The following is a 70718-nucleotide window of genomic DNA, read 5'->3' as shown; positions in this document are numbered from 1 at the left end:
CAATGGAACGAACAACGCGACAAGGAAGAGGCGGAACTGCTGCATAAACTCTCCGAACGGCGCAAGGAGGCGGCGGACAAGTACTTGTCACACTTCACGATGGATCGCCACCAGAAGATCGTCCGTCAAGGGGAGATTGATATGGAATCTCTCCTACCTCCACTGCAGGGTCCCGCTGTAAGTACTCCAGATCTATCTCTTACAACTTTCATGGATCAACGAGGAGATCAGTTAAAGCAATATGTAGATGAATCTATTAAAATGCATTTACGTGCATACGAGAAATCAGCTGCTCCTAATTTTCCATCGCGGGAGTCTAATACAGTGCCACCCACGTCAAACACATCGGCTATAAACGGGTCACCTTTGACCCAGCCATCATATGGTATGCCGATGCACGCTTTCGTGTCACCATCACAGCCGCAACCACTAGGCACGCGGCAGGTACTGGACGCGACCGGACCGTCCGAGCATCATCTCAGACAGTCCGGTTATACCGCGGACCGTCCGGCGTATTTCGCCGGACCGTCCGACCAGATGCAGGCCCGCACACAAAACACTCAGGTCGCACCGTACATGGCCGGACCATCAGGGTACAACCCTGAACACTTCGGCCCCATCACGGACCGTCCGGTGCATCACGCCGGACCGTCCGGATATGTTGCGGACCGTCCGCCATCTTACGCCGGACCGTCCGGATATGGCATGAACCGGCCGACGTATTACGCTGGACCATCCGAATCTACACGAGTCCATGCGCAGACTGCCCAAGTCACGCCATATATGGCCGATCCATCCGGGTGCAGCCCTGGACCATTCGGCCCGATCGCGGACCGTCCAGTTCTTTACGACAGACGGTCTGGGTACGAGACTACCCACGTAGCACCATATACGGCTGGACAATCCGGATATACCTTCAGACCATTTGGCCAGGTCGCGGACCATTCGACCTCTTACGCCGGACCGTCCGGATATGCATACGCAGAGCCGAGAGCTGCGCAATACGCACAGTTCCCACATTCATCGCAGCAACATTATGGTGCCCCACCAGCAACACATTATAATCATGCCATACCACCTCATGGACATAGGGCTGAATACTATTCGGCCACAAGAGAGCCTGAGGGGTATAGGGCAGGAGCTGGTGACATTAATAGGACACCTAACACACACCTCAAACATACCTGGGAGGAAAGCCGACAGAGTAATGTCAGGCAACCTGAAATCTCCACCCACAAACTCAATGGATGGTCGCCAGACATGGCAGAGAGGGTCAGAGATGAGGTAGCCGGGATGTTCAGGGACAAACTCGGTGTTAGTGTGTCAGGTACAGGGCAATCGTATCGGAAGCCTTATAGCCACCGATTCGACACCGTGCCATACCCACAGGGAACTAGAATACCAGACTTCTCTAAGTTTTCTGGTGAAAGTGGGAAAAGCACACACGAACATATAAGTCAATTCATAGCACACTTGGGAGAATTGGCTGATGGGGAAGCCTACCGCGTTCGTTTATTCTCGTTGTCCCTTACTGATACTGCATTTGCATGGTACGCAGCTTTGCCACCAAACTCTATTAACTCTTGGGAAGAATTAGAGCAGAAATTTCATGAACACTTCTTCTCAGGAGAACATGAGTTAGAATTGGCTGACTTAGCTTCAGTCCGACAGGGGCATGAATAATCGGTTAATGACTATATCCGGAGATTCCAGGACACTAGAAACCGATGCTTTCAGATTCATGTCGCAGAAAAACAACTGACAGGGCTAGCTTTCAATGGGTTGCGACCCTACTTAAAAGAAAAATTAGATGGCACCCAATTCTTTTCACTAGTGCACTTACACCAGCGGGCTATGACCTGTGAAAGCCGAAGTAAGGAAACATCAAAATCGGCTAGCCATAAGATGCATCTAGTGGGATACGATAATTCGGACGATGAATCTACGGATGTATACACCGCCGAACTGGTTTGGCCAGGACAGGCTAAACCTTCAGCGTGTTCTGCTTTACAGTCGATTCGAAAGAATCGACAAGAGGAATTTAAGTTTACTTTTAATGTTGCCAAATGCGATAAAATATTTGACGAGTTACTGAAAAACGGCAACATTAAATTAACTCATACTATTCCTCCTCCTGATGAATTAAGGAGGCGTGCTTATTGTAAGTGGCATAATTCCTTTTCTCATGCTACCAATGATTGTAATGTTTTTCGTCGACAGATACAATCGGGCATAAATGAGGGTCGATTGGCTTTTCAGGAGATGCAAGTAGACACACAACCCTTTCCTGTTAATACAATAGAACTCACATGCAAAAAGGTCTTGGTTCGGCCCGAAATGGCCGATAAAGACAAAGGCAAGGGCATCGTCATCAGCAATCCTCGCATGTCAGATATATCACAAAAGGAGATTGCTCGAAAGGCTTCGGACGAGAAGGCTAAAAGGTCCGAAGACGCCGGGGGGCAGGCACAGTTAATAAACCAAACACATCAGCCTAGCCCCAGCATCGTAGATGGTCCGGCACCTACGTGCGGACAATCCGGTGCTCAGACAAACGGTCCGGCTAACTCAGCCGGACAGTCCACCTATGACCAAAGGCGTCAACCTCTACACAAAGCAAGGAAAAAGACGCGAGGTCAAAGCACATATAATCGGCTGATCAAAGCCGATCCTACTTTTGATCAGTTGCTCTCCAAAAATACTAGCAAAAAGACTGTTCCACGTGATCGGTCAACAAAGAAACCCCGGTCACCTGCTAAAACAAAACGGTCAAACAAAACGACCCGAAAGGCGACACAACAAGCATCGCCTATTCATTCTATGAGACCAGGGTACTTTCCACCTATTTACTCATCGTCGGTATATTATCCTGTTCAAACATGGAATGGCACGATGATGAATCCATGGTACATGTATAGTCCCTTCGTCTATCCAGACTGGGGGGCACCTCCATTCTATTCCTTTTGATCCATTGATCAAATGGTCATGGCCGAGAAAGATACAATCCGAAACGGCCTTTATATTGGTGCTTTATTGAATAATCTCCATATCGAAAAGCCGGTGACCTACATCAGGTTTAGTTCATATGCTTTTGGTTCATCAACCTTCACCAAAAGGCAGGGGGGCATATGTTGAGCTCTAAAAAGAGCAGTGCGGACGGTCCGGTCCCGAGGCCGGACGGCCCGCGGTCCGGACTGTCCGCGGTGGTGACGCAGACGGTCCGCGCGCGCGCAGAATCAGTTAGGGTTCCTAGTTTCTCGCGGGATTTGTTACCTAAAACCGCGGGATTAACTCGGGAAACAGTTGAAAACGGATCCAGACTTCCCCCTTTATATAGATGAAGGGCTACGGCCGATTGAACCCCCAACAATCGAACCAATACCACTTCTATTTCGCATTTATTTCCAGCATAATTAGGAGTAGTTCTAGTCTAGTTCTAGTTTAGCCCTAGTTTAGTATTCCAATCCACAAATTCTCTGCCTCTCCTCGACTCTACGTCGATTAGAGGAGTCTAGGTCGGTCTGCCCGAGCCTAGACAACTCCTAGGATCTCTCCTCGCCGACGGGGTCCCTCCCGGGAGCGAGATCCAGGCGCCGCCGGCGACCTTCGCCACCCCTGCGCACCGTCCGGCCTGTAGGCGCGGACCGTCCGACCGTCAGGCAGGGATCGCCAGCCCCTGTACCAGGTCGCGGACCGTCCGGCCCTGTGCCGCGGACCGTCCGCGTCTGACCAGGGAGCATCACTGCGCCTCGCACCAGGTCGCGGACCGTCCGGCCCTGTGCCGCGGACCGTCCGCGTCTGACCAGGGAGCATCACTGCGCCTCGCACCAGGTCGCGGACCGTCCGGCCCCTGCGCGCGGACCGTCCGGCCCTGTGCAGAGGGCACCGCCGCTGGTTCTTTTGAGTGATTGACGCCTCCAAAAATGTGTCAACACCTCCGCCGCCAGATTCCTCTCTGTCTCGTGGTCTCGCATGGTTGCGCGCTCTCTCTCTCTATCTGCCTGCCGTCTTCGTCCGCGTCCGCGTGCAGTGCAGGGGCATCCCATCTCCCTCCCCTCCATGACCCATGGCGCCTCTCGTGCTACACAGACAGGCGGTGCACTTGACGACTGCTTTTGCAGCAGATAGATGAGCCTGAGCCTGAGCCTGAGCCCTCCTGAAATCCGCCCTGGCTGCCATCTTTTCTCCTGCAAAGCGGAGATCTATCATCTGCGATCTAGTGGGTGCAGGTTGCCGGTGCCGGTCTTTAATTTGTAGCAACCTTGAGATCATGAGAGAGAGATTCATGCTCCACCGGCCTGCACTTCTTCTTTTTTTTATTATTTTATTTTACATGCTCATACAGTGAACACGCCCGCCCGCCCGCTCAGTAGTGCGTGCCATGCACCTGCTGGCTCCAACTCCAATCATACGGTTCCTTCAGTGGCAATCAATCAATCATGGTGCTATTATTCCTTTGCCAGTTGCCAACTCGGAGCATGCAGCAGATATTCTGCAGGTGCCGGCAGAGCCTGACCCTGCCGCGCGCCAGTGAAAGTGTGTCGTCTGTAACTGAAAGACAGTAAACTACAGTAGATAAATAAAAACAGGGCAGCAAGTGTTTGGTTGGCCTCTGTGGCTTCAGTTGTCTGTCACTGTCAGTCAGCAGTACTAGATGCAGAAAAGGATCGGGAACAGTACCTGTGTGTAACCCATGAGGAGGTTATTAATCATTGAAGGTTACTGTTCAGATATGCCGAATGATGAGAGAGTTCTCATGACACGGGAACAGTACCTGTGTGTAACCCTGAGAATTGATTTGGTGACAACGGGGATCACGGGGGATTGAAGGGGATTAAGATCGAGGAAAATGAACTAATTTACTTCTCAATCCTTCTCAATCCCCCGTGATCTCTAGTCACCAAATCAGTCCTGAAGGTGGAAGACGGATTGGTCTAATAAGCCATCTGACTCCTATATGACTTCAACACTAAAAAACTTACTCCAACATAGCTCCTATATGACTTTTTTTTGTTGTTGTTGTTGTTGTTGCAGGGCATACTTCCTGCTATCTAAAAGGTCAAAGTAACGGGTGTGTGAGAGAGAGAAGCGACAGCCAGCAGGGCTTCCGACTGCGTGCCCAAAAAATGAGCAGCCGACGGTGCTTAATTGGTCTTGCCACGCTTGAGTTGTTTTGGGTGCTCCTCCTATATATATCCTGCCTTTTGCGAACTGCAAGCACACTGACGACTCTCAGGATAACGTTTCTCTGATAATCCCTTTCTCCAGCTCGCATGCCGTATTACCCGACATGCATTTCTTAATTCGAGCAGAGATGGGGTAGCTAGTGAAAAAATAACAAATAATGACGAAAGGGGATATATAGGCTCCACGCTGCCATGCCATTGCTGTCTCCACAACAACGAGAAGGTCTCGTACCTAAACTTCCCTCCGGAGCCTGCGGGTGGAGTGCTGCCGGCTCAGCAGGATGACTTTGGCCAGGGAGAGTGGGACCAGTGGATTGTGAATGAACAGCCCATTCAGCAGGCCCCGCAGCCCTTTTTGCCAGAGGAGCAGCACATTCAGCAGGAAGAACTACAACTCAGTAACCAACACTCTGGCTTGTCGTCAGATAGCTCCATTGGTGCTGGTCAGCTTGCACCCCTTCCGAATGGTCATCTTGCGGTGAATGGTCATGCGCTGCTTGGGGATGGAATTGACATCAATGTTGCCCCATTTATTGGGCCTCAGGAGGTCGATGGACTGGTGCCTCAGGTGGATCATGTCCATGATTTGGAGGTCGTGCCCCCTCAGGCCCATGTTGATGAGCCTAACAATAATAACCCTCAGAATTTGGAGATGAACTTCATGCTCCATCAGGAATGGCAGCCTGACCCCGTCTTCCAGATGTTTGAAGAGAGGAGAAGAGCTGTCCAGTTCACTTGGCTCTGGGCCAAATACTTTGCTCCGTCTGGGTCGACTGACCACTCGGTGGACATCCCTAAGAAGTGGGCACCTTTTTTTCTTTCGAATCTTCTTCAGCCGGATGCTTTCAATTGGTCAAAGACTTTTCTGCTGTCAGATATCCCCCCAAATTTGTAGGAGCAGGGAATGAATTCCATCCCTTTTGTGGTTCCTAAGGAATGTCCAGTTGATTCCTCCCTGGGGGATGTCACTTCTGGGATCTCCAAGGATTCCGATGGTTGTGGTGGGCCGTCTCCAATCATTGTGGAGTCAGGGCTCAGAAGAAGCAAACGATTGAAGGAATCACGTGCTGGGTTCAGGCATGGGGCCTGCCCAAAAAGGAACTGCCTCATGTGCAAACATAACTTCGATGGCCCACCCCCACTATCCTCCAAGGTGCTGTGGAATCTAGGCACCAGGCGTTGTAATCTGTCTGAGGATGATCTTTCTGAGCAGAGGTTGAAGCAAAAGAAATCGACTGTGGGACCTATTGGGCCGTGGAGGGTTGACAGGAAGGACCTGGTTGATGACAAAACTGATGATTCATCTGATGAGGATAAACAAGGCAACCAATAGGCGGATGGCGGACGATCTGGGCTTCGGTGTGGGCCCCATTAACTTTTGGGTGTGCTCGGTTTTATTTTTGGTTCATGCGGGTCTTCTGGATACTTGGCTGGCACCTGTGCGTGCTTGTTTTATTGTTCTGTTAATATTTTGCTTGTGGACTGATTCTGGCTTTACCCACTGGTTTGGGTATTGTTATGCTCCAAAAACTTCTGGTGTACCCAATGAGTAATCCCAATACTGTTAACTTCTTGGAGTGGTCTGTGCTGAGCCACAACGTTAGAGGAATTAACTCTACCGCTAAGTGGAATGCTATTCGTTGTTCTATTCGAGATGCTGGTTGTGAGGTTGTTTGTTTGCAAGAAACAAAGAAGGAGTCCTTTGACTCGGCCTACCTTAAAAACTTTTGCCCTGCCCATTTTGATTCTTTTGCTTTTGTTCCCTCGATGGGGAACTCGGGCGGATCTGTTATCATTTGGAAGAGCTCTAGGCTTTCCGGGAATGTTATCTTTCAAAATAATTATGCCCAATCGGTGGAATTCACTTCAAACTTATCGGCTTGTTCCTAGATTATTACTAATGTTTATGCTCCTTGTACCCAACATGGGAAAATTGATTTCCTTAACTGGCTGCATAATATCTCTATGCCTCCTGACAAACTTTGGTTTCTCGTTGGTGATTTCAATTTAATCTGTCGGCCGGAGAACAGAAATAGGATTGGGGGTGATGCTAACCTTATGCTGAAGTTCAATGAAGCAATAAGCAATTTAGACTTGATTGAAATTCCCCTTCACGGGCTCACGTACACTTGGTCGAACAGACAGCGGGAACCTCTTCTTTAGAGGCTGGATTGGTTTTTCATCTCTCAAGAATGGTCGACTGTCTACCCGGACTCCCATGCTAAGACAATGCCGCGAGACATCTCCGATCATGTTCCCTGTTTGGTTTCCTTTAAGTCTAAAATTCCTAAACCTAAGTTATTTCGGTTTGAGAACTTCTGGCTTGAATTGGATGGTTTCATGAACCTTTTTCAAACTACTTGGAATGGGATTCCTAGCATTCCCGACAAGGCTAAGAACCTGACTGCCAAGTTCAAGTATGTAAGGAAAGTTCTGAAAGACTGGCAGAGATCGCTGCCAAAAATTGATATAACAGTGAAGAACATCAAGTTGCTAATTGAACTTATTGACAACATGGAAGAGCACCGGGATCTATCTATTGAGGAATGGAATTTCAGGGAAATTCTGCAACAAAAGGTGGCAGATTTGCTTAATATTCAGAAAATATATTGGAAGCAGCGTGCGGCTATTAGGTGGGTTACTGATGGAGACATTTGCTCTCGCTTCTTCCACGCCCATGCCACCATTAAGCACAGGAAAAATTCAATCCCTACTTTGACTGATGACAATGGGATCACGTTCCTTGAGCATGAGCATAAGTCTGATCTTCTATGGGAAGCTTTCAAACGCAGACTGGGTTCGTCTGACTTCTCAGACATTGGTTTTGATCTCTCAGAACTTTTAACCAGCAATGGGCAACTTCAGGGGTTAGATTCTCCGTTTTCTAAACTGGAAATCGATAGCATTATAAAACTCTTACCTTCAGATAAATCCCCGGGCCCAGATGGTTTCAATACAAATTTTATCAAGAAGTGTTGGCATGTCATTGCCCCGGATTTCTATGATCTGTGTGATAAATTCTATCATGGTCAGGTCTGCCTTAGAAGTATCAACGGGTCCTTCATTGTTTTGATACCGAAGATAGAGAGCCCTCAGAAGGTGGGGGATTTCAGGCCAATTTCTCTACTAAACAATAGTATGAAAATCTTAACGAAGCTGTTGGCAAACCGTCTGCAACCGTTCATGCCCCGGTTAATTCACAAGAATCAGTATGGTTTCATCAAGGGGAGGTCTATTCAAGACTGCTTGGCCTGGGCTTTTGAATACATTCACTTATGTCACTCCTCAAAAAAAGAGATCGTTGTGCTCAAGCTGGACTTCGAAAAAACCTTTGACACGGTTGAGCATGAGTTGATTATCCAGGTTCTGATCCACAAAGGCTTCGGTCCTAAGTGGATCAACTGGATTCGGAGCATCCTTCACTCTGGCACGTCTTCGGTGTTACTTAATGGAGTTCCTGGTAAGCCCTTTCATTGCAGGAGAGGTGTTAGGCAGGGTGATCCCCTTTCGCCTCTGTTGTTTGTCCTGGCAGCTGACCTTCTTCAAAGCATCATCAATAAGGCTAGGCTGCGGAATCTTCTTAAGCTCCCTCTACCGGATATTGGTGACCAGGATTTCCCGATTGTTCAGTATGCAGACGACACTCTTTTGATTTTAGAAGCATGCCCGAAGCAACTTTTCTTCCTCAAGGCAATCCTCAACTCTTTTGCTTCTGCTACTGGCCTGAATGTTAACTATAATAAATCAAATATGTTCCCTATAAATGTGTCTGTGAATCATCTAGGCCCCTTTGGTAATGTTTTGGTAATTAATGACAACTGTTTGTGGACTAACGATTCTTGGAGAAATAAGAATGCAGGGTTGGACCACATAGAACAGGAAATGTTGAAGAATCATACGCATTGGTTGTGGATCAGATGAAGGGAAAGGTATTATATAGGTTTCATTTTTGCCGGTCTTAAGGAGTTTAGAGAAGATACCTGACCGGATTAGTAGACTAGATAGCCGTACTATTAAGAGGGGTCAATGACTTAGATCTGTGTAAGACTTAGTGCCTCATAGAGCATCAAGTAGTTGCATTTGCATGAGGACTAACAGCGCTTCACATTTCGCGAGTCAAAAGTTCTTTCAAAAGCATGTTTGAAAAAATTGCGAAGTCATGAACGTGCGGACTGTCCGGGCCTTAGGGGCGGACCGTCCGCGATCCACCAGAGGGGTCCGAAGTCTGACCATTTGTATGGACATTGTGTTCTATTGCACTGCGGACCGTCCGGGCCTTAGGGCCGGACCGTCCGCAGTCATGACCAGAGGAGGGTGGCTTCGGGCCAGTCCCTGAATTATAGGCGGACGGTCCGGCTGTGAGGGGCGGACGGTCCGCAAGTGTCAAACTCGTTTTTGGACAGGGACTGTGTGTTTTTATAGATTTGTACTACGGACTGTCCGGGGGACCAGTCCGGACAGTACTGTCTCAGGTCGCGGACCGTCCGGGATTTATAGCCGGACGGTCCGCGTGTGTTAACTTCTGTTGATCCGAGACTCGGGTGTTTCATTCTGCCAGGTCGCGGACGGTCCGGCCTTGAAGGGCAGACTGTCCGGACCCACCTTTTGAGTCAGCTCTGACATGTTTCAAACGGTCATTATAGCCGTTATATGTACGGCGGACCGTCCGGCCCTAGGGCGCGGACGGTCCGCGTGTGCGCAGAACTGCCCCTTTTTGCACATAACGGTTGGTTCTAGATGGAGGACTATAAATAGAAGGGTAGCTCGTGTGAGAGACCTCTCTTGGCCATTCCTTGCACACATTGAGCTCATTTGTGATCCTCCAACTCACTCTCTCACACTCTTTGCTTGAGATTGCATTCTAGTGAGAGATTGAGGGTTCCTAGTGCATTTGCATCATTTGGTGATTCTTGAGGCACTAGGTGGTACACCGAGCAAGCGTCGTTGGCTTGTTACTCTTGGAGGTTGCCGCCTCCTAGACGGCTCGGGTGATTGTCTCCGTCGAGCTCTCCAAGAAGATTGTGGAGAAGCCGCGGTGTTGATTGTGAGGGGTTCGCGCCTACCTCGCCGGAGCGGCAAAGGTGACATTAGTGGAATCGAGGTATTGAGTGATTTCTTGTCCACTTGGCTCAAAGATCAAGTCGTGTCTTGATAGAGGAGCAAGTGAGAGCTTGAAGTCCACCTCAACGTGGATTAGGGGTGATCGGCAAATCACCGATACCACGGGATAAATTTCGTGTCTATTCCTTCTAGCATTACTTATTGCCCTTGCAATTGATTAGTGATTTGCTTATTGTTCTTCAAGTACTCAATCTTCGTAGTTGTTTTTTCATACATTGTTTACTTATTGACACTAGAGAATTTATTCCTCTTGTTGTATTGATTAAATTTATTTAGTATTATTAATTTTAGTCAAAACCGTCTATTCACCCCCCTCTAGCCGGTGTCCTAGATCCTACAAGTGGTATCGGAGCCAAGGACTCCATTGTTTGTGGATCTAATCATCCCGGAGTGGGACAAAATGGCTAGTAACAACAATGTGCACATTGGGAAGCCACCGCACTTTGATGGAAACAATTATGATTATTGGAAAATAAGAATGTCAATGCATCTTAGAGCAATGGGTGGAAAAATTTGGCCAATTGTTAGGGATGGATTTGTTGTGTTGAAGGAAGATGAACCATCCGTTAGTGATAATGAGAATATCCTCACAAATGATCAAGCCATGAATGTCTTTTATGATGCTCTTGATATAAATGAGTTCAATCGTATCAAGAATCTCACAACCGCTCATGAGATTTGGATAAAACTAATGGAAATTCATGAAGGAACTACAATTGTGAAGAGTGCCAAACTATATGTGTGCAAAGGGAAGTTTGAGCAATTTATTATGAAAGAAGATGAGAGTGTATCCGATATGTTCAATCGGTTGAATGAGATAGTAAATAAACTCAAAGGACTTGGTTTTAATGTACCGGATGTGGATTTCACACACAAGTTCCTTAGATCACTTCCGGAGAAATATGAGACTATTGTGACAATGCTTGTAAGGAGTGATCTATCTACAACTTCTCCAACCGAAGTATTGGGAGAAATTCTCACTCAAGATATATTAAGAAGTCACAAGCCGATGCTTTAAGTTTGGCAAAGAAGGTGAAAAATGAATCTATTGCTCTCAAAGCCAAGGCCTCAAAGGCAATTGAAAAAGAAGATAGCAATGATGAAGAAAATGAAAGTGAGAGTGATGGTGACATGGCTTTATTTGTAAGGAAATTCAATAAATTCATGAAGATGAAAAGAGGTCAACCTAGAAGAGGTCAAACATCTAGAAGAAATGCTTTCAATGATAGAAAATGTTTTGAGTGTGGGGAACCCGGTCACATTGCCATGAATTGCCCAAGCAAGAAGAAGAAGGGCAAAGATGAAAGTGACAAGAAGAAAAAGAAATACTATAACAAGAAGAAAGATGGCAAAGCCTACTTAGTTGAATGGGACTCGGATGATAGCTCGGATGATGATGATGATGACACCTCATCCAAGCTTAATGCCGGAATTGCCATCAAGGAAGCTCCCTCACTCTTCTCATCCCCCCATTGTCTCATGGCAAAGGGAGATGCTAAGGTAAAAATCATCACCGATTTAAATGATATAAAAGATGATGATGATGTTGATGATGATGGCTATTCATATGATGATCTTGTTAGAATGTTAGGTGAGGCCGATGACTACATGCACAAAGAAAAAGAAAAATTTAAGACCTTGAAGGAATTGTATAAAAACCTCCAAGTGTCTTTTGAGGAGCTCAAGACCTCTCACAATGACCTCAAAGAAAATTGTGAGAAGCTTGCGGATGCTCAAAAATCATCTATTGTGCATGAAGTTGAGGTGGTCACTAAGGATGTTGGAGTCACTTGTGACTTACTTGATAGTCTTACAAGTGAAGCACTACCTACTAACTCTATTTGTGATAAATGCAAAATTTCTCTCAATGATAACATTGCTCTTGATGAATCAAAAATTATTGTTGAGAATGAAGTGTTAGTAGATAGAATAAATACTCTAACTCATGACCTAGAAAAGGCATATGGTGGTAAGACTAAATTGGATTTCATATTGGGAAGTCAACGATGCTCTCTTAACCGTGAAGGTCTTGGATATGTTCCCAAGAAAGGAAAGAATGCTTTTGTAAAGCAAAAGACATTGTTTGTGAAAGAATGTGACAAAGTGTGTCACAAGTGTCACAAAAAGGGACACGTTAAGAAAAATTGTCCCAAGTTCAAAAAATGTATCCTCCACTTGTTTTGAGCATTGTTATGTTCTTTCTCATAATGCAAAAGGTGTTCATGCTAAATTTGTTGGTACTTCAATTGTTGGAAACAAAAAGAAAGCTATTTGCGTACCAAAGACCTTGGTCACTAACATCCAAGGACCCAAGCAAGTTTGGGTACCTAAAAGAGATTGATTTCCTTTTGTAGGTAAACTACAAGGCGGGAGGGAATCATTGGGTGTTGGATAGTGGATGTACTCAACACATGACCGGGGATATGAAGATGTTTACCCAAATGAGTGAGGAAGATTGTTCAACTTATGATAGTATCACATTTGGAGATAATCGTAAAGGAAAGGTTAAAGGTTTGGGTAAAATTGCTATCTCAAATGATCATTCTATATCAAATGTGCTTTTGGTTGAGTCTTTGAATTTTAATTTACTTTCCGTAGCTCAATTATGTGATTTAGGATTTTGTTGCAATTTCACGGTTGAAGATGTTATTATCTCTAGTGTTGATGGTAGCAATCTTAAGTTTAAAGGTTTTAGACATGAAAATCTTTATCTTGTTGATTTCTCATCTAATGAGGCAAAGCTCACAACTTGCCTATTTTCAAAAGCTTCACTAGGTTGGTTATGGCATAGAAGACTTGGTCATGTTGGGATGAAGCAACTCAATCGGTTAACCAAGCATGACTTAGTTCGAGGCTTAAAAGATGTGAAGTTTGAAAAGAACAAATTGTGTAGCTCTTGTCAAGCCGGTAAGCAAGTGGCAAACACTCATCCAAATAAAAGTCAAATGTCCACTCATCGACCTTTGGAATTACTTCACATGGATTTATTTGGGCCCACATCTTTTGTAAGTATTGGTGGTAATTCTTATTGTCTTGTGATTGTGGATGACTATTCAAGATTTACTTGGGTTTATTTTCTACGAGACAAATCCAATGTGTTTGAAACATTCGAGTCATTTGCTATATTGGCTCAAAATCAATTTGATTTCGACATCAAAAAGGTTAGAAGTGATAATGGGTCGGAATTCAAAAATGCAAGAATTGATCAATATTGTGATGACAAGGGTATCAAACATGAATTCTCTTCCAAATATACCCCGGAACAAAACGGTATTGTTGAAAGAAAGAATAGAACTCTTATTGATATGGCTAGGTCTATGTTAGCGGAATATAGTATATCGGATTCTTATTGGGCCGAGGCAATAAATACCGCTTGTCATTCATCAAATAGACTATATTGTCACAAGCTCTTGAAGAAAACTCCATATGAATTGCTCATTGGTAGAAAGCCAAATATCTCATATTTTATGGTATTCGGTTGCAAATGTTATATTTTGAGAAAGGGGAGCCGGCTTTCTAAATTTGAGAAGAAATGTGATGAGGGTTTTCTTCTTGGATATTCATCAAATAGTAAGGCTTATAGAGTCTTCAACAAAACTCATGGTATTATTGAGGAAGCATATGATGTTGAATTCGATGAAACAAATGGGTCTCAAGATGAGAGTGATAATCTCGATGATGTTGGGGGAACTCAATTGATAAATGCAATGAAAACAATGGCCATTGGTGAAATAAAACCAAAGGAAGATGATGATAAAAATAGTGTGGTTGTCATTCCTTCATCCTCAACTATAAATGAGGAAGATCACCAAAGCCAACAACTCAATGAAACCATGGATACTCATGATCAAGGTACTTCAAGACCTTCGGTTCCTCCTAATGCTTCAACAAGCAATTATCAAACGGTATCAAGAATTCATCATTCCATTGTGAAGGATCACCCGGTTGATCAAATTGTGGGTGATATTAGTAAGGGTGTTCAAACTCGCTCTCGCATAGCTTCGTTTTGTGAACATTTCTCTTTTGTATCTTGTATGGAACCTAACCGTGTAGATGAAGCTCTACTTGATGTTGATTGGGTGAATGCAATGCATGAAGAATTAAATAACTTCGCTCGAAATGAAGTTTGGGAGCTTGTTGAGAGACCAAAGAACCACAATGTTATTGGTACAAAATGAGTGTTTCGCAACAAGCACAATGAAGATGGTGTGGTAGTAAGAAACAAGGCAAGATTAGTTGCACAAGGATATACTCAAATTGAAGGATTGGATTTTGGGGAGACATTTGCTCCCGTAGCAAGATTAGAAGCAATCCGGATTCTTCTTGCTTATGCTTGTGCACATAATATCAAGCTCTACCAAATGGATGTAAAGAGTGCCTTCCTAAATGGTAAGATTAGTGAACTAGTGTATGTTGAACAACCCCCCGGTTTTGAGGACCCCAAAAGACCTAACCATGTGTTCAAGCTTTCTAAAGCTCTCTATAGGCTTAAGCAAGCTCCACGCGCTTGGTATGAAAGGCTTAGGGATTTCTTGCTTTCCAAAGACTTCAAAATTGGGAAGGTTGACACTACTCTATTCACTAAAAGAATTGGCAAAGACTTATTTGTTTGTCAAATCTACGTTGATGATATTATTTTTGGATCTACTAATGAATTATTTTGTGAGGAGTTCGGAAAAATGATGTCAACAGAATTTGAAATGTCTATGATAGGAGAATTGAGCTTCTTTCTTGGCCTTCAAATCAAACAATTGAAAGATGGAATTTTTATAAGTCAATCAAAATATTTGAAGGACATGCTCAAGAAGTTTGGTTTAGAAAATGCTAAGCCTATCAAGACTCCAATGGCAACAAATGGTCATCTAGACTTAGATGAAGGAGGTACTATGGTTGATCAAAAACTTTATCGTTCAATAATTGGTAGTTTGCTTTATATTACCGCATCTAGGCCCGATGTTATGTTTAGTGTATGCATGTGTGCTCGATTTCAAGCTTCACCTAGAGAGATTCACTTGAAGGCCGCTAAAAGAATTCTAAGATATTTGAAGTATACTCCCAATATTGGTCTATGGTATCCCAAAGGTGCTCACTTTGAATTAATTGGATATTCGGATTCGGACTATGCGGGGTGCAAAGTTGATAGAAAAAGCACCTCCGGTTGTTGTCAATTTCTTGGTAGATCTCTTGTTTCATGGTCTTCTAAGAAACAAAATTTGGTTGCTCTATCTACCGCCGAGGCGGAATATATATCGGCCGGAAATTGTTGTGCTCAACTATTATGGATGAAACAAACCCTATTGGATTATGGAATTATTTTCAAGAATGTGCCTCTCATGTGTGATAATGAGAGTGCGGTAAAATTGGCTACCAATCCGGTCCAACACTCAAGAACCAAGCATATTGATATACGGCATCACTTCTTAAGGGATCATGTTGGCAAGGGAGATATCTCTATTTATTCCATTGGCACGGATGATCAATTAGCAGACATTTTTACAAAGCCTTTGGATGAAACAAGATTTTGTTCTCTAAGAAGTGAAATGAATGTGATCGATCTCTCAAATGTGGCTTGAAGTTGATCACACATGTGTCGTATTGCAACTCGAGTCTAAATATGCTCTTTATGCTATTTATCTGGTATTATTGATGCATTTTTCTTTCCAAATTGATCTAGATAGTTTAATTCAAAAATTTTTGCATTACTCAATTACATAATATGTATATGCATGCATACTAACTCTTGGATTGGTCGAAATGTCCATATATAAGCCCCAACTCGGATTCGAAATTCAAAATCAGAAAGTGGACAGCAATTGGAAAAATGAGTATCAGGCCGCGGACCGTCCGCCCATGGACCGCGGACCGTCCGCAGCATCAGGAAATGGACAGTCCGATCAGCCTCGCAGACCGTCTGAACTCATCATGGCGCGGACCGTCCGCCGCCCTAGCGCGGACCGTCCGCGACAGGGCAGTAAAATCGGGCAGTGGCCGCAGACTTGTCATTTGTGCTCATTCGCTCTTTCTCCACTCGCCAAATACTCTCCTGTGTCGAGTGTGCGCGGACGGTGAAGTGAAGTTGCGCGCGGACAGTCCGACAGCTTGTGGCAACATTCCATCAACATGTCTTCATCACGGTATCTTCAAATCTTGTGGATTTCATCAAATCTCTTCAATTTTGAGATTATTTGGGTTTCCTCTCTGATCTGAAATTGAGCAATAGTTTTCAAAATCTGATTGGTGGGATTGTTAGTTCTCCTCAATGTGAATGCTATGCAAAATTTTGAACTTGTTTGGATGCGTATTCTCTGCAAAATCATCAAATTCAACATTTGTGGCGGCTAGGGTTCTTTGGAGTCGCCCCTAATCGGTCGCGGACCGTCCGCCTGGTGGACGCGGACCGTCCGGGCCTCTGGCGCGGACAGTCCGGCCCCCTAGCGCGGACCGTCCGGACCCTGGCAGAGCATTACAGTTCCATTCCTTTTTATAGTGGTGATTGGTATAAATTATTTATCTATGGATGTCTGTCACATTGTTGCAGTGGTTTTGGTGGTCTCCGCAAGAAACTTGCAGGTCGCTTTAAATCCAAGCGCCCTCGTGGAAATGATGATGACTATACACCAACCACTGATTCAGAGGCCCAATCCTCAGCTGGGGGCACTGAATCCATGGATGCTGAAGATTTTCCTCAGTTCATCCCGATTATCCCATTGATACCCAAGGATGGACATATCCAAAGCGGAGATTTTCTATGGCTGAGTACTGCTCTAAACGGACTGTGAACCAGTACACTCTGCCATCTGATACAAATATCCAGTTTTTCCACACTCAGCTGCAGTTTGATGTCTTTTGGGGCACCCTGGTGGACACAAATTTTCATAAGCATCAGGTGATTGATTGGCCCTTCTTGCTAAGTCAATCAGTCATGGAGGGTTTGATCCCTAAGTTTGAAACATGTGGATTATATCAGTTTATGGGGCAACGCACAGATTTCAATGAAATGGTTGTTAAGCAATTCCTGGCTACCTCGGAGATTGATATTGAAGAAGAATCTATCACCTGGATGACTGGCTTCAAGCGCTATTCTGCTTCTTTTGCTGACTTTGCCACTGCCAACAGTCTAAATTATGGCACCATTTCTGCTGGGCTGGATCTTTATACTGAAGACAATTTTGAGGATTTTGTGCAATTTTATGAGCCAGCCAGGCTCGGCATACCCAGGAGGTTTGGCGAGACAGCAGGACTCAGACATCATCCTGTTGTAATCAACAAGATTGCCAGAGTCACCATTCTTCCCAAGAGTGGTGATAAGAGTAAAATACGAGATAAGTTCTGGAACATCATCCAGCATATCATGAATGGTGAAGTCATGGATATTGTTCTTTTCATGATGAGGCAGCTTAATGATTTGAAAATGGACAAGAATCAAAATTTAGCATATGCTCCTTACATTATGGCTCTTATCAAATCCAAGACAAGATTTGAAGGCCCATGCGAGATTGTTCACACACCATTCAGACCTTTCAAGAATGAGATAGGGTTTCTCACCAGACCACTCACTCCCTTCCCAGATGATGAGGAAGACCCTGGCTATGAGGGTGGAGCAGCTCCTAATGTTGAGGGACAGCAGATGCCTCCTCCTCCACCTCCTCCTCAGCCTCAGCACTATTGGGAGCCTGCTCCAGGATACTTTGATCCTTATTTTCACAACATGCAGCAAGGGCTTGAGACTCATATTGATACTCGCTTTGAGGGCGTGATGACACATGTGGATCACCGCCTCGATGACATGCAGTCTCGCTTTGACAGTAACTGGGATGCGCTCAACTCTGAATTTTCTGAGTTTCGTGATCAGATTCACACTAATGTCACTGATCCCATCATGTCCAGGCTGAACAATATGCAACAGAGTTTTCAAGATAACATGGGTGCTCTCTCCAGTCAATTTGACAATCTTTCTACAAATGACAACATGCATGATATAAGTTAGAGGCAGCAGCAGCTCCAGCAGGATTTTAGCCAGTTCTCCTCCCTGTTTGACACCTTCAGCACTCACTACTACAACATGCATCCTCCGCCTAGTGATCAGTGAGGCCTCTCCTTTGTGGCAATTGATGTCAAAGGGGGAGAGAAGTGGAAGAGAAGTTGTCTGGCGTCTCCTTCAGGGGGAGTTGGTGGTTCTATGTGGACATTAAGACCATGCATATGCATTTTACCTTTTCATGCTGCTTGCATTAGTTTATGTCTTACGCATTTGGAACTGTTTGATCTGTTAATTCTATGTCCTGTGGACTATTATCTGTAATATTCTGTGGGATGAACTATGTTTTTAGTTCAAATTACTCTATGTGTGGTTTATCGAGGTATGATTATAATTGTTGCGCTCACTCTACGGATCATCTCTTGTATGCCTCGATAACCATGAGTGCAGGAAAGTCTCCATCAAACTCCAATATATTATGTGTGTGTTATATCTTCAGCTTCAAATAATCCTGCACACACTTAGGGGGAGCCTTTCTTACATACTGAGTTTTTATTGGGATTTGTAAACTCTCGGACAGAACTTCAAATCAAGATAAGTCCTATGAAACTCATCTCCAAGATCTATCTTATACCTTAGGTATGAGAGAGATTTGGAGAAACTAAACTTCTCTTTAATATACTATGTAGTGTTGTCATCAATTACCAAAAAGGGGGAGATTGTGAATCATCTAGGCCCCTTTGGTAATGTTTTGGTAATTAATGACAACTGTTTGTGGACTAACGATTCTTGGAGAAATAAGAATGCAGGGTTGGACCACATAGAACAGGAAATGTTGAAGAATCATACGCATTGGTTGTGGATCAGATGAAGGGAAAGGTATTATATAGGTTTCATTTTTGCCGGTCTTAAGGAGTTTAGAGAAGATACCTGACCGGATTAGTAGACTAGATAGCCGTACTATTAAGAGGGGTCAATGACTTAGATCTGTGTAAGACTTAGTGCCTCATAGAGCATCAAGTAGTTGCATTTGCATGAGGACTAACAGCGCTTCACATTTCGCGAGTCAAAAGTTCTTTCAAAAGCATGTTTGAAAAAATTACGAAGTCATGAACGCGCGGACTGTCCGGGCCTTAGGGGCGGACCGTCCGCGATCCACCAGAGGGGTCCGAAGTCTGACCATTTGTATGGACACTGTGTTCTATTGCACTGCGGACCGTCCGAGCCTTAGGGCCGGACCGTCCGCAGTCATGACCAGAGGAGGGTGGCTTCGGGCCAGTCCCTGAATTATAGGCGGACGGTCCGGTTGTGAGGGGCGGACGGTCCGCAAGTGTCAAACTCGTTTTTGGACAGGGACTGTGTGTTTTTATAGATTTGTACTACGGACTGTCCGGGGGACCAGTCCGGACAGTACTGTCTCAGGTCGCGGACCGTCCAGGATTTATAGCCGGACGGTCCGCGTGTGTTAACTTCTGTTGATCCGAGACTCGGGTGTTTCATTCTGCCAGGTCACGGACGGTCCGGCCTTGAAGGGCGGACTGTCCGGACCCACCTTTTGAGTTAGCTCTGACATGTTTCAAACGGTCATTATAGTCGTTATATGTACGGCGGACCGTCCGGCCCTAGGGCGCGGACGGTCCGCGTGTGCGCAGAACTGCCCCTTTTTGCACATAACGGTTGGTTCTAGATGGAGGACTATAAATAGAAGGGTAGCTCGTGTGAGAGACCTCTCTTGGCCATTCCTTGCACACATTGAGCTCATTTGTGATCCTCCAACTCACTCTCTCACACTCTTTGCTTGAGATTGCATTCTAGTGAGAGATTGAGGGTTCCTAGTGCATTTGCATCATTTGGTGATTCTTGAGGCACTAGGTGGTACACCGAGCAAGCGTCGTTGGCTTGTTACTCTTGGAGGTTGCCGCCTCCTAGACGGCTCGGGTGATTGTCTCCGTCGAGCTCTCCAAGAAGATTGTGGAGAAGCCGCGGTGTTGATTGTGAGGGGTTCGCGCCTACCTCGCCGGAGCGGCAAAGGTGACATTAGTGGAATCGAGGTATTGAGTGATTTCTTGTCCACTTGGCTCAAAGATCAAGTCGTGTCTTGATAGAGGAGCAAGTGAGAGCTTGAAGTCCACCTCAACGTGGATTAGGGGTGATCGGCAAATCACCGATACCACGGGATAAATTTCGTGTCTATTCCTTCTAGCATTACTTATTGCCCTTGCAATTGATTAGTGATTTGCTTATTGTTCTTCAAGTACTCAATCTTCGTAGTTGTTTTTTCATACATTGTTTACTTATTGACACTAGAGAATTTATTCCTCTTGTTGTATTGATTAAATTTATTTAGTATTGTTAATTTTAGTCAAAACCGTCTATTCACCCCCCCTCTAGCCGGTGTCCTAGATTCTACAGTGTCCCCTGATAAGATGGTGATCCTGTCCCATACCTTCAATTGCCAGATTGGCGAGATGCCATTCACCTATCTTGGCTTGCCTCTGGGCCTTGCGAGACCCAGAAAGGAACACTATCTCCCTCTTATTCAAAGGATTCAGAGGAGGTTGTCCTGCTCCTCAAACTTTTTGTCTCAGGCCGGGCGCTTGGAATTGGTAAATTCAGTCTTCTCAGCCCTACCAATGTTCTTTATGTGCACGCTCAAGATTCCTAAAACCATCATTAAGGAAATTAACATTTTCAGAAAGCACTGTCTGTGGAGAGGAAATGACATCAACTCCAAGAAGCCACCTCTGATTGCTTGGAATTCGGTTACTCAGAGGAAAGTGAATGGTGGGCTGGGGGTTCTTCGCTTAGAATCGCAGAACGAGGCTCTTCTAGTCAAATTCTTGCATATATTTTTCAATCACAGTGACTTACCTTGGGTGCATCTTATCTGGAATAATTACTACTCACTCCGTGGTCTCCCTGGCCATAGAAGCGTCGGCTCTTTCTGGTGGAAGAGCATAGTCAAGCTTCTTCCAAACTTCAAAGGACTGGCTATTCCCGCTATTGGTAATGGCAGATCAATTTCGTTCTGGGATGATCAATGGAGTCAGAGCATCCCGAGGCATAATTTTCCAGAGCTATTCTCCTTTGTCAAAAACACAAAATTGACTATTAAAGAGGCCAAGGAGCAGGAGCAGTTTGATGGTTTTTTTCATTTGCCTATCTCTGAACAAGCGTATGATCAATTTCTGGTGTTGAAGGGATCTTGGGAGCAAATTGTTCTGAATGATGCTCACGACCGTTGGAGGTACATTTGGGGGTCGGACAAATTCTTATCCCAAAAAGCTTACAGATTTTCCATGGGTCGGATGCAGATTCACCCTATCTACAGACTAGTTTGGAAAAGCAAATGTCAGCCTAAGCATAGAGTCTTTTACTGGTTGTGGCTCAAAAATAGGCTAAATACCAGAAATATGCTGAGAAGGAGAAACATGGAGCTGGACTCTTATTCTTGTGAAAACTGCCTTTGGCAAAGAGAGGAGACCCTCTATCATCTATTCCTCAGATGCAACTTCGCGAAAGCCTGCTGGAACTCAATTGGCATAACCCCGCCCAGAATTTCTAATCCTGAGGAGGCATCAGCGAACCTTAACCACCAGCTTAACGTTCCCTTCTCTATGGAGATTATTATTCTCATGACTTGGAGCATCTGGAAAAGCCGAAACGAGTGGTTGTTTTCAAACAAAGATCCCTCAGTGCATCGCTGTACGCAGGAATTCTGCAAAGAAATGCGACTGATCATTCACAGAGCGCGGGGGGAATTTGACACCTCTATCCCGAATTGGCTGAGTCTGTGGCAGACATAGGAATAGTGCTCTCTTATTCTTTTCTTTTTATTGTTTGTAAAAGGACTAAATTCTAACCTTTTCTTTTCGCTTTTTAATAAAATTCGCAGTAGGGGTCTCCCCCTCCTGATTCTTAAAAAAAAAACGAGAAGGTCTCGTCGTCCGACAGGTCGTCGTGCGAGACTCTACGTGGAAAAGACCCGGGCGCGCGTCGTGGCATGGATCAAAGCGCGCCTGATAATGCTCGAAGAAAAGCAGGCAAAGGGCACAGTGACAGCGAGTGGCGTGCCTTTATTACCTCCCCTTGCTAAATAGCCTTCTCCTTGTCCTTGATATGGACAATGCCGCCATGCCATGCATGCCTTGTTCTACGACGCGATCTCCACGACAGCAGGCCGGGCAGCAAAAGCTATTGAAAATGCAGGGGTCTGTAGGCCTTGCTGTTTGAAGAAGGTTGTTTTCGTGGTACGTACCTAACAGCGGCCATCATCACGCCGTGGCCACAGCAAAAGGTGGCGTAGGGGAGGGGAGGGGACAGCACAGTTGCGCGCGCGCGGGCGATGGACTCGTCAGCTCACCACCGTACCATGTGGTCGCCACGAGCATCATCCATGGATCGCCATCCATCAGTAGTAGGGCAGGCAGGCAGAGGCAGGCAGCTAAGCTAGCTAGCAGCTGGTCACCGAGGCATGCATGCATGCATTAATAGATAAGCACTGCTGCTCCGGCTGTACGTGGGGATGCCCGCTCTCTTCTCTTCTCGACGACCACACGACAAGACACTCACCCAAATTTCGCACTAAAAGCCTAACCGCTCACCCTGCTAGCATCCCTGGGCAAGGCTAGCCGAATCGGCCTCGTGCCTGCAGCAAATTAACGACGAAAATCCTTGCTTGCTTTCGCAGACGACGACGAGAGGCAGCCGACTCTGTTGAGACTTGAGAGAACCAAATACCATCGTCATCTAGCGTTTCAATCTCATGCTGAGCTAGGCTAGGCGAGGCGAGGGTGAGCTCTAAGACCTAACCAGTGTGTTTGGTTTGTAGAGTCATCTCATGAGCTGATGCATCATAAGTTAGAAGTGAGAAGAAGATGGACCACCCAGAGCAAACACACCCTAAGATACCAAACACGCCCGTGAGAATAATATACTTGGCGCTTAAGGTTTCCAGACGGATACTAATTTGGGTTAGAGTGTGAGGCCCTGGCCTGCGGTGCAGCACTGGTGCTTTTATATTCCTTCTTTGGTCTGGTCCATTGCCCATGCATCAGATTGTTGCTGTATGGGGCCAAGCATCATATCGACAGACCAATGTTCCTACGAACATTTCTGGGGCAAGGGTTAATTAGTACATTAGAGCAACTCCAGTAGTTCTGTAAAAGACTTTCTAAATCAATAATTTAGGTACTTAACATGAAAACTATTCTCCAACAGTTCCCTAAATTAACTTTCTAAATTTAACAACTTGTCATCTAACTAGAGATGGCCAAACGGGCCGGCCCGGCCCGGGCCCGGTGAAGCCCGGCCAAAACCGGGCCGGGCCTGCTGAGCCAGCGGGCTTAATTTTCTGTCCAAGCCCGGCCCGCAGCGGGCCTAAACGGGCCGGGCCGGCCCGTTTAGCACGAAAAAACGGGCCGAAAAGCGGGCTAAACGGGTCGGTAAGCACGTTTTAGTGTAAAAAAACGTGCTTAACGGGCTTAGAGGTAAACGGGCCGTGCCGGGCTAGCCCGACGTGCCTAGTTTCCTGTCCAAGCCCGCCCGCTTATTCTACCGTGTCGGGCTCGGACCGGGCCCAAAAAGCGGGCTTCGTGCCGGGCTCACGGGCCTCGTGCTTTTTGGCCATCTATACATCTAACCTCATTTTCTCTCTACATTTGGCAACCATTTAACAACTCCCTAAACAAAAATGTTGACTGCATTATATAGTTTTTGTGACTTATTTTTTATGTGGATAAATACAAAACAAAATTACAACCTATATTTAGAGAACTATTGGAGAACTCACATTTTTTACTCCAAAAGTCATTTAGCAACTTTTTAAATATGTGATTTAGAGAGCTAAAATTTACATAACTATTGGAGTTGCTCTTATTATTATATACCTGGGCTGAGACCGAGAGACATGCATGCTATAGTACAACTTTCATTTATTCTCCTGGGGCCTGGTGTGGAACATGAACTGAATGCTGTTAGATGCGTTTGTGCGCCCCAGCCCCGTTTCGTACAAGCTCCCCTTGCCAGATGCCAGCCAGCCCGGGCGCTGCTCAGTAGAGGCTGATTTGGTGATGAAGATCTATGGGTGAGGAATCCCGGTGCAGACCAGATGTCTCTCGCTGGGCTTTTCTGAGAGAGGACGAAAGAAAGGGGGGTTGCTGCCTGCTGGGCATCATTCTTCAGGTCGCGGCGTTCCTTCTGATTAATACTAATATTTTACGCATGGATTTGAAGCGTGCGGCGCATCAATTGAGGCACCAGATCCCCCACCCTAGCTCTCTCTCTCTCTCTCTCTCTCTCTCTCTCTCTCTCTATCTCTCTCTTTTCTACAGCACTCGCGGGAATGAAACCTGGCCGAAGATTGCCGCCGCTCGGTTTTTCACTCGTGGTGCCCTGCCAATGGAAAAACAGACTCGGCCCTTTTGGCGTGGGGCGCTAGTGCTGCGATGGGCATTGGCCGCCGAGGCAACCTGACTGACACACCTCTCTGCTTTGACGCGACATAATCCTGATTGTTGCACGGACGGAGGTCCTGGTGATGTGATCTAGTTCTCAGAAAATTCCGCGGAGAAAACCATTGGCTGACGCTAGAAAAGCTGCCCGGCGGAGGAGATACTGCCGCTGTGGGAGTTGTCTGAATTCTCAGGCTGTCAGGCAGGCTGCTGGAAAAAAAAATTGTACGCGAAGCGATTGCTGGCAGTGTCAGCGCAACGGGCTCGCTCAGCATTTTGCATTTCGCCAGTCGCCACGGACTAGGACTAGCCCAGAAGTTAAAAAGGTATTGGGCCGTTTCTGTTCGACCTTGTGAGGAAACCATACTATTATTAATAGAAGTCTACATACAGATGGGACAGTACAATTGATAAGGTGAAGATTCTGGGTAGCCATGCCTACTGCGTATTGGGCACGCGCACTTGGAGTTGGAAGGAGAGTTCAGAGTTACCGATGAGTTGGAACTGGTTGGTATCATCACCTTCCTGGACCTGGAGGCTGTTGTCCCTCAGTCCCTGGCTCCCTGCAGACGTCAACGCAGCCAGTGATGAAGCCATTGAACCTTGGGGTGCATTGGTAGAGCATTGCACAGGCCAGGCTCTCACGAATGGATCCACCTGATCCCCCACCATTACGAGCAAACTGGTCTTCCCTGCGCTTGCTCCTTCTTGCCCCAGGGCAGCTCGCCCTCCAGTCCAGGCAATGCCGCCGCGGCCCTCCCATGTCCCATCCCACAACCACTGCGCCGTTCCTTCTACGCGCTCGCAGCCTCCAGGACACTTGTTTCTGCTTTACTACTGTATTTAATACAAAGATGCATGCTTCTCACGCGTGTGCTTCAAAGAATACACTCGTAACTAATCAGAGTTTCAATTCAGATTCTGAAATTCTAATGCCCAAAGCCAGCTTCAGGAATCAGTATTTTACTCTCTGGTTGCAAGAACCCAAACTGGGGTGCAATCCATTTTGGCCTCTGTTTACATCAATACTGTACTGGTGATCCTGCAGACTGAGTTCTGAACTTTATCTGCACTTGCTCAGTCTACTGTGGAAGAGTCACAAAGAAGATGAAGGGAGGCAAAAGGTTCAACCATTGATATGGCAATGTGAGTGCTCCAGCACAATTTTCATCGCATTTTGGTTTTCTTGATTATGTCTTGTATTGCCTATAAATGTCAATATGCAGGCTGCCACACTTTCTAGGTGTATAAAAATTATTATCAGTATTCTCTATATAAATAAGTACATTTGTGGAAATATATTATATCATTCATCTAAGGTCCCGTTTGTTTTCCTTCGTTTTAAGAAATTAGAATCTAACTAATAAATTAGTCTATTTTTTTATTTTAGAATATAACATTCTACAACTTTCCAAATTTTATATATAAGACTCATATTTATAGAGTGAGAGATGAAAATTGATTTTTATAAATTTACATGCTACTTTTTTAATGTATAACTTATAGAACACTTTTCTAGTTGTTTTTCTATAGTATAAATATAGTGTGTAACTATATTTCATATATGATTTAAGATAACATACAAATATATTATATATAATTTAATTAGTTTGTTTAAATTATAATAATTAGAATAGAATTTAATTCTAAATAAATAAACGGAGCCTTATGGTAATTATTAATATTAAAAAATGTATGGTCAGCTGATTTAGACTAAAGGGAACGAAGGTCCAGCCCAGATAACTCCTCTGAGGCCAAAAGAGAATCCCGGCCCGTGTCCAGAAGACGCCTCAGCCACCGCAAAATCCCCAAATCCGCGGCGGAGAGGAGAGAGCCGGAGAGAGGGGCGCAGCCAGAGAGATCGGAGAAGGGGAAGAAGATGGTGCGGGTGGCGACCTACTTCGCGATGACCTTCGGGGCGTTCCTCTTCTGGCAGTCCATGGACAGGGTCCACGTCTGGATCGCCCTTCACCAGGACGAGAAGGTACTTTGCGGGTGCCGCATCTGTGGCGCGATCTCTTCCCTTCTCCCTCCTTGTGAATTCAAATCGGTTCCTTGTTACTATGCGGGTGTAGCTTGTAGGTTCCATTATCACCTTAGATTGTTAGATCTGGTTTGTCTATGCCATTTGATTAGCAGTTGCTCGAACCACATGAATCATTGAATACATTGTTGGATCCGACTTGACCTAAGGTACTGTAGATTCGGTAAAGAACTTATGCTATAACTGCTGAGTGTGATAAAACGAATCCCGAGGTTACATCTTCCCAAAAAACACTAGTGGTAATTTAAGCACCAGAACATTAGACTATTAGTGTGTAATAAAAGAACCTGCAAATGAAAGACAATGGAAATTTCAAACAATAGAATGGGTACACTACTATACTGCAGGAAAGAAACAGCATATGTCACCGTTGAGGGCTTTGATACAATGAATTTGCAACTATGGCACCCAATTTTTGCAGCTGTAGTTGTAGTGTTGCTTCTGTTATCAGTCAGGTCTACATGTATCAAAATAGTTCTAGTGTTCCATGGCTCCAATAAAATGTGAATTGGAAGTTAATCTTAATTGCATCAGCTGCCCCATGATGTACGGCCGTACGGGTTGTAAGATTATGGTTTGTTCTGAATCCTGAGTGCCTGGTCTGCAGTTCGAAAGCCATTTAGATTGAGAGGTACATTGCCAGGGAAACTTGTAACCTGTTTGAAAACACATCATTTGTGATAATAACTGTCTGTGTTCACAACATTACACTACGATAGTACGATACTATGATTGCATTTTGGTCCCCATTGTACCCCAAAGGTTCATTCAGAGCTTTTATTTCTGTAGTATGTTCAGTCTTTTTTGGATCCCTGTTCTTCGAAGATGGTGCTAAGACATGGGAGCATTATGTACCTCCGCTGTGCTAGACTTAAACACAGACAGAATCACTTGTTGTATGCTCTGTTCCAACCAAGAACACCATCCTCAGTTCATCACACAAAACACACCTGGCCACCAAAACCACCATGGTCTATTTGTGCAAATACATGCACTGTCAGCGTCTATAGTTTATTATACCTAGGGATGTTTTTTTATGGAAGCTGCTGATAGTGGTTCTATTCTTTCAGAAAGAAAGGATGGAAAGGGAGCTGGAGATAAAGAGAATGCAGGCAGAGTTACTGGCCCAAGCTAAAGAGAATGAATCATGATTGTCATTTGTCCAATGGTTTCAGGCAGTTCCTTTATCGTATTTCCTCTGCTGTATTTTCCATGCAATATCTTGACTGATGTATGCTCATGCTCAGCACCTCCAATAAAGCGAGACATGCTATAGCATTGTTGAATGCAAGTGGGTATGCAGTTTGCAGTATGCTTATGTTGAATTGATGTAACTTAGCCGAACTGAAAGAGGCTGCCCCAGCTTGATTGGAACAGAGGAATTTGCTGCTGTTTTTGTTCTTATTACGGAACAACACAAGTCAACTCTAAAAAAAAATTGTTTATGAGTCTGGTTATAAGGTGTTGTTTTGTACTGAGATTTCATTGTTCACTTGAAGAAACCTCTGTCGGAGGAGCAGAATGCTTGGTGCTGTTTAAGTTGGCTCGTGTTATATTGCTCATGTTCTAAGTATACATATCCAACATGTCAGTCACTTTTCTGTTGTGCCATTCTAAGTTAATATATGTAATGCTATTTCTGCACCGGTGTAGTTTTGATCATTGTCTTATGCAGCAGTATCTTTATTTTCTTTGGAAAAAAATCCTTTTATTTCGCACGGGGTTTCCGATGATTCAATGCAGCTTTCATCTGTTTGTTTGGCTGCAGTATTTTCAGTGACACAGCCAATTTGCTTGTTCGTTTGCTGATGGCCTTGTTAATATGACGTCTGGCAACTTCTACCACTAAATTAAATTTCATGTAGCCTGATCTCGATGCTTAACGAAATCAGAGTTCATCAAATATTTACCTATAAAAGCAAGTTGGATACGAAACCATGATCTGAACCAAAAAAAAGTCGTTTTGGATTGATCATTTTATCAGGGTGCCAAGAGTCCTGGAAGATACCATAAGCCACATGCACATACACGTAAAATGTTCATCAATTCATGCCTATATAAAATACAATGCAATGTAGCAGTAATATATATAATTTCAAACACTAACCATAAAACCCGAAAATGTAGCCACCAATCAGGCTAGCAGCAACCACTTGTCCTCCAAAACATAATCCCTTGGAATATTTTCACAAGTCAGTTTGCTGATAAATGATACCTCGTTCGAGCTCAAGCTCACTTAATTTGTCGTGTTAATAAATCGAGCTAAGATACTAGATCAGCCTGTAAAAGAATTGAAACGAGTTAAATCGAGTCAAGGTGACCGCATGCGCACGAGCCCAAGTCTGGACAAGTATGGATGTAACTGATACGAATAATATTTTGTCTATATTTGAATTCGATCCGTCTAACGCCCCGTTTGAATCACTGAAATTGAATTCCTTTCTAATAATAGTAATTTAGACATATATCAATTAAGTTATTTTGTTTTTATATAAAATACATTTGTATACTATTATTAGCAAGATGTAAGAGATATCTATATGTTATATTTTTACTACTGAGGAGTGAGACGAAGAATGCCATATAAGTTACAGAGTAGAAACAAATTCTACTAATGCATAAAGTCATTTCTCATCCTCCACCTCATGAATTTGAAATATGGTAAATTCAGAACTTTGGAAAGTGATGTAATGTCAAATTCCAAACCAAATAAGTTAATTTATAGAGTGATATCAGTTTCTCTAAAATGAAGGGATCCAAACGCTCTGTAAGAGGAATGAGATCCGATCCGTATACGATTTTTATTTATATCCGTATTTTCAAAGCTAGATATTTAAGATATCAATATCCGTTAAAATTTTATCCAACACAAATAATATCCATATATAATCTAAATCAAAGGCTAGTTTGGCAACTCTATTTTACAAGGAAAATAAACTTTTAAAAAATCCCTTAAAAATAGGGTTATCAAACTATCCTTCAAAATATATAAAAACAAATATGAAACAATAGTATCGGTTTTATCTACGAGACAAGGAAACCCGTCCCGTGAAAGATGAACTATGCGAACCGGGTCCTACGTTAGCACGAAAAGTCAGCGGACGATCTGGACGGTGGATTATTACAGGGGCCGCAAGTCGACGGTTCAGAGATTCGGATGCATATCTGGCCAACCTGCACGTTTCTGAAGCGACAACCACACGTCCACACGGACGGGTGCATCCCGACGCCCAAATCCATGGCGAGCTCGCCGCGATCTCCTCCGCCGGCGCCTACGCCGGAATTCGAGATCTCTCGGCAGTCCCGCCTCTTTGCGGCGGTAAGGCCTCCTGCTGTTTGCGTGTTGCTTGGTTTTGGTTTGTTGGCTTCTAACTCAGGGGTCATTGAGGGTGATGTACCCTTCTAGCTGTCCAAGAAGGTGATAGATCTCGATGAACTGAGGATGCTGGCGGCTCAGGGAGTCCCAGACGCGGCGGGCGTCCGAGCAACTGTATGGAAGGTACTTGATTGGCTCGCCTTCCGGTATTTTTAGCCTTTGTTTCCCCGGTCAGAGCATGAGCATCAGAGGCTTTATGTATTTGAGGCAATGGCACTGCGATCTGCTGCGAAGCGAATAGTTTTCTAAGTAGGATGGCCTTAATTTGTATGATTGTCCTCTAATCAGTCCTTTTCTCTAGGAAATTTTAGACCCTGTTTCAATCTCACGGGATAAACTTTAGCTTCGTGCTAAACTTTAGCTATATGAATTGAAGTGCTAAAGTTTAGTTTCAATTACCACCATTAGCTCTCCTGTTTAGATTACAAATGGCTAAAAGTAGCTAAAAAAAGCTGCTAAAGTTTATCTCGCGAGATTGGAACAGGGCCTTAGTTTATCCTTTTGCTTTGGATGTTATTACCCGGCTGAAACTGTACTTGTTTCTCCTCACCTTTGGTGAAGACTGGAGAAGCATTCTGATTCCGTCAGTAGTGGAAAGGTTGCAGTCAAAGCTTTTGGTTTTGCATTTTCAGTCACAGAGTCACTGACAGTGCATGTTATTGTTGTGCAGCTGCTACTGGGCTATCTGCCCAATGACCGCTCGCTGTGGGAGCAGGAGCTGGCAAAGAAGAGAGGGCAGTACGCTGCTTTCAAAGATGAGTTCCTTACAAACCCTGTAAGTCGCTGCACATTCAGGTCATACCTATGGTATCTTGATTGCAGTTTTTGTTGCACATATATTTACCTAGTTTATGGCCACCAATGCCTGGCTAAATCCTCTCCCGAAAATAGAGGTTCTGAATCCTGAATTTGCTAGGTAGGTAGAAAGAGCGCAACAGGTGCCAACAGAAGGCCACCACAACGTAAGTGCAGAGCATGTTGACAATGGCTTCCTGCACAGGTCAGAGGTAACCCGAGAGGAGCACCCTTTAAGCCTTGGGAAGACCAGTGCTTGGAATCAGTTTTTTGAGGTACATAGGCGCCTTGTGATGATATATAACTCTTTATTATCATGTTTATGATATGGGTAGAGGTTCGGTTCACCTAAAGTGGGTAACCACACTTTCTTAGGTCTTGTTCTAGAGACTAGAGCTATGCATATGGCAGTCATTGTTGTTTTTATAGCATGTATAACTTTATGATAGCAAGAATCAAGTGGAACTGGACAATGCAATTTGGCTTACTTCATCATTCCTGCAATATAGGTTCATTGTGGTTAGAGAAAAATAAAATGATGTAAGAAATCTTTATTCCACAGCTTATTTTGCCATTTATCTCAGAAAAAAAAACAGCTTTATGTCAGAGTGTGCATGCTTGCAGTGTGTACCTGCACTTATGCTGTTGGGTTCGTTGCATCTATGAACTGATTTGCCCTCCTCTATTGCTCTTTTATTGGTAACTGATGCTGTCTGGAATTTTTCTTCCTAACAGTACTCAGAGATTATGGAGCAGATTGACCGCGATGTAAAGCGCACCCACCCTGACATGCAGTTCTTCTGCGGCGACTCGTCTTTTGCAAAGTCCAATCAGGTAAATCTCCACGCACTCTGAGTTCAAACAGTGTTGTCAGATCCCTGTCTGATCTTTTACCTTTTTATTATTCTCACCAGGAATCTTTGAAAAATGTACTGTTAATCTTTGCCAAGCTGAATGCTGGAATAAGATATGTACAAGGGATGAATGAAGTTTTGGCACCCCTCTTCTTTGTATTTCGGAGTGATCCGGATGATAAAAATGCTGTATGGAGTAAGAGATTGTTTTTTTTACCAAGTTCTTAGTGCCCTGCATTGTACTTCTGATAGCCGAAGCTTTCATGTTTGCTTTAGTCATTACTATATCTTCTGTATCGTGATCTTGCTATTCGGAACCCTTGTAGGAATTCGCGGAAGCGGATTCATTCTTTTGCTTCGTCGAGTTGCTTAGTGGGTTCAGAGACAACTTCTGCCAGAAACTGGACAACAGTGCTGTTGGCATTCGAGGTACACTAGCCAAGTTATCACAGCTTGTAGCAAAGTATGATGGAGAACTCCAGCAACATCTGGAAATAACTACGGAAGTAAGTCTTTACATGCTGCGTAGTGCCAAGCTACTTGCTGTCTTGAGGATTGCTTTCTGTTTGGCCTTCCAGGTCACTTATTGACATGAACTAGGTATGTGCCCGTGCGTTGCCACGATAATAAAAAAATTAGTATGAAACATAGATACAGAACCACAAACATCACTATGATATGTAAATTCGTGATGCAAAATATCACCGCAACACTAACATTATGTTGATAATATAAATATGTAATACAATTATAAATACGTAGGCCCAAATAGATTGAACTGATGTTGAACAAACATTATCAATATTGCACAAATTATTTCAAAAGAGTCAATATATAATTCTTAATGATAGGCAAATATCATCAGAAGATTCACTTCCATGGTTGGTCCTGGAGGATAAACTTGACCTCGGTGTGCTAGCCTTGTCCACCTTGTGTATTCCATGTTGTTCCTCTTCATCATTAAGAATACATTGATAATATATTTATAATATACACTGATATAAAAACACTAATTATTTGTGATAGCATTCCAGACATCCTCAATGCATGATAAAGACAACCATTTTCTGCATAATGTACAAGGTTAACACAATGATGAAGAGATAAGCTGCTGAGAAACTTACAGGTGACAGCTTAGATCAGAAATTATGCATGGTACATAAAAATATGATAGGAAACTATAACGATAAGACACTATCCATTATTTAAGTGTTGCAAAATATCTCTACTCACTTGAACAATAGTTTAGCCTGTTTAATCACTCCAACCATTTTTCTTGTTTAATAGCTGACTCGAATAAAAGGCTATGCATACATTCCACATTCTCTGGATCATTCATTATCTTTTTTATTGTCATGGACCACATATAAACTGAATAACATAGCTGCAGCATTCTCCTTGGCCTTTGTCATCCAACCATTCTTCAACACACTGATGGTAAGATGTAGGCAATTCACTTGTTCCATGATTTGTGTCTTGTTTGGCTCATATATCGATAGATTGAGCAGTGGGATCATTGTTTTCTCCTCCACCACCCAACCCGACAACAGTAGCAACTAAAAAGACATGTCACTGTTTTGATATCATGCAGTCACAACAATTAGAATGGTAAATTCACTATGCATCAATAAAGTTCAGTAACAATTAAAATCCCTTAAGTTCAGTGACAACCATTCTTCAAGTGTGTCTAGAACCATCTGCTTTCCAACATATGAGGTTGACAATTAAAATCTCTTGAAGTTTAGTGAAAACAACAACATACCAAAATATGAAAAATAACTCCTTTATAGGTATGTGAAAGCAGAATGTAGATATCAAATCTACATCTGTGATGGAGCAATTGAACAGTGAAGCTCAACACAAACATTTAAAGAATGTCGTTGATTTTGCACCATGGTTGTAAGGGTATAATACTCTGACAAGTGCAAGAACGAATATAACGGTTGTGCTGAAGAGGTGCCACAGAAAAGATTGTTAGGTATCTTTTTTTAATCGAAACAATGAATTGGAGGAATAATTCTAGCCCTGCAAAATATTATAAACAGAGAGAAAATAGCCACAAGTCGCGTCCAGTCCTGTCTATGAAAGAGAAAAAACTCAAGGTCCAGCCAACTGTTTCCATGGATAAGATATATTGTCAATAGACCAATAGAATTACCACTTATATAATTAATATTATTAATACAAATAGTTCCATTGGTCTATTTGTACTTTGGAGTGATACATGTTTGCCTTGCCCCATCTGTCCTTGCGTCATTTTTATGGACACGGAGTGCACTAACTGGTTATACTGGAAAATAAAATTTAGACAATAGAGAGTAATCATGTGAGGTCCTAGATTTTTGTACTTCTAACAATGCCATATCGCTGTTACTAAGCATGATAGCATGGTGAACATATATTTTTAGTAGAGCTCAGATCATTTTCATTCAGTTCACACGACATAGCTGAACATATAAGAGGAACGTATGGCTAAAGCTCTATCCCAGTCGGCTGATTATTATGCAAATAATTTGAGCTCGCAAGAGTAAAATTACAAAAACATAGGATTTGATGTTCTAAAATTTACATGAGACAAAACAAAAACAATGATTGGGTGAATATTAGAATCCAAAAAAGAGACAATAGTTTTGAGAAAGAGAGAGCGCACACACTGGATTTGTCGATTGGATTAGCTATACAGAGGGGAAGGTTGTGTGTGCAGTGTGTAGTGATCGCCTCTAGAATCTGCATTCTATAAGGCAAGAAGACAAGAGGCACATGACAAGAGCTGTTGAGCCATGCATTTGAGATTTTTCTCCTCTGTACACCCCCTATCACACACACAACACACTCCTACTCTCTTTTTTCATCAAATGGAATGCTAGAAAGATAGGTAAAAAGATTCATGGCATACTATGTACCGATATTGCATTCTTGCTAAAAAATTACTAACATGCGGATGCTAAATAGTAGACTTTGTGTAACTAAAAATTTAGCAGCACCTCTGATCACGGGCCCTCCGCATGAGTCAGTACAAAATAGTATATAAGTTGTGCTACAGCCTATAGTACCTTGCAAGCTACGAAAGCCTGAACCATTGTTTAAGTGAAACTTGCTAGGCTGGGGATTACAGCAACAAAAATGTTTTACCCACAACCATCAGCTTCTGGCGTAGCTGCAAAACATCCATTAATTCTGGCAATCAGTTTACATCACTCACATAACATATTTTCACAGAAATAGGATACAGAAAGAAACTGAATGACAGAACCAACTTAGCACTACCACACATGTGTCTCGACGCTAGACAGATGTAGTTGATATTTGAGATCAAATCACATCCTTCCTCATCTCGATCTTCCTTTGGTTAGTGACTTGGTGTCGAATCTTAGGTTTTTGTGGACTATCAGATCGCCTACATGGCAGCAACCATGGGAGGCTGACCGTATTCCCTGATTCTGTTTGGAGCCAGGGCAGGGGAGGTCCCTCCTTACATAGTCGCTAGTCAGGGAGACACGGAGGCAAGAAGCACCTGGAACCACCACGACTGAATAGTGGGAGGCGTGGTCGCGTGCTTGCTGGCCGAAGAAGCGCGGAGGCTGCAAGTGCCTGGAGCCATGACATGCTTGTCGGTCAGGGAGGCGGTGCGGACGCACGACGTGCTTGTCGATCAGGGGCGTCGCACGAGAAGTGGATCCAAGGGCACAACACGGGAGGCAACGATTGTGATGCCGAGGAGCTGCGGGGCTAGACTCCATCTCCATCTCCTCGTCGATGATGTCTCGGGGGATTTTGGTGGGAGGCGACCGGCCGAGCTGGCTTAGCCGCTTGGCTCTTCTTCCTCCTTCACTTTCCCCTCCCCCATGACGGAGAGAGCAGGCGCCGATGCCGGCAAGGACGGGGCCAGAGGGGAAGTTGTCGAGGACAGGGAGGGGTGCGGCGAGGGTCGTTGGGCGAGGGCGGGCGTGGAGCGAGGCGCCGACAACAGCCGAGGATGATGTGGCGGACAAAGGCTGTGGGGAGAGCGGAACGCGCGGCGGAGGCGACGAGAATAACCGAGGACGGGGGGAGGAGGGAGGATGAGAGTGGAGGAAGAGGCCGAGGACACGAGGGAGCAAATCGTGGTCGCGATGGGCGTCAGCATCTCCCGAGCCGAGGGCTAATCGTGGGCGGGGGAGAGCTGTAGTGGCATGGGCTCCTAGATCCAAATTCCCTCGGTGGCAAGAGAGGGAGTCGGTGGCGGTGGAGGGTCAGGGGCTGAGACAGGCCGACGGCGAGCGGGGAGGGGCGCAAACCTCGTGCGATGGGGGAGAAGAAGAGATGGGAGCAGATCTCGTGGGGTACTGGGGTTGGTTGTGGAGAGGGTAGGGTGCGTGCGCGTTGAGACGGGCCGATGGCGAGCGGGGAGGGGCGCAAACCTCGTGCGATGGGGGAGATGAAGAGATGGGAGCAGATCTCGCGGGGGTTGGTTGTGGAGAGGGTAGGGTGCGTGCGCGTTGTGCGGAGATCGAACGACGCAAGCGAGCGAATGGGCAATCGTATGGTCGAGAGTGAGCAGAACACGTGAGAGGGCAGAACCATGGTGAACGGATGGTCTACGTTAGAGTCTTATAGAGTAGTAGAGATTAAACTTCAGGGCTAGTTTTGGAACCCTATTTTTCTAAGGAATTTCTATTTTTCTAAGAAAAATTAGTTCATTTTCCCTTGAGAAAATAAGAATCCACGGAAAAATAGAGTTCCCAAACTAATCTTTAAAGTTCTTATGATACATATGGTGTAAGGATAATAATGACAGGAATCTAGGTGCCTCTTTACGGTGTATGTCTTGAAATGGTTTAGGTGTACCGCTTTTTAGGGCTACTTTGGGAACTTAAATCCTCTCTGGATTCTCGGAGATTGAGTGAAAAATTAAGTCTTGAGAAGAATCCTAGAGAGGATTTAAATTTCTAAACTAGCCCTTAGAGTGTCATCTTTCCGCAAGCATCGTACCCAACTGTTGCTCTCTGCAGGTTAATCCCCAGTTCTACGCATTCAGATGGATAACCTTACTGCTGACCCAGGAATTCAACTTCGCCGACACCATTCACATCTGGGACACACTATTAAGTGATCCTGGTGGCCCCCAGGTGAGCCGCGAGCGCGCACACTGTTTCTTCTGCTCTGGAATTATCTTTGGCTCTGTTTCTTTGCCTAAACTTTGTCTGCTGAACACAGGAAACCTTGCTCAGAATATGCTGCGCGATGCTGATCCTTGTCCGGAAGCGCCTCCTGGCCGGCGACTTCACCTCCAACCTCAAGCTCCTGCAGAATTACCCACCGACGAACATCAGCCACCTCCTCTACGTCGCCAACAAGCTGCACTGAACCGGTCTCTTCTGCGCTGCTGCGTTTGTTCAGCCAAAACTGTGGCCCGAGTCCCGGCATTGCAACAGAAACACACCGTTGCGGCCATGGCTTGTGTATCATGTCCATTAATCTGACTCCCTGCATTTTGTAACTTGTATTGTATGTTCACCTGACAAGGAGTTCTAGTATCCCAGTTAATCAATGTGGCATGATTATAGTGTCTAAGCATGTCTGCTGAGCGCTGAACATTCTCCACTTTTTTAAAATACTAGTGTATGAAGCGCGCATATGCGCGCATGGCGATCCGTTTAGTGTTATCATATAATGTATGATGATTATATGATTAACAAAGAGTAAATTAGGATATAAGAGTAAAGACAATGCAGAGGTGACAATTATAGCAGGTACGGTAGTTGCATAGTCAACCGACTTGTTCGTAGGTTTGTACAAATTTATATATTACATCATTAGTGGTTCAACGACCAGAGATCTGTTCAATATCTACAGCACTGCTAAAGTTTCAGCAGTTTGGTTATATATACACAAAAGCATTCGCGCTCCAAAAGTGATGATTCGCTCCAAAAGTGATGATTCTCGTCATAATACCTGTACAAAAACAGGCCAGCGTTAGTAGTTAAAGAGTCTCTAAGTTGTGTCTTTTTTTGTATGGATATGAGAAGAATACTTTGATTATATTGATTAGAAATTATGTATACAACAGGAGAGTAGATGGTGTAATACCTTCATGAGAACATCATCAGATCGTTGATGTAGAACCTAGCTGTGCACTCTTGATCCTATGTGTTTGTTAGCGTTAGTATGAATCAGGATTGATACCTGCAGAATTTAAATAGTGTTTATGATTTGAGTTTAAATTTTTTTATAGATACATACTTCTTAGGAGGTGACGCGAGGCTGTCTTTATTGAGCTCAGCTGAAACCTGTTCATCAACCTGTAAATAAGTGAATAAGAATTGTCAAGTAACATTGCTGGTATATAATAAAAGTGAAGAAATCTTTTTTGTGGCCTTTTTTGGCAATGTTTTTCAAACTATTATTCTATGGCATACTTTGCCTTTCTTATTTTATGGCATTGCCATACAACATTGCCAAAAAGACCATACAACATGTGTAGGTGATTAAGAAAAAATAACCTTCCTTATTTTCGGGGCTAAGAAGTGTACAAGAAGTGCTAAGTAACCTTTCAAATAAGAGGTGCCAGCATGAAACTGTCTTTCCTATTATATGGCATATGTTGCCATAACCTATCTCAGTCGTACATCACTAAACTGACATGGAATAACATACATATATTTGATAGTTAAAAAAAGGGACCATTGCCAGGAAACTCATGGTTACAAGCTCGTGGCTGCACATTGAATTGTTTGAGTGGCAGGCAGCAGCACATTGGGCCGTAGTACTGGGCCAGCTTTTTACAGCGTGCATGCATGCATGTTTGTGTGAGATAGACCATCCAGCCAGTCATACGGCCGGAATCGATTCATTGGGCTTCATGATTGTTTGGTGTCTGCACATTTAGCTTCTCATTGCCTCCATTCCTGTGCTACCAAAGCCTTAGATTCCTATGGCTCGACCATTGCCAGGACATGCTAGAGAGTGGCCTAGATGGAGCGGCACAGATGTGGGAGGCAGATGGCATCCAGCAGTGCTTCCAAAGGCTGTGGGTGCTGGATGTGCGCTACACATGCTGTGATCAGATCTTGTTTGGACAGATGCTAGAGTTCATGACTCAGCTGAGGGTGCTAAATGTGATCGGAGCCAAGGATTGGGACATACGCCAGTTACAGGGGCAGCTTCCTAATATTTGCAAACTTGGAGTAGCAAAGTCTACAATTCAATGTGGTACAACTCTCTGGAAAGATGACTTGTTGGCAGGGTCGAAAAGCTTGCGGTTTCTTGACCTCTCTGGTAATAACGAAATAATTAGTGGAAAGAGTTGCATATCTGCCACAGAAAAAAGCTGCAGCCTGGAGACCATCGTCATTCATCAAGGATGTGCTGGACTAGAGAAGATCTCATTGGCTGGGTGTGCTAAGCTAGAGAATGTACTCTTGACAGGATCATTCAATGAGCTCGTGAGCCTTGATATCTCAGGATGAGCTGTGAAGAGGCTGGATCTCAGTGCAATGATAGTGCTGAAACTTGATGAGATCATTCTACTAGACTGCAACATGCTGCATGCAATCCTATGGCCTCTGAAAGGAAGAAAGAAAAGATATCCTAGCAAGCTGCGCATTCAAACAAAAAAGGGATGTAGTCGATAGCAGAACAGCCAACTAAAGTTGGATGTGCTTTCATTTGTAAGAAAAAATGGCATCCAAAACTTCAACAAAATATTTGTTTCATATGGTCTAGGAGCAGAATATCCCTATATAGCATACTGGATAATAGCCGTGCTGATAGCAGCAGTTAAACTTGGTAAACCAGCAAGTGTAAATACTATTATGTGGACTTTGAGCTTATGACGTGCAGTTGCTGGGTGCTGACTGTTTTGAGTTTTCCTGAACAGGTTCTGACCCAGATTGTTGCGGCGGTGAAGGTGAAGCAGCGGTGCTCCCTATGTACAGCTTAGCAATTCAGTGTGGAAGGGCTTTGTGCTTACTGATATAGCTTAGATCCATACTTTGCATGGTCCAAATATGTTTCCAGATTTTATATCATGTAGCAGTTCTTGTAATTTCATATGGAATATTCTTATCGCAATATCAGGTGCGTCAGAATTTTTTTGTCCACAGTGGTAAAGACTCTCAATAATTTCAGGCCACTTTGCATTACATGTGAAAGTTACAAAGAAGTCAGGTGGGCCATGAACTCTGCAGATAGCTATGCTGTCGTGATAGTTTTGTATCATGTATCGTCTTCCACCGATATGCGATGCTGGAAGCACAATTGTTTTCCCCATCTCTTCCCCGTTTATGCAACCTCTACTAACAGCATCTGATATACCTTGTAAATTTTCTATTCTTAATTTGTCCTGATTATTCAGAATGTAAGTAAGCCTATTTTCATCAATGCAGGCACGAGCATCGACCTTAGCTTGATTTGATAATATCCCATAAGAGAGAAATGGATTGGGTTGCCAGGCTTATAATGAAATTGATAGCAATAGTAGTCTTGCATTGTCATATGGATTCTTGAATTTGGCTGTTTATTTTGTATCCCGCTATACATGACACCAACTTGGAAACCTCGCTCTCCATAAGGAAATAGGAGTGGATATTGAAGGGCCATATAAGCCGGATGTAACGATGAAATACGTTTCAATTCAGAATTTCTGGTTTCTATGATAATGTCCCGTTTAAAGGTTTCGAGGGAGAAATCACCGATAACAAGCATGGCTAAATCATCAGTTGTTGGCATGTCATATTGTACGGGATCTCCTTCTTTGGCTCCAATTATTCTGATGATAAATTCCTCATCTGCGTGTTCAGTAAGCCTTTCCTTAGCAATTCTGAATTTTTTAGCAAAAGGATTATGGGTGTCCAACATTTGTAATAGTTCATTAACAATCTGTGGCTGTATAGGAGAATCAGGAGCATCGTCACTTGATAAAGACCGTATTCGATTGTTTACCTCATGTGATGTATCATATACATAAAGTTGAAGGAATTTGGGGGGCTGGTCGGTCATTGGTAGTAGTGAGCCTATTCGATGATGGATCTGACCACATACCTTGAAGACTGGTGGGCCGCGACCATCATTCAATGATCTATCAATATGAGCGCCCATAGATGTAAATGCAAACAAGCAATTGTACTGCCTTATATTTTGCATGAAGGTCTTTGAAACCACATCGCCATCAAACCTTGCTAATGATAATAATGGTTCAGGCCTGGGTCTGTAAGCAGGTATGCGGACTTTACCACCTTTACAACAACTATTGTAGATGACGGATCGTGTTCCCACAGATGACCTTATTCTCTCGCCGTGCCAAAAAAGTGCGGAGCAATGAATACATTGGTATGATGGTCTTCCATAATACGATCGATCATGGTATGAAGCTGCAAATTTCGTCACCATGTATAGAAATAATGAAGGAAATTAAGAAAAGGCCAGTAAGAATTTATTAACAAAACATCTTTCGTTCTAACCTTACGATTCTTAAATAGTATTATTATTTGTTGTGTAGTTATCTTCTTAGCAACATTAACTAATTAATGGATTGACTAATTATCATAATTTACCTTTGATCGTTTTTACAAAATCTGGATCGAAGTGTCCGCATTGCAATGTGGGAGTATGCTGAGAGGGCATGCTGGATCCTAGTACAGTTGTATTAATTCCTCAATATTAGATATTGTTTAAAAATATTGGGAAAAAGGTGTGTTCATTGTCTTACCTGCTAATGCTAGTTTTCGCTGATCTAGCACTCGCTTACGTATACGCCTTGCTTCTGCATGAGATAAAGTTGATGGGGCGTAGCATGCATTGTTATAATCTGTCACGACAAACTTGTCATGAGCATATCAAAAGCTAGGCTTTTGTTGTTTATTAAGGACTGTACTAAAGGACTTACTCCGCTTTTTGTGGCTGTTTGGATTTACGGGGTCCATGTCAAAGTAGTTCCTATAAATTCGCACCTATTTTTCCTAATTATATATGCCAATCAATATCACTACACCTTGTAGATGAAGAATAGGATAGTATTATATAGATCTCCTAGATCATACATGTGTATATATATATATAGTTGGTATGATCTCTCTCTCTCTTCTTTATATATATATATATATATATATATATATATATATATATATATATATATATATATATATATATATATAATGTACATGTTTGTACAGATCAATTATATAGTGATCATCAGATATGTATAACCACATGGTTGTGTTAACAGTTTACAAAGCACGGGGAAAATGCAAACTGTGTAGATTGTATATTATATGTACATGTTTGTACAGATCAATTATATAGTGATCATCAGATATGTATAACCACATGGTTGTGTTAACAGTTTACAAAGCACGGGGAAAATGCAAACTGTGTAGATTGTTAACTGTACCTTTTTTGGAATGAACTATTCATGGTACTTTTGGTGTACACATATAATTAGCCAATTCGGTAGAGGAGGAAGTAGAGAGAAATCATATACATAGCAGATGCATTGGTTGCTACCCAAGGATAAATAGGTTGATGTCTTCATCACTAATTAGGAAACAGTGTATGAACAAAACTATTAAATTTGTTGTTAGAAAGGGATCACAGTACATAGCAAAATCAGTACATGAACCAAGTGGGTTGGGATGAAATGCTACAAAATGGAATAATTCACGCAGCAGTGCAATAGAACCCAAGGCACTTCGAAACAGAAGGTATGAAAAGACTTACCTCACGAATTTTGTCTTCAGCAGAGGACGAATATGACCTACATGATGAAAATTCAGAACTTAGAAGCTGGGCAAAAACCTTTATATCCTACGACACATAATGAACACCTTTATATTTGTTAGACTACCCGTCTAGGGTTTGTGTTATTCCCTGTGTAATGACCGTTATACCCCTGTGTAATGGGCCTTGGCCCAGTTACTCTCTCTATTTAATATCACTCCCAACCCCTGATTAGGGTATGGGTTCCTATTCTAACATGGTATCAGCTAGGTTTAGTCTTTTTTTCCTCTCCCCGAGCAGCCACAGCCGCCAGGGGGTTTTCCCTCCACTGTAGCCGCCGCCGCCGGCCTCCACACAGCCAGCGCCGCCGGCCTCCTCCCTCCCTCGGCCGCCGGCCCCTCCTCCAGCCGCCGGCCCTCTACCTCCCTCCCCTTCCCCACCGCCGAGCCGCCCGCCCTGCCCCTAATCTCGCGGCTCGTCGCGCCGCCAGGAGCAACCGTCGACGCTCGCTGCCCCTCGTCCAGGCGAGCCCTGGTCGGCCGCCGCTGGACGCAGCCCCGGCTGGACTCGCGCCAGGGAGCCGTGCAGCCCAGCGCCGACCCCGACGCCGCCCAGCGCCAGGCCGCCTCGCGCCCAGGCCCGCGTGCTGCCGTGCGTCCCCGCGCGCACTGCACAGCACTGCGCCGCCGACCTCGCCAGGAGCCGCGCCACCAGCGCTCGACGCCCGTCCCCCTGCTGCGTCAACGCCCGATGGACGCCCCTGCTGCCACCACGGCCGGATTCCACGTCGGGGACATCACCGGCCCTGGCACACCCCCCCCCATCGCCCCTGCTGCACCCAGCAGCGAGCTCACCCATGGGGGGGCCCCTACATCGCCGGCCTTGGTCCGATCCACGCCTCCTCCCCGCTGCCCCTGCGTCGCAGCTCCCCACCGGGCTTTCCCGCCTTCGCTTCACCCACCTGGAGTCACCGCGTCGCGCCCTCCACCGACTCCCCGCTCGTCGACACCCTCGCCACGATCCAGGCCGTTGTGACGGCCTCGCGGGAGCGCGAGCGCGCTGCCTCCCTCGCCCTGGAGCGTGAGCGTGCCCTGGGCGCCGCTCTGACCACCTAGATGGCCACCACGCAGCGCCTCCTCGGCCGTCCGACACTCGCCGATGCGGCGCCCCCAGAGGACCCCCACGCCTCTGACGCCGACGCCGACCTCATCGCTGCGCTCCACGCCCAAGCCGCTGGCCTGCACAACATCCGGGCCCTCGTGTCCGTGGTGTTGGATCCGGCGTCCTCCCACTACCCCCGGTGGCGAGGACAGGTCCTTCTCACGCTGCGGCGGTTCGTCCTTGACGACCACGTCCTCGTCGACCACGACACTCCGTCGCCTCGCTCCTGGTGCCTCATGGACAGCGTTGTCCTCTCGTGGCTCCACGGCACCATCACCGTTGAGCTACAGGACATCATCCGCGACCAGGCGGACACTGCGCGCCAGGCATGGCTCGCTCTCGAGGACCAGTTCCTCGGGAATCAGGATGCTCGGGCACTCCACCTCGACGCCCAGTTCCACCTGTTCTCTCAGGGGGACCTCTCCGTGGACGAATACTGCCGCCAGATGAAGGGCCTCGCTGACTCTCTCCGCGATCTCGGTGAGCCAGTTGCCGATCGTACCTTGGTGCTGAACCTCCTGCGTGGCCTCAGCCCCCGCTACGGCCACCTGAAGGCTCTCATCAAGAGGAGCGTGCCCTTCCCCACCTTCCACGCCGTGCGGAACGAGCTTCTCCTTGAGGAGCTCACCATGGCGAATGAGGCACCCACTCCTGCCTCGGCCCTCTACAGCGCTCCCACCAGTGGTCAGCCGCCATCAGGGGGCCAGGCCACCCGTCCTCCGTCGACCGGGGCTCCCACCCGCCCCCCACCTGCCGTCCCGGCGGCCCCTCGTCCGACTTCCACGACCGACGGGGGTCGTCGCTCCCGCAAGGGCGGCCGTGGGAGCGGCGGCTCCTCTCGTGGTGGTCCCTCCGGCCGGGGTGGCGGCCACGCATGGCCGTCCTTCTACAACCCCTGGACCGGGACCATCGCCATGTGGCCGGGCCAGGCACCGAGTACCCCCCGTCCTCCGGCGCCCGCCCTCCTGACTACACCTCACTACGACGCACCTCCTTATGGTGTTCCCGTCGTGCCCCAGGCTCCGCCCGCCCTGCCCCCCTCCCTCGCTGCTGCTTTCAGCACCATGGCGATGACCCCACCCCCCTCCGACTGGGTGATCGACTCCGGTGCCTCGTACCACACACCCCCACGGCAGGCACGCTCTCTCGCTCTCATCCCCCACTCCCCTCTCACCCATCCTCGATCGTCGTTGGAAACGGTTCCACTCTGCCAGTCACCTCAGTAGGTGCCTCGGTTCTCCCTGGGCCGTTTTACCTCAACGATGTTCTCGTAGCTCCCCACATCACCCACAATCTTCTTTCTGTTCGTCGATTCACTACTGACAACTCATGTTCCATTGAGTTTGACCCCTCTGGTTTTTCTGTGAAGGATCTGGCCACCAGGACCCTTCTCGCCCGCTGTGACAGCTCGGGGCCTCTCTACACGCTCCAGCCCTCCACCGCCGGCGTGTCTCCACCTCCTGCCTTGGTCTCCACCACCTCCTCCACCACATGGCATCGACGTCTCGGCCATCCTGGACCCGACGTCATGACCAAGATTACCAGTAGTCTCGATCTTTCATGTAGTAGGGGACATTTTGAGGGTCTCTGTCATGCTTGTCAGTTAGGCCGACATACTCGTCTCCCATTTACTACTTCTTCTTCTCGGGCTGAGCAGGCTTTTGATCTGGTTCATTGTGACCTTTGGACCTCCCCTGTACTCAGTCTTTCTGGTTATAAATATTATCTGGTGATTTTGGATGATTTTTCCCATTTTCTCTGGACCTTCCCGCTTCGGTTGAAGTCGGACACATTCACCACCCTCACACACTTCTTCACCTGGGTATCCACTCAGTTTCGTCGCCCGGTCCGTGCTCTGCAGTGTGACAATGGCCGCGAGTTCGATAACAACGCCTCTCGCTCCTTCTTCCTCACTCATGGCGTCCAGTTGCGTCTCTCGTGCCCCTACACTTCTGCCCAGAACGGCCGAGCCAAACGCATGATCCGCACCACCACTAATATGCTCCGCTGTCTCCTCTTCCAGGCGTCTCTCCCTGCCAGCTACTGGGCAGAGGCCCTGCATACTGCCACCCACCTCCTCAACCGTCTTCCCTCGAAGGCGGTACGCCACCCTACCCCCCACTTCGCCCTTTACGACACAACCCCTTCCTATGACCACCTTCGCGTGTTCGGCTGTGCCTGCTACCCTAACACTTCCGCTACCGCTCCACATAAGCTTTCTCCTCGCTCCACCCGCTGTCTATTCCTTGGCTACTCCCCTGACCACAAGGGGTACCGGTGTCTGGACCTCACCTCCCACCGCATCATCATCTCCCGTCATGTCGTCTTTGACGAAGATGTGTTTCCCCTTGCTGGCTCCACCCCACCCACCGATCTTGACTCCCTCCTCGAGTCCGATCCGATTCCTCCCCCACCTTCGGCTCCCCGTCTTGCGCCGTTACCTGCTCCTCGTGCGGCCCCCACGACCTCTTCCGCGCCACGCGCGGCCCCGTCGACCCCGCCTGCGCCACGCGCGGCCCCGTCGACCCCGCCTGCGCCACGCGCGGCCCCGCCTGCGCCACGCGCGGCCCCGTCGGTCCTGCCTGCACCACGCACGGCCCCGTCGACCCCGCCTGCGCCACGCGCGGCCCCGTCGACTCCGGCTCGATTCGCCAACCCCGCCCTCGTCTACCATCGCCGCGGCCATGCCACTACCTCGGCACCCCCCGACGCGTGCCCATCGACGAGCGCGGCCCGCTTCGCCGACCCCGCCGTCGTCTATCACCGCCGTGAGCCGGCCCCTCCAGCCGCTCCCGACGTTCCGGTGGCTCACTCCGAGTCATCCGTATACCACCCGTTCGCCATCCATCACGACCCCGGGCACGTCCACCCGATGGTGACTCGACGCGCTGCTGGCGTTCTCCGCCCCGTCAACCGGCTCATCTTGGCAGCCGCTACGACCAGCACTCCACCCGACGCTTCCCCGGTACCCTCCTCCGTTCGCACTGCCCTCGCCGACCCACACTGGCGTCGCGCTATGGAGGAGGAGTACGCGGCCCTCTTGGCCAACCACACTTGGGACCTGGTGCCGCGTCCACCAGGCACCAACGTGGTCACCGGCAAGTGGCTATTTCGCCACAAGCTGACCTCAGACGGCTCCCTCGACCGCTACAAGGCCCGTTGGGTCCTTCGGGGCTTTACCCAGCGCCCCGGAGTGGACTACGACGAGACCTTCAGCCCTGTCGTCAAGTTCGCCACTGTTCGCGCTGTCCTCTCCCTCGCCCTCTCCCGCGACTGGGCGATCCATCAGCTCGATGTCAAGAATGCCTTCCTCCATGGCACTCTGACGGAGACTGTCTACTGCAGCCAGCCCACCGGCTTCGTCGACGCTGACCGTCCGGACCTGGTTTGCCGGCTGAACCGATCCCTGTACGGCCTCAAGCAGGCGCCACGGGCTTGGTACAGCCGCTTCGCCTCCTACCTGGCCTCCGTCGGCTTCGTCGAGGCCAAGTCGGACACGTCCCTGTTCATCTACCGGCGCGGCGACGACACCGTCTACCTCCTGCTCTACGTCGACGACATTGTGCTCACGGCATCCACCGCCGACCTCCTTCACCGCACGATCGTCGCCCTTCAGCGGGAGTTCGCGATGAAGGACCTGGGGCCCCTCCACCACTTTCTCGGCGTCACCGCCGAACGTCGGCCTCAGGGTCTCTTCCTCCACCAGCGCCAGTACGCCATCGACATCCTGGAGCGGGCTGGCATGTCTGACTGCAAGCCCTGCACCACGCCTGTCGACACTCAGGCGAAGCTCTCTGAGGACGACGGGCCTCCGGTCGCCGACGCGACGTCCTACCGGAGCCTCACCGGCACGCTCCAGTACCTCACGTTCTCCAGGCCCGACATCGCCTACGCCGTCCAGCAGGTGTGCCTGCACATGCACACTCCGCGGGAGCCCCATCTCACTGCGCTCAAGCGGATTCTACGCTACCTCCGCGGCTCCCTCGACTACGGCCTTCTACTCCGCCCATCCCCGACGTCGGAGCTCGTAGTCTACACCGACGCTGACTGGGCTGGCTGTCCCGACACGCGCCGGTCCACCTCCGGCTACGCCGTCTTCCTGGGCGCCAACCTCGTCTCTTGGGCCGCCAAGAGGCAGCCCGTCGTCTCTCGCTCCAGCGCTGAGGCCGAGTACCGTGCCGTGGCCAACGGCGTGGCCGAGGCCTCCTGGCTGCGCCAGCTCCTCCACGAGCTTCACAGTCCCCTCCAGCGCGCCACCCTCGTCTACTGCGACAACGTCAGCGCGGTCTACCTCTCCACCAACCCCGTGCAGCATCAGCGCACGAAGCATGTGGAGATCGACCTGCACTTCGTCCGCGAGCGTGTCGCTGCCGGTGACGTCCGCGTTCTCAGCGTCCCCACCACGCTTCAGTTCGCCGACATCTTCACCAAGGGGTTACCGTCAAGTGTCTTTTTAGACTTCCGATCCAGTCTCAACATCTGTACAGGATAGAGTTGTGACTGCGGGGGGGTGTTAGACTACCCGTCTAGGGTTTGTGTTATTCCCTGTGTAATGACCGTTATACCCCTGTGTAATGGGCCTTGGCCCAGTTACTCTCTCTATTTAATATCACTCCCAACCCCTGATTAGGGTATGGGTTCCTATTCTAACAATATTCTATAACACATAATTAGAAGGCATCGCCATTTGGCACCTGAAGGCAGAAAGTGTTATTTTTTTTTCCGGGGTCTCCCAACTTCATTGAGGTAAATAAGTGAAACCGAAAAAGCACACGTTGTTAGAACCAGTTTATTTATAACCATTAAAAAAACCTCACTGAGGTGAAGAAGAGAAACCGAATTACAAACCAAATAATATGTAAATCGACGACGGGAAAAAAAACACGTTGTCGGAACCAGTTTATTTGTGACCACAAACAATTCACACATGTTTAATGTCCAGACAGAACACATTCTAAATCTAGTAACAATCTATTTGTTTTGTTCGCATAATACGCCCATAGGATTGTCTCTATCAGTTACAAAAATTTGTACGGTCATCCAATGAAGTTATTGTCTCTTGTTCCAAACTTAACTAAAATACCAAACTGTGGCGAGAAAATTTTCTCAATAATATTCCACGCTTACAAATGGCATGCGTGTTACTACATTGTAATCCATCAGATGCCTACCACTAGGTTGGTGACATTACGTAATAGCATCGGGCTGCAGTGCTAAGATTTTCCATGATACATACATGGAACTATGGCATACTCCAAAGGACTTCCAGATTCTGGAGAAACGGAAAACTGGATTTTAGTGGCGCCTTCACTCTTCAGCACCTGAAGGCATGAACTCAAGACAGTAACATCGAACAACACTATCGCACTGTTACTACTACTACAACATCGGGCACATTACCACTTTGCAAGCACCACGATTCACACCTACACATATTCAGACACAAAATTGGGCAGCGATGGGCATGGACATTTCATTGAATAGAAAAAGCACACCTATTTGGGGGGTAAAAAAATCAATTAGAACAACGATGGAGACGCCATCGAGCGGGGGCAGCTCGAGCGGGTTGGCCAGGTGGCTGGCGGTGATGCGCTGGAAGAGGAACTCCCCCACGATGGCCATCCAACCGCGGCACTACTCCAGCCACCCTAGCGCGTCCCTCTTCCCGCCCCGCGGCTCCGCCATTGCCGCCGCCGGATGAAGTGCCAGCCTTGCAGTTGCCTGCAGGGGCAGAGTCCAGTCTTTGAGAGGAGGCGACGCCCTCGTGCGCGCGGCGGAGGCGAGGCGTGGCGTGTGTGGTAGGCTGCGGACAGAAGGACTGGAGGGAGGAATGGCGAGCAGCAAGGTCACCGATTTGGGGGGTAAAAAAATCAAACAACGAACCGGCAGATCTGCTGGTTGTTGCTGCTCAGTGCAGCGGCCCACGCAATGAGAAGGTGGAGGGAGGAATGTCGAGCAGCAAGGTCACCGATTTGGGGGGTAAAAAAATCAAACAACGAACCGGCAGATCTGCTGGTTGTTGCTGCTCAGTGCAGCGGCCCACGCAATGAGGAGGTGGAGGGAGGAATGGCGAGCAGCAAGCTGAGCAAGGTCACCGATTTGGGGGGTAAAAAAATCAAACAACGAACCAGCAGATCTGCCGCAACTATACAATTCGGGGGAAAAAAAGAAAGGAAAGCAAACCTGCTGGAGTGCTCGAGACGGAAGACGCGGCGGAGGCTGGAAACGGAAGACGCGGCGGAGGGAGCAAGGATGAGGGACAAGATGGAAGTTTGACTGTGTGAGGACTGAGGAGAGGAAATTTCCAGAAGCAGCGAAGGTAACGAGGGAGTAGTCTTCAGAGATATGTGAGCCGTTGATCCACAATCGAGTAGCTAAAAAAATTTCCGCTGACGTGGATAGCGTGAAGAACGCAGCTTTGAACCGGTATTTACCTGCAGAATTTAAATAGTGTTTATGATTTGAGTTTAAATTTTTTTTATAGATACATACTTCTTAGGAGGTGACGCGAGGTTGTCTTTATTGAGCTCAGCTGAAACCTGTTCATCAACCTGTAAATAAGTGAATAAGAATTGTCAAGTAACATTGCTGGTATATAATAAAAGTGAAGAAATCATTTTTGTGGCCTTTTTTGGCAATGTTTTTCAAACTATTATTCTATGGCATACTTTGCCTTTCTTATTTTATGGCATTGCCATACAACATTGCCAAAAAGACCATACAACATGTGTAGGTGATTAAGAAAAAATAACCTTCCTTATTTTCGGGGCTAAGAAGTGTACAAGAAGTGCTAAGTAACCTTTCAAATAAGAGATGCCAGCATGAAACTGTCTTTCCTATTATATGGCATATGTTGCCATAACCTATCTCAGTCGTACATCACTAAACTGACATGGAATAACATACATATATTTGATAGTTAAAAAAAGGGACCATTGCCAGGAAACTCATGGTTGCAAGCTCGTGGCTGCACATTGAATTGTTTGAGTGGCAGGCAGCAGCACATTGGGCCGTAGTACTGGGCCAGCTTTTTACAGCGTGCATGCATGCATGTTTGTGTGAGATAGACCATCCAGCCAGTCATACGGCCGGAATCGATTCATTGGGCTGCATGATTGTTTGGTGTCTGCACATTTAGCTTCTCATTGCCTCCATTCCTGTGCTACCAAAGCCTTAGATTCCTATGGCTCGACCATTGCCAGGACATGCTAGAGAGTGGCCTAGATGGAGCGGCACAGATGTGGGAGGCAGATGGCATCCAGCAGTGCTTCCAAAGGCTGTGGGTGCTGGATGTGCGCTACACATGCTGTGATCAGATCTTGTTTGGACGGATGCTAGAGTTCATGACTCAGCTGAGGGTGCTAAATGTGATCGGAGCCAAGGATTGGGACATACGCCAGTTACAGGGGCAGCTTCCTAATATTTGCAAACTTGGAGTAGCAAAGTCTACAATTCAATGTGGTACAACTCTCTGGAAAGATGACTTGTTGGCAGGGTCGAAAAGCTTGCGGTTTCTTGACCTCTCTGGTAATAACGAAATAATTAGTGGAAAGAGTTGCATATCTGCCACAGAAAAAAGCTGCAGCCTGGAGACCATCGTCATTCATCAAGGATGTGCTGGACTAGAGAAGATCTCATTGGCTGGGTGTGCTAAGCTAGAGAATGTACTCTTGACAGGATCATTCAATGAGCTCGTGAGCCTTGATATCTCAGGATGAGCTGTGAAGAGGCTGGATCTCAGTGCAATGATAGTGCTGAAACTTGATGAGATCATTCTACTAGACTGCAACATGCTGCATGCAATCCTATGGCCTCTGAAAGGAAGAAAGAAAAGATATCCTAGCAAGCTGCGCATTCAAACAAAAAAGGGATGTAGTCGATAGCAGAACAGCCAACTAAAGTTGGATGTGCTTTCATTTGTAAGAAAAAATGGCATCCAAAACTTCAACAAAATATTTGTTTCATATGGTCTAGGAGCAGAATATCCCTATATAGCATACTGGATAATAGCCGTGCTGATAGCAGCAGTTAAACTTGGTAAACCAGCAAGTGTAAATACTATTATGTGGACTTTGAGCTTATGACGTGCAGTTGCTGGGTGCTGACTGTTTTGAGTTTTCCTGAACAGGTTCTGACCCAGATTGTTGCGGCGGTGAAGGTGAAGCAGCGGTGCTCCCTATGTACAGCTTAGCAATTCAGTGTGGAAGGGCTTTGTGCTTACTGATATAGCTTAGATCCATACTTTGCATGGTCCAAATATGTTTCCAGATTTTATATCATGTAGCAGTTCTTGTAATTTCATATGGAATATTCTTATCGCAATATCAGGTGCGTCAGAATTTTTTTGTCCACAGTGGTAAAGACTCTCAATAATTTCAGGCCACTTTGCATTACATGTGAAAGTTACGAAGAAGTCAGGTGGGCCATGAACTCTGCAGATAGCTATGCTGTCGTGATAGTTTTGTATCATGTATCGTCTTCCACCGATATGCGATGCTGGAAGCACAATTGTTTTCCCCATCTCTTCCCCGTTTATGCAACCTCTACTAACAGCATCTGATATACCTTGTAAATTTTCTATTCTTAATTTGTCCTGATTATTCAGAATGTAAGTAAGCCTATTTTCATCAATGCAGGCACGAGCATCGACCTTAGCTTGATTTGATAATATCCCATAAGAGAGAAATGGATTGGGTTGCCAGGCTTATAATGAAATTGATAGCAATAGTAGTCTTGCATTGTCATATGGATTCTTGAATTTGGCTGTTTATTTTGTATCCCGCTATACATGACACCAACTTGGAAACCTCGCTCTCCATAAGGAAATAGGAGTGGATATTGAAGGGCCATATAAGCCGGATGTAACGATGAAATACGTTTCAATTCAGAATTTCTGGTTTCTATGATAATGTCCCGTTTAAAGGTTTCGAGGGAGAAATCACCGATAACAAGCATGGCTAAATCATCAGTTGTTGGCATGTCATATTGTACGGGATCTCCTTCTTTGGCTCCAATTATTCTGATGATAAATTCCTCATCTGCGTGTTCAGTAAGCCTTTCCTTAGCAATTCTGAATTTTTTAGCAAAAGGATTATGGGTGTCCAACATTTGTAATAGTTCATTAACAATCTGTGGCTGTATAGGAGAATCAGGAGCATCGTCACTTGATAAAGACCGTATTCGATTGTTTACCTCATGTGATGTATCATATACATAAAGTTGAAGGAATTTGGGGGGCTGGTCGGTCATTGGTAGTAGTGAGCCTATTCGATGATGGATCTGACCACATACCTTGAAGACTGGTGGGCCGCGACCATCATTCAATGATCTATCAATATGAGCGCCCATAGATGTAAATGCAAACAAGCAATTGTACTGCCTTATATTTTGCATGAAGGTCTTTGAAACCACATCGCCATCAAACCTTGCTAATGATAATAATGGTTCAGGCCTGGGTCTGTAAGCAGGTATGCGGACTTTACCACCTTTACAACAACTATTGTAGATGACGGATCGTGTTCCCACAGATGACCTTATTCTCTCGCCGTGCCAAAAAAGTGCGGAGCAATGAATACATTGGTATGATGGTCTTCCATAATACGATCGATCATGGTATGAAGCTGCAAATTTCGTCACCATGTATAGAAATAATGAAGGAAATTAAGAAAAGGCCAGTAAGAATTTATTAACAAAACATCTTTCGTTCTAACCTTACGATTCTTAAATAGTATTATTATTTGTTGTGTAGTTATCTTCTTAGCAACATTAACTAATTAATGGATTGACTAATTATCATAATTTACCTTTGATCGTTTTTACAAAATCTGGATCGAAGTGTCCGCATTGCAATGTGGGAGTATGCTGAGAGGGCATGCTGGATCCTAGTACAGTTGTATTAATTCCTCAATATTAGATATTGTTTAAAAATATTGGGAAAAAGGTGTGTTCATTGTCTTACCTGCTAATGCTAGTTTTCGCTGATCTAGCACTCGCTTACGTATACGCCTTGCTTCTGCATGAGATAAAGTTGATGGGGCGTAGCATGCATTGTTATAATCTGTCACGACAAACTTGTCATGAGCATATCAAAAGCTAGGCTTTTGTTGTTTATTAAGGACTGTACTAAAGGACTTACTCCGCTTTCTGTGGCTGTTTGGATTTACGGGGTCCATGTCAAAGTAGTTCCCATAAATTCGCACCTATTTTTCCTAATTATATATGCCAATCAATATCACTACACCTTGTAGATGAAGAATAGGATAGTATTATATAGATCTCCTAGATCATACATGTGTATATATATATAGTTGGTATGATCTCTCTCTCTTTATATATATATATATATATATATATATATATATATATATATATATATATTATGTACATGTTTGTACATATCAATTATATAGTGATCATCAGATATGTATAACCACATGGTTGTGTTAACAGTTTACAAAGCACGGGGAAAATGCAAACTGTGTAGATTGTATATTATATGTACATGTTTGTACAGATCAATTATATAGTGATCATCAGATATGTGTAACCACATGGTTGTGTTAACAGTTTACAAAGCACGGGGAAAATGCAAACTGTGTAGATTGTTAACTGTACCTTTTTTGGAATGAACTATTCATGGTACTTTTGGTGTACACATATAATTAGCCAATTCGGTAGAGGAGGAAGTAGAGAGAAATCATATACATAGCAGATGCATTGGTTGCTACCCAAGGATAAATAGGTTGATGTCTTCATCACTAATTAGGAAACAGTGTATGAACAAAACTATTAAATTTGTTGTTAGAAAGGGATCACAGTACATAGCAAAATCAGTACATGAACCAAGTGGGTTGGGATGGAATGCTACAAAATGGAATAATTCACGCAGCAGTGCAATAGAACCCAAGGCACTTCGAAACAGAAGGTATGAAAAGACTTACCTCACGAATTTTGTCTTCAGCAGAGGACGAATATGACCTACATGATGAAAATTCAGAACTTAGAAGCTGGGCAAAAACCTTTATATCCTACGACACATAATGAACACCTTTATATTCTATAACACATAATTAGAAGGCATCGCCATTTGGCACCTGAAGGCAGAAAGTGTTAATTTTTTTTCCGGGGTCTCCCAACTTCATTGAGGTAAATAAGTGAAACCGAAAAAGCACACGTTGTTAGAACCAGTTTATTTATAACCATTAAAAAAACCTCACTGAGGTGAAGAAGAGAAACCGAATTACAAACCAAATAATATGTAAATCGACGACGGGAAAAAAACACGTTGTCGGAACCAGTTTATTTGTGACCACAAACAATTCACACATGTTTAATGTCCAGACAGAACACATTCTAAATCTAGTAACAATCTATTTGTTTTGTTCGCATAATACGCCCATAGGATTGTCTCTATCAGTTACAAAAATTTGTACAGTCATCCAATGAAGTTATTGTCTCTTGTTCCAAACTTAACTAAAATACCAAACTGTGGCGAGAAAATTTTCTCAATAATATTCCACGCTTACAAATGGCATGCGTGTTACTACATTGTAATCCATCAGATGCCTACCACTAGGTTGGTGACATTACGTAATAGCATCGGGCTGCAGTGCTAAGATTTTCCATGATACATACATGGAACTATGGCATACTCCAAAGGACTTCCAGATTCTGGAGAAACGGAAAACTGGATTTTAGTGGCGCCTTCACTCTTCAGCACCTGAAGGCATGAACTCAAGACAGTAACATCGAACAACACTATCGCACTGTTACTACTACTACAACATCGGGCACATTACCACTTTGCAAGCACCACGATTCACACCTACACATATTCAGACACAAAATTGGGCAGCGATGGGCATGGACATTTCATTGAATAGAAAAAGCACACCTATTTGGGGGGTAAAAAAATCAATTAGAACAACGATGGAGACGCCATCGAGCGGGGGCAGCTCGAGCGGGTTGGCCAGGTGGCTGGCGGTGATGCGCTGGAAGAGGAACTCCCCCACGATGGCCATCCAACCGCGGCACTACTCCAGCCACCCTAGCGCGTCCCTCTTCCCGCCCCGCGGCTCCGCCATTGCCGCCGCCGGATGAAGTGCCAGCCTTGCAGTTGCCTGCAGGGGCGGAGTCGAGTCTTTGAGAGGAGGCGACGCCCTCGTGCGCGCGGCGGAGGCGAGGCGTGGCGTGTGTGGTAGGCTGCGGACAGAAGGACTGGAGGGAGGAATGGCGAGCAGCAAGGTCACCGATTTGGGGGGTAAAAAAATCAAACAACGAACCGGCAGATCTGCTGGTTGTTGCTGCTCAGTGCAGCGGCCCACGCAATGAGAAGGTGGAGGGAGGAATGTCGAGCAGCAAGGTCACCGATTTGGGGGTAAAAAAATCAAACAACGAACCGGCAGATCTGCTGGTTGTTGCTGCTCAGTGCAGCGGCCCACGCAATGAGGAGGTGGAGGGAGGAATGGCGAGCAGCAAGCTGAGCAAGGTCACCGATTTGGGGGGTAAAAAAATCAAACAACGAACCGGCAGATCTGCCGCAACTATACAATTCGGGGGGAAAAAAAGAAAGGAAAGCAAACCTGCTGGAGTGCTCGAGACGGAAGACGCGGCGGAGGGAGCAAGGATGAGGGACAAGATGGAAGTTTGACTGTGTGAGGACTGAGGAGAGGAAATTTCCAGAAGCAGCGAAGGTAACGAGGGAGTAGTCTTCAGAGATATGTGAGCCGTTGATCCACAATCGAGTAGCTAAAAAAATTTCCGCTGACGTGGATAGCGTGAAGAACGCAGCTTTGAACCGGTATTGTATATAGGAAGAGAGATACACTACACCTGGACATAACAGAACAGTTGGAGGCACTCACACAACAGTATAGATCTCACATTTGGTTTGTTGCTGCCATTCTTCTGCAGTCTACGGGTTCCTTAGAGCAAGTATAATAAATTTGACTAGGCGGGCTCTAAACGAAAAGGCATCGTTTGCAACATAGAGAAAACAACTATATTGAAGAAAATACCACAGTTCAAAATGGTCGTGCAACTTTGCACTTCGGAAAGCATCTCTAACGTCAAGTGCAAACACAACGCAATAATCCAGTTCCTCTTCTATTTGGATCGATTTGCAGGTATCTATTTGGATATGGTCCAGGTATGTGAAGCACAAGTGCCTCGAACAATTGCAACTTAAATATGCCGCCCAGCGGCCCAGCCATTCATCTATGTCTTTCTTCACGTTGTGTCACTTCTGGAACTGGATGCTGTAAGAACCAGTGTTTGGATCTTTGACGGCTTTGAAATTGTCAACGCTCATTCCGAAGCGCCCCAGCACGGAGTTACCCAGATCTTTTAGCTTTCCTGCAAAACAAACATGCATCGCAAGAAAAGCCATTTTACAGGAGAGATATCTGCAACTTTTCACGATGAGATCACAAGGCACCAAAATAATGCTGTTTTTGGTACTTGCAAAAAAAAGGCAGCACATTACCAATCATTTCTTCCTTCATCTTTTCCCTCTTCTCAGCTGCCAGGGGCTCAAGCCGGAAAAGAGACCTTGTGGCTTGTTGATTTGAAGGATCCATTTCAATAACCTTTTTCATATCTATGAGCAGGGATCAATTGACAGCAATCAGAACTAGTGAGCTTCAGCAATGATGCATGCTTATGTTGAAGGCGATAATGTGCGACTGTCACATAAAAAACCATAAGAGAGAACATCTAACCGGCAATAGCTTCATCATAGTGTTCGAGCTTTTCGTGCGCTTCTGCCCTCCGAAGCAGGGCTTTCAGGTACGATGGATTGAGCTCAAGTGCTTTTGTGCATTCTTTAACCGTCTCATCATGCTTTCCCTAGTAACACAAAAGTCAGCATTGGGGTCTGCTAATAATGACATAAAAAATAGCTTTATTCAACCAATGTGGTCATCCAAGTAAATAACTAAGGTACTGTTTGGTTCCAGAGCCAATTGGGATGGAGTGGCTCCATATGCTAGGGAGCGGCTCCGTCCGGGTGATTTTGGGGAGCCAGATGGTTCATCATTTGAGGATAATTTTCCATTTTTAGAGTCACTATTTCCTACTCGGAACCAATCCAAACAACAATAAATTAGAAGCAGAGGGGCTCTATCCCACCATACTCTGGAACCAAACACTACCTAAGAGATTAAGGTGAATAGTACAATACATTTGAAACTAGACTAAACAAGTGCAAATATTTACCAAAACCAGAAGCAAAGATTTAGGGTCCCAAGACACCAGGTAAAACAGCTAGAGTTTAGCAAGTTCAGGCAGCACATTCAAAACAGTGTTTGCTAGCAAACTTAAACAAGAGTGCAAGGACAGGTCCTCTCAGGTGAAAACAGTACGGATTCATATCAGGGGATAACAGTAGTGGTAGTAGGCCAGTGACATTAAGGAATAATTATGGCCCATAAATATGTACATTTTTCTCTGCCCACCAAAGCTATATTCCAATCAGAAAAATGGCTTACCAATTTCAGGAAGCACACAGCACGATTTGAATGGCATGCTGCACGTATATCCTCAGAAGATTCCAGCTCAGCAGCAATTTGCAATGCCATTTCATACTTAGATAATGCTTCCTCATATTGTCCGGACCCAAAAAACTTGTTTCCTTCTGCTTTTGCATCATTTGCTTGGCTTCTAGATTTCTACAGCAAGTAGAAAAAGTACTCATTTACCAGAGTGAAACAAATCTCCCCAGAAAGGATGCTAGAGAATTCGGACCCAAGCTAACAGATAATTTAAAAATATAATGAGCTCCAAGCAATGGCCTCCAAGAGGTTGCAAGATAATAATGAATTGAATTAATGTCTATATCATGTAGTGGCAGTTACTGCCATCACAAATATACACCAAGACACTGCATCTGATGGTTGGCCATCCCTACCTAGTTTTGCCACAAAACTTAGCAAATTGTACAGTTAAGATCTGGTTTATCATAATTTTGCAAAAGGAATAGTTATAAAATGTAGCACATCGGTGAAAATTTGATAACAAGTCTTTTAACATCACGTTGGCCACATCAGTTTTGTATATTTCACATGCATATGCGTCATTTTCTAGTAGAGTTTGCTTTTATTGCATTCGTTCACTTTGTACCTGTTTATAACCAAACCCGACAAGTGATCGGGATCACCTATACAGCGTGGTATAACCAAACCACAAAACAAACTTACTGGTCACTTTCATTGTAATTGAGCACGGTAAGAAGCTCAGATATTGTGATATCATATATAAGAACAGAAGCAGCATTGTTTCTTCACCAGGTAATCTGAAGCAGTTGCCAAAATAGAGAACATATGAAGTCTGATCAATAGAATATAGTTAGTCAGCCACTAAGCACGTACTAAACATATCACCATCTTACAGATGTTCATAACAAACAGGGGACGAGGGACGTTATGGGGGGTCCATCACTACCCCACAATCAAATCCAGCAACGAAACTATTAGCTCCTCCAACTCTAACTTTCTAAGCACGAATCAAGCAATCAATCCTACAGTCTAGTTCAAACACCAAGCAACTGAACCCCAGATTCATGTATCCCAGTCAGCAAACGTGAGGGGAAATGCAATAAGGATACGGGGCGGCCATGGCACTACCTCTCGCAGCTGCTCGTCGGTGAGCGCGTCCTCGAAGGCTTCCTCCTCTTCTCCGGCCGCCCTCGACGCCTCCCCGCCAACAGCGGCGGCGGCGGCGGTGGGCGCCTCCTCGGGCGCCGCTGAAGACGATGGGCGCGCCGCCTCCCCACCGGCCGCGGCAGCCGCCTTCTCCTCCGATGCCGGTGACGAGGGGCGCGTCGCCTCCTCGGGCTCCAGCTCGATCACTACCATGACTTCCCTCGCTGGGAGAATTGGATTCGCGAACTCGCTCGAGAAGTCCTCTCGGACTCGGAGACGTGCGTAGAGAGGAACCCTTTAACTATTTAGCAGGCGAAGAAAAAATTGTTATTTTGATCCTTCTAACATGGGCTCTCTGCTATTATATGTCCATATATCTATGACTTATAAGACTATTTGTGTCTATGATTTGTGAGTCTGATGGTAAAATAGAGAAGTCCAAATAGCAAATTCCCCTTTAGCGAACGGACACCTTTGTGCCTTCAGGATATTGCCATGATAAATAAGTTGTTTAACAAAACACTTCACCGCTTTTGTGCATGTGAAAAATGAACTTGTTCATTGTGTGTTTTTTACTCTTGTTTTTTGAAATTGTAGTAAAATATGCTGCAATGAGAATGTCTTTCACCACGATATTGGAAGAATGGTTGTTGACAGATTCTTGATAAGAATCATATAAGACAGAAACAGACCTAAATACCATTAGATAAGTTAGTTTTCCATAAGAGCTCATTCTAGTCATAGCTATAAGTTGTTTTGGCCATTACATAGAGCGATTTCCCATTACACATAGGTCGTAGGGGGATTCATGAGCCAATACCAAACAAGTAAAGTAGTTCGCCATCACCTGTTCATTATCACAAGTTGCGATGATAGAGGTGGCATAGATTTTGAGAAAATTAGCGGAATTGATAGTCTCATCATACTTCTTCGGTAGGTGAGGCCGTGAGGGTAGAACTTGTTGCCACGCCACCTGGTGGAGTGCTGGTGTGAGCACCATCACCCATCCTCGACAGGGTGAACTAGCTGAGTAGCCTAGTCTACAAGTGAATGTTGTTCTTGAGGATGTGGTAGGAATCAACCCCCTTGTTATGGCGTCCATACGAGGGGTCGACAGTGACCCTTATGTTCTGCAAGCCATGCTGCTGGCGTAGATGGCGCCATAGGTGTTGAGGTTGTGTTTTTTTAGAGCCACGTGTAGTCAGGGCCGTACCGGAGAGGGGTGCGGAGGGTGCGGCCGCACCGGGCCCCCAAAAACAGAGGGCCCCTTAGTCACTGGAAGCTAGCACTTTTTCCTATTAAACATATCTATTCTAAACACAAATACCCAAAGAGCGATACGCTATCGACCAGTTTCGTTTAGATTGTTAAACTAATATCTTAATTACTTATCAAATACTCTATCCGTTTCAAAATAGTATTTGTTTTAGCTCTTGATTTTTATGTTTATATTCAACTATATAATGATGAATCCACTAAAGAAGCAAAACAAATTCTATTTTGATATAGAGAGAGTATTATTTACTATACACATGATGGTTGCATCGAGAGACAAAAGCTTTTTAAAATTGAAATATTTTTGTGAACTATTTATGGTCAACAATAACTCAATAGAGATTAAATGGCTTACCGATTCTATATATCGAAAAAAAGTTGTTGGATGAGATTGATCTCAATAATATAAGCGTGACTTTGTATCACAAAATGTTAGAAGATATTTTTAATGATATCAGATAACCAGTAAGTGTTTTCAGCTATATTTTATATTTGTTATCTTATACACTTCAAAACAGTGCATAATAATTTTTATACGTCAAATATTCGATATATATATATATATATATATATATTTGTGTGTGGATGGGGCCTCCATATCAGATTTCGCACTGGGCCCCCGAAAAGTCAGGAATGGCCCTGCGTGTAGTGGCTCTAGGGATTAGGGTGTACCCCTAGTACCTGGATTCTATCAGACCATGAAGGGTGCACATAGACGATGCATCATGTTTGGCTATAGGCCTCTTGAATGAGACCACATGTTTTAATATGACCCAAGGACGACCTAGGCCATGCTACGAATTAGGTGACATCTTGTCACTATTGTTCTATAGTGGCATTTTTGGCGTTAAGCGACTAGGTATTATGGAGGAGGGTCTATAAAATGTCCAGAGGTTTGATGGGGTAAGTGGTGCGAAAGTCAAGGCACCACCATGTCCTTTGTGACGTTGTCTATGAGACTATGAGGACAGACCACCAATCTTGAGTGTTGTCTCGGCATGGATGTGTTGTGAAGCTAGGAGAGTGTTAAGCATGAAAAGACGACGTCTCTCAACACTCAGAGAGGTGTCTGCCATGAGGCTTCTAGGGTGTTACACGTGCTGAAGGAGCATAGATAGAAGCGGGATAAGCAGGAGCAACACCACATGATCGTGGTGATCCCAATAAGGCCTTGTTCGTTATTCTCGATCCATGTGGATTGGAGTGTATTGGGCGGGATCAAGACAAATTTTGACTTGTTATGGATTTAAACCGACCTAATCCCACTCAATCCACATGGATTGAGAGCGAACCGAACAAGCCCTAAGGCCATGTTTTGTTGAAATTGTGTTTTTTACCATCTTAACAATCTCAAATAAAAATCTTAACACTACAAATTATAAATCCCATGGACATACATTTTTTAAAAAACTATCTCAGACCATATGAAAAAATATACTCCCTCCGTCCTAAATTATATTTCGTTTGACTTTTTTTGTGCCATATTTGATCGGCTTGTCTTATTTAATGTTTTTGCAAAAAATAAAAAATTCAAAGCAATATTTAAAGTATATTATATGCTAAACAATGTCACTGCAAAAATTAACAATAATTATGATTTTTTAATAAGACGAGTCGGTTAAAATTAGAGTAAAAAATATAAACGAATTATAAATTAGAACAGAGAGTGTTGACACCTTTTTGGAGGCGTCAATTACTTAAGAGAACCAGCGGCGGTGCTCTCTGGTCAGGCGCGGACGGTCCGCGGCACAGGGCCGAACGGTCCGCGACCTGGCGCGAGGCGGCGGTGCTCCCTGGTCAGGCGCGGACGGTCCGCGGCACAGGGCCGGACGGTCCGCGACCTGGTGCAGGAGCTCGGGTTCCCTGCCTGACGGCCGGACGGTCCGCGCCCTAGGGCCGGACGGTCCGCGCGTGCGCAGGGGCGGCAGAAGATCGCCGGCGGCGCCTGGATCTCGCTCCCGGGAGGGACCCCGTCGGGGAGGAGAGATCCTAGGAGTTGTCTAGGCTCGGATAGACCGACCTAGACTCCTCTAATCGACGTAGAGTCGAAGAGAGACAGAGAATTTGGGGATTGAGAGGCTAAACCTAAACTAGACTAGAACTACTCCTAGGATAAAATGCGAAATAGAAGTTGTATTGATTCGATTGTTGATTACAAATCGGCCGTAGACCTCTCTATTTATAGAGGAGAGGGGCTGGACCCTTTACACAACTGATTCTGAGCTAATTCCGCGAATCTAGCTAACAACCGTAGCACAAAACTCGGAACACTAATCTGTTCTGCGCACGCGCGGACCGTCCGGCCCACAGGCGCGGACTGTCCGGACCGCGGACCGTCCGGCCTCAGGGCCGGACCGTCCGCCAGCTCTTTTTTGGTTCAAACATATGCCCCCCTGCCTTTTGGTGGAGCTGGGCGAACCAAAAGCAACTAACTCGATGTGATCACATCGGTTCTCTTAGGCATCTTGCCACATACTAGGATGGTACTGTTTGAGGAAACGCCCATTCAAAGCCTTTGGTAAATCCTTGCCTTGTAATGTTTGTAGCAAATAGGCGTTACCAGACATTACCTGTTTTACTTTATAAGGACCCTCCCAGCTTGGCGACCATTTCCCAAACTTCCGGTCTTTATTCCTTAGAGGCAAGACGGTCTTCCACACCAGATCCCCTACTTGAAATGACTTTGCTTTGACCTTCTTGTTGTAGGCCCTGGCTACCATAATCTTTTCCTTTTCTATTGCTCCCAAAGCTATCACCCTCTTGTCGGTCACCTCATCAATATTATCCATCATTGAATTATAATAATCAGTGACAGTTAGATCATTTTGTCTGGCGAACCTGACAGCATTCAAACTTATTTCCACAGGCAATACTGCTTCCTGCCCATAGACAAGCTCAAAAGGAGATACTTTAGTAGCACTATGTTTAGATATTCTATGAGCCCATAAAGCTTTGGACAAAATCTTATGTCAATGCTTAGGATTATCAGATATCTTCTTTTTTATCAAATTAATCAATATCCTATTACTAGACTCGGCCTGTCCACTGGCCTGAGCATAATATGGAGATGAATTAAGCAGCTTAATTATGTATAATCCAGCAAATTCACGTACCTCCTTTGACATAAAAGAAGTCCCTTGATCTGTAGTCAAGGTCTGGGGAATGCCGAATCTATGAATAATATGCTCAATTATGAACTCAATTACCTCCTTGTGTGTCATGTTTTTCAGAGCAACGGCTTCAGTCCATTTGGTGAAATAGTCAGTGGCAACTAACACAAACCGATGCCCCTTTGATGATGAAGGATGAATTTCTCCAATAAAGTCTAATCCCCATCCTCTGAACGGCCAAGGCTTGATGATAGGATGTAGTTCGGCTGCATGGACCAACTGTAGGTCGCCGAATTTTTGACACACTTGGCAACCCTTGTAGTACTTGAAACAATCAGCTATCATACTAGGCCAATAAAAACCAGACCTTCGCAACAACCACTTCATCTTTGGAGCCGATTGATGAGTACCACAAATTCCTTCATGTACTTCGGCCATGGCTAATATAGCATCATCTGGGCCCAAGCACTTCAGCAGGACGTCATTGACTGTTCGGCGGTAAAGTTCATCACTCATCAAAACATACTTGAAAGCTGTTCGCCGAATGTTCTTATCTGTCCTGATATTGGGATTTCGTAAATAATTAAGTATAGGTGTCCTCCAATCACTTGCATCGGCTTCATTGTCAGCCGAATCGATTAAGAGAACATTTCTGATAACCCCGGACGGTCCGGCGTCATCACGCGGACGGTCTGCGACCTGGGAATTTGGCTCTGCACTGGTTATCAGATTTTCGGTTTTGTGAAATTTCCCTCTCTTTATCCGATAACCTGATGCATCTTGTGCCAAATCGTTAGCTCTATGATTCTCAACTCTAGAGATATGCCGAATACTGAATTCGTCAAAAGAATGGATTATGCTCCAACATTTCTCAAGGTAACTATTTAGAGTACCATCAAAACATTGATATTCTTCTAACACTTGTTGGACAACCAACTGAGAATCACCAAATACCTTCACATGTTTTACTCCCATACCATTTAAAAGTGCTAAGCCGAATAGGAGGGCCTCATATTTAGCTTGATTATTAGTGCAATAAGTTTTCAATCGGCTAGAGAAGTCAAAGGAGACATTACTTGGTGAAACAAGCACAATGCCAATTCCTTGCCCTTCATTGCAAACCGATCCATCAAAATATAAAGTTCAAGGAGTAATAGTGAGGTATGACATGTCTAGTTCATGAATATCATTAACCCGATGTTCTACAATGAAATCCGCTACGACTTGGCCTTTCATAGATTTCAATGGTTCATAGGCCAAGTCATATTCTATGAGTGCATAAGCCCACTTACCAATTCTACCACTCATAATTGGGTTATGCAACATGTATTTGATCACATCGGCTTGACCAGAAACAGTGCAATGACTAGACAGTAAATAACATCTACATTTGGTGCATGCATAAAACAAGCATAAGCATAACTTTTCAATAAAAGTGTACCTTGTTTCAGCATACACCAACCTTCGGCTTAGATATGTCACCACGTGCTCCTTCCCCTCAGTTTCTTGTGTCAGAACAGCCCCAATGACCTTATCCTCAGCTGCAATGTATAATCGGAATGGTACTCCTGCTCGTGGTGCTTTTAATACGGGAGCCGAAGATAAGTATTTTTTGATGAGATCAAATGCTTCTTGCTGTTCTGCCCCCCAAGCAAATTCGGCAGCATTCTTAAGCCGAAGAATAGGGGTGAACGCATCAATCTTCCCGACTAGGTTAGAAATAAACCTTCGTAAATAATTCACCTTGCCGAGAAACCTCTGTACCTCGACCTTACAGGTCGGAGGTCCCACATTCCGAATAGACTTGATTCGGTCAGGGTCTATCTCTATACCATGTTCATGTATGACAAATCCTAAAAACTTACCAGCCGACACTCCAAAAGCACATTTAAGTGGGTTCATTTTCAAACCATACTGACGCATTTTATCAAAGGCTTTGCGCAAATCAGCTATATGAGAAATAAACTCAGCCGATTTGACTACAATATCATCAATGTAAACTTCCACAGTGTTTCCTAACAATTCATGGAAGATCAAATTCATAGCCCTCTGATAAGTAGCACCAGCATTTTTCAGACCAAATGTCATGACAACTGTAGCATCCCAAAAATTCAAATCCTGAAATTTTCTCAAACTTGCTCTAAATTCAAAATGAATTTCAAATTTCATTTCAAAATGTTTGTTTGCGAGTTGATATCAACAAATAAAGTATAGTGGTCTATATTCTCTCTAAAATCCTCCTCAAAATATCCTACAAATATTTTCCCTAGTGATCCCCTTCAAGTTCTTTCCAGAAATACTGCTCAACTATTCCACCGATATATCTTCGGATATTTTCCTCTTGAGAAATACCTTCAGAATCATTTTTCAAGACCCTACAAATATTTTCTTCATAACTTTCCTCATGCCCATACGTATACGTATGCCTCCAGTGTCATACGGTGAGCTCTACAAGCTAATTACACTTATACAAGACAAATACATGCTAATCTCCCACTAATCCTCTCATCCTCCCACTAATGCTCTCATCCCTCCCCCTAATCCCCCCACCATGGCTATAAATAGAGGGGCAAGGGTCTCCTCTCATCCCACCCCAAGCCATTTCATGGCAACTCTCTTCCCCCCCCCCACACACCCACTCCATGTTCCACACAAGCACACACTAGCACAAGGATCGTTCGATCGTTCTTCGATCGTTCGTCCCCCTGTTCTTAGTTTGTTCGTTCGTTCGTCCGATTGTTCGTCCGATCGTTCATGGTTCATTCGTCCGTTCGTCCGATCGTTCAATCGTTCGTCCGTTCGTTCATCCAAATAATCTTTTTCCTGCCGTTATGCTGCCGAAATTCCGATCGTTCGTTTGTTCGATCATTCGATCGTTCATCGTTCGTTCATAGCCCCTATTCATCGTTCATCGTTCGTTCATAGTCCCTATTCATCGTTCTTCCAGATAATCTTTGTCATGCTGTTATGCTGCCGAAATTCCGATCGTTCGTTCGTTCGATCATTCGATCGTTCATCGTTCGTTCATAGTTCCCTATTCATCGTTCATCGTTCGTTCATAGTCTCTATTCATCGTTCATCGTTCGTTCATAGTCCCTATTCATCGTTCTTCCAGATAATCTTTGTCCTGCCGTTATGCTGCCGAAATTCCGATCGTTCGTTCGTCCAAATAATCTTTTCCTGTCGTTATGCTGCCGAAATTCCGATCGTTCGTTCGTCCGATCGTTCGTCCGTTCGTTCATAGTTCCTATTCATCGTTCGTTCATACGACTATTCACTGTTACTATTCATCGTTACTATTCACATATACTATTCATCATCGTTACTATTTACCATTACTATTCATCATCGTTACTATTCATCGATGATATCTGTAATTACTTTTCCGTCGCCACTATTCATCGTTACTATTCATCGGTCATCTAGTTATCCCAAATTTCAACTACTCATCCATCATGCTGTCCAGTCCACTTAAGACCAGCCAGACCCATGTTCCAGTCATACGAACTCCGGTGACTGTGATTTTCCTTCCAGTAGGAACTTCCCATCTGGTCACCCATCCTAGGTTTCTCCAAGTTGAGCACGCTTAACTTTGAGATTCCTTCGAACCAGGCTCCCAAACTCAGATTCCAATAATTCTCATTTCTAAATCCTTATCAAACTATTCCCTACCCAACCATGTCATCCCTTAAGCATGGTCCATATTCCAGAAAACTCCCAAAATACTCTTGTCCCATATTCTGCCTATAACTCTCTTGTTCATACTAAGTCAGACGATTCATTCGTCACTATTCTCACCAACAGTGAACTTCACTATGCTACACCACATACACCCAGCTATAAATACACCCAGCTACCCTCTCCCTCTCCACACACTCAACACCCTCAGCCAAGGCAAACACCCCACCCACTCAGTTACTCTGCTCTGCCGGCTACACGCATAGTGTCGCTTCGCCTCCAGTCCACCCTCCTGGTAAGCACCTCCGCTCCACCACCAGTAATATCACAACACCACATGACACAGATTCTACTCAAGACTCTACCCATCCATATATCGCTATTCTGACCACTATACTAAATATTTGTTGGTATACTTGCTGGTTTGTATGTTTGCTTGCTCATGTTGCATAGTTATCAGAGCGTTCGTGCCGTCTCGCGGAGGCTAGATCTGCAAGTCTACGCCAGGCGGTGGAGCCAGAAGCCAGTTCCGCGAGCTCCCCTTCCCCCTTCGCCGAATAAGCACGGCAAGCTCACTGGATCCCTTTGATGCATAAATTACCTATGATTTTTCAACCACAACCCTCAGCCTGTTATTTTATGCATGATATGATTTTGAGATAAGTTATTATGGCCACCCAGCCGCTTGCCGCAATCAATCCCTGATATATATGTTCCAAATGGTTTGAGAAAAGGTGTGAGTTTCAAAAGAAAATGCTTTTCAAAATGTGTATGATGAAGGGTTTTCACCCTTATCACCTTGTGAGTGGGATAATCAGGGACTCCCTGGTTTAGGGGAGGGCCTAAGGTGTTGGCTCAGCTGGTTTAGGCGTGAGCAGAAGGATTGTCCCCTCTTATAAGGACCGGTTTGTCATCTTTCACTACCTGTACTCATGATTAGTACAACCACTCGAGACTGTGTGGGCAGTCACTCAATCTGAACTCGTACGGTCCAACCCCAGGGTTATGAAGGCTGGGGAGCACCGGGAGGATAAGGAGGGGGAATGTTTTGTCCGGTTTGGACATGGCGGTGGCCTGACTCCTTCCGGTATAACTGTTAAGGTTAGGACGTGCGAGGAAAGAAAGAGATTCGGATTCGGATCTCATCGACCATGAGATCGCAGAGCCGGACTAGTGGGTAAAGTGTACACCTCTGCGCAGAGTTTGAAAACCTATTCGAATAGTCTATGTCCACAGGAATGGACGAGTCTGGTGTGGTATGGCAATTAGTGTTTTGTTTTCCAAAAAAAGGGTGCGTTTGAGAAAAGTGGTTTTGAGAGCACCTAGAGGGGGGGGGTGAATATGTGATCCTGTAAAAACTTAAACTTATAGCCACAAAACTTGATTAGGTGTTAGCACAGTTTATGCCAAGTGGCTAGAGAGGAGTCAAAACACAATAACCACAAGAATCCAATCACAGAGATGACACAGTGGTTATCCCGTGGTTCGGCCAAGTACAAAACTTGCCTACTCCACGTTGTGGCGTCCCAACGGACGAGAGTTGCACTCAACTCCTCTCAAGTGATCCAATGATCAACTTGAATACCACGGTGTTCTTGCTTTTCTTTTCTCAATCCCGTTTGCGAGGAATCTCCACAACTTGGAGCCTCTCGCCCTTACAAAAGATGTTCACAGAGAATCACAGAGCAAGGGAGGGATTAGCAACTCACACACGACACAAAGATCACAGCGAATACGCACACACAAGACCCAGACTTGAGCTCAAAAGACTAGCACACTAGAACGGAGCTCAAATCACTAGAATGTCGAACAAGTGCGCGAGATTGATGTGTGAGTGATCAAGAGTGCTCAAGGAATACTTGGTGTACTCCTCCATGCGCCAAGGGGTCCCTTTTATAGCCCCAAGGCAGCTAGGAGCCGTTGGGAACAAATCTGGAAGGCCATCTTTGCCTTCTGTCTCGTGGCGCACCGGACAGTCCGGTGCACACCGGACACTGTCCGGTGCCCGATTTGTTTCCATAAAAAGCGAAGCCAACCGTTGCCGACCGTTGCAGATCTGGCGCACCGGACAGTCCGGTGCACACCGGACAGTCCGGTGCTTCCTTCCGACCGTTGGCTCGGCCACGTGTCGCGCGCCGATCGCGCGGCCGACCGTTGGCCCGGCCGACCGTTGGCTCACCGGACAGTCCGGTGCACACCGGACAGTCCGGTGAATTTTAGCCGAAGTCGCCGGAGAAAAACCCGAGAGCGGCCTCTTCGGTCGAGGCAGCCTGGCGCACCGGACACTGTCCGGTGCACCACCGGACACTGTCCGGTGCACCACCGGACAGTCCGGTGCCCCAGACCGAAACAGCCTCTTGGCTGTACACAGCCAAGTCTTCTCTTCTCTTCTTCTTTCTGTTTCTAACACTTAGACAAATATATTAGTACACAAAACCAATGTACTAAGGCTTAGAAACATACCTTAACTTGTGATTTGCACTTTGTTCATCCTTGGGCATATTTTCACATTTAAGCACTTGTGTTGGCACTCAATCACCAAAATACTTAGAAATGGCCCAAAGGCACATTTCCCTTTCAATCTCCCCCTTTTTGGTGATTTATGCCAACACAACATAAAGTAGATAGCACAAGTGCAAAATCACTTCAAATAAAAACTCAAATTGGTTTTATTCAATTTTGACATATATGGATCATCCTTTGCCACCACTTGGTTTGTTTTTGCAAATCAAACTCAAATCTCTATCTCTAAGTCAAACACATATGTTGAAGTATAAAGAGAGTCATTCCAAAAGAGATTGATCAAAGATTTCAAAAACTCCCCCTATTTCCCATACTCAATACTTTTCCCCACAAGAAGCCAACTTTTGACAATAGAGACAATAAGAGACAATAAAAGCTTTTGACAAAACAAAAACTCTATCCTACTATTTTCAAAATCTCTCAAGTGGTAGCTGATCCATTTATCGCTTTGGCCTTTATTTTCTCCCCCTTTGGCATCAAGCACCAAAACGGGATCAATCTTGGCCTTTTAACCCCATTGCCTCACCAAAGTCTTCAATTAAGAGCAAATGGCAATAAGATTTCATGAGATGAACTTGGAATTAGTTACCCTCTCATCGGAGTGCAGTGGAAGTCTTTCATGGTCCAAGTCCACCTTTTCCCTTTCAATCCTCCTTCGAGACTAAATCAAGCAAACTCAAGCAAATGGTTAGTCTCAAAGGGTCAAGTTGTAACACATCTCCCCTTAAACATGTGCATCACTTTGCAACGGACTTGTGAGGTCCAGGGAGTGTTGGTACAACTTGAGCACCACAATAAGCAACAAAATGCAGAATGAACCTGATCAAATGCA

General features: G+C 45.3%; 6 protein-coding genes and 1 long non-coding RNA gene across 8 annotated transcripts; 2 read left to right on the top strand and 5 right to left on the bottom strand.

Moving 5' to 3' along the window:
* The first annotated feature begins 26494 nt into the window (after window positions 1–26494).
* LOC100275901 (uncharacterized) lies at window positions 26495–28219 on the top strand. Its single transcript, NM_001328362.1, has 2 exons — window positions 26495–26721; window positions 27852–28219. Exons 1-2 carry the CDS (start codon window positions 26617–26619, stop codon window positions 27930–27932), a joined length of 186 nt encoding a protein of 61 aa, NP_001315291.1. The 5' UTR covers window positions 26495–26616; the 3' UTR covers window positions 27933–28219.
* A 1724-nt stretch (window positions 28220–29943) lies between these two features.
* LOC100217192 (uncharacterized) lies at window positions 29944–37356 on the top strand. The gene is made up of 8 exons (NM_001143552.1): window positions 29944–30280; window positions 30828–30932; window positions 31074–31227; window positions 31688–31786; window positions 31867–32002; window positions 32133–32312; window positions 36798–36914; window positions 37003–37356. The coding sequence occupies exons 5-8, from the start codon at window positions 31937–31939 to the stop codon at window positions 37150–37152; spliced, it is 513 nt and encodes a 170-aa protein (NP_001137024.1). The 5' UTR covers window positions 29944–30280; window positions 30828–30932; window positions 31074–31227; window positions 31688–31786; window positions 31867–31936; the 3' UTR covers window positions 37153–37356.
* On the bottom strand, window positions 32554–36782 carry LOC100278577 (uncharacterized). Of its 2 annotated transcripts, XM_035961402.1 has the most exons (2): window positions 35074–36782; window positions 32554–34963 (listed from the first exon to the last, which is right to left on the bottom strand). In XM_035961402.1, exon 1 carries the CDS (start codon window positions 35550–35552, stop codon window positions 35136–35138), a length of 417 nt encoding a protein of 138 aa, XP_035817295.1. In that variant the 5' UTR covers window positions 35553–36782; the 3' UTR covers window positions 32554–34963; window positions 35074–35135. The 2 variants fall into 2 exon arrangements, with proteins under 2 accessions (XP_035817295.1, NP_001354831.1); NM_001367902.1 differs by having other exon boundaries at window positions 34963–36263.
* A 167-nt stretch (window positions 37357–37523) lies between the features above and the next one.
* Window positions 37524–50093, bottom strand: LOC103636388 (uncharacterized). Its single transcript, XR_004852258.1, has 5 exons — window positions 49846–50093; window positions 42502–42538; window positions 38029–38087; window positions 37876–37931; window positions 37524–37740 (listed from the first exon to the last, which is right to left on the bottom strand). It is a non-coding gene; the product is annotated as an uncharacterized lncRNA (long non-coding RNA).
* On the bottom strand, window positions 40013–41727 carry LOC103636387 (uncharacterized). Its single transcript, XM_020542364.2, has 2 exons — window positions 41495–41727; window positions 40013–41417 (listed from the first exon to the last, which is right to left on the bottom strand). The coding sequence occupies exon 2, from the start codon at window positions 41173–41175 to the stop codon at window positions 40138–40140; it is 1038 nt and encodes a 345-aa protein (XP_020397953.1). The 5' UTR covers window positions 41176–41417; window positions 41495–41727; the 3' UTR covers window positions 40013–40137.
* Window positions 50094–50489: 396 nt separating the features above from the next.
* LOC118473170 (uncharacterized) lies at window positions 50490–56535 on the bottom strand. Its single transcript, XM_035961913.1, has 5 exons — window positions 56244–56535; window positions 54603–54639; window positions 53798–53870; window positions 53621–53719; window positions 50490–53543 (listed from the first exon to the last, which is right to left on the bottom strand). The coding sequence occupies exon 5, from the start codon at window positions 53299–53301 to the stop codon at window positions 52264–52266; it is 1038 nt and encodes a 345-aa protein (XP_035817806.1). The 5' UTR covers window positions 53302–53543; window positions 53621–53719; window positions 53798–53870; window positions 54603–54639; window positions 56244–56535; the 3' UTR covers window positions 50490–52263.
* On the bottom strand, window positions 56517–59634 carry LOC100217063 (Tetratricopeptide repeat protein 1). Its single transcript, NM_001143434.2, has 5 exons — window positions 59283–59634; window positions 58149–58328; window positions 57381–57507; window positions 57146–57259; window positions 56517–57015 (listed from the first exon to the last, which is right to left on the bottom strand). Exons 1-5 carry the CDS (start codon window positions 59511–59513, stop codon window positions 56900–56902), a joined length of 768 nt encoding a protein of 255 aa, NP_001136906.1. The 5' UTR covers window positions 59514–59634; the 3' UTR covers window positions 56517–56899.
* Between the last annotated feature and the right edge of the window lie 11084 nt (window positions 59635–70718).

The sequence above is a fragment of the Zea mays genome, chromosome 8, assembly GCF_902167145.1.
Source record: "Zea mays cultivar B73 chromosome 8, Zm-B73-REFERENCE-NAM-5.0, whole genome shotgun sequence".
NCBI classification, from domain to species: Eukaryota; Viridiplantae; Streptophyta; class Magnoliopsida; order Poales; family Poaceae; genus Zea; species Zea mays.
The sequence above is the reverse complement of the archived record's forward strand: the minus strand, read 5'-3'. Positions and strand labels throughout refer to the sequence as shown.

Bases quoted from the DNA above. Each gene is read 5' to 3' on its own strand.
- LOC100217192 (NM_001143552.1), top strand. From the start codon at position 31,937: ATGAAGTTTTGGCACCCCTCTTCTTTGTATTTCGGAGTGATCCGGATG. The intron at 32,003-32,132 runs GTAAGAGATTGT...GAACCCTTGTAG, and splicing joins TGATAAAAATGCTGTATGGA to GAATTCGCGGAAGCGGATTC. The intron at 32,313-36,797 runs GTAAGTCTTTAC...TGCTCTCTGCAG, and splicing joins ATCTGGAAATAACTACGGAA to GTTAATCCCCAGTTCTACGC.
- LOC103636387 (XM_020542364.2), bottom strand. From the start codon at position 41,175: ATGGTGACGAAATTTGCAGCTTCATACCATGATCGATCGTATTATGGA.
- LOC118473170 (XM_035961913.1), bottom strand. From the start codon at position 53,301: ATGGTGACGAAATTTGCAGCTTCATACCATGATCGATCGTATTATGGA.
- LOC100278577 (XM_035961402.1), bottom strand. From the start codon at position 35,552: ATGGAGATGGAGTCTAGCCCCGCAGCTCCTCGGCATCACAATCGTTGC.
- LOC100217063 (NM_001143434.2), bottom strand. From the start codon at position 59,513: ATGGTAGTGATCGAGCTGGAGCCCGAGGAGGCGACGCGCCCCTCGTCA. The intron at 57,508-58,148 runs GTAAGCCATTTT...TTGTGTTACTAG, and splicing joins CTGTGTGCTTCCTGAAATTG to GGAAAGCATGATGAGACGGT. The intron at 57,016-57,145 runs GTAATGTGCTGC...TTTGTTTTGCAG, and splicing joins GATGAAGGAAGAAATGATTG to GAAAGCTAAAAGATCTGGGT.
- LOC100275901 (NM_001328362.1), top strand. From the start codon at position 26,617: ATGGTGCGGGTGGCGACCTACTTCGCGATGACCTTCGGGGCGTTCCTC. The intron at 26,722-27,851 runs GTACTTTGCGGG...CTATTCTTTCAG, and splicing joins CCCTTCACCAGGACGAGAAG to AAAGAAAGGATGGAAAGGGA.